A 72,089-nucleotide genomic window follows, 5' to 3' on the forward strand; every position below is an offset into this window, starting at 1 on the left:
GCAAAATGCTATTTCATTGGCCCAAAAGAGAGAAATCACACTTCTGTAAATTCAGTGATATGCTGTCTCCAAGAACAGAGATTTCTCTTAAAATAGAAAAAGATTACATTTTGAAGATAAAGATATGCTGAAAAAAATACAGAGAGAAACTAGCAAGGCACAAGTAGAAGAAAAAATATTAGGAAAAGAAGAGACTATCAGAAACATTGCCAAAAAGAGTATAAGATACACAATATGAAATTCAGTCACAACCTAAAAAAATTTTTCAGCATTGTTTTTAGAAACTGTAAAGAGAAAAGGTGAATGCAGGCCCATGGTTAGGTATACAGCAATGGCTCCATCTCATTTATCTCCTCCAAATGATACAAAGTTGTTAGAAGATGAATTTATGATCGATAAGTCAGAAGTTTGGCCCATAAGTCTTGGATTACAATACCAAAAAAGGGTAGACTGAACGATCATGCAGTATCCTCTGCTGAGAGTGCTGCAGCTCTTCAAAGTAAGAAGGAAAGAGAATATCAGAGTGTATCACCTGTGACTCTGATGAGTGACAGAAGAGAAATCTGAGCCCTTCTGAACAAAAACCAAGTACAAGTTGTATTTTGGTAGATTAATTGGAAAATAATCACATGCCTATAAAAACGTATTCTGAGAAAGCTGAAAGACCAGCTAGACACAAAAGGAAGAAAGCAAAGCAAGAACAAAAAAAAATTAAGACCAATGTAGTTGAAGAATAGCCTGAAACAGGACAGTCTGACGACTGAACATATATGTCAGATATTGCCCAAGACAAGTACCAAGAAATGCAGATCAAACCATTAAAAGATTGTGAGAAGATGAGGAATGATCACAATGCCAAAAAAAGGAGATACTTCCTGTGGAAAATAGGAAAATGAAATGTAGAACCAAAAAAGAAAGAATCTAGAAAGAAGCATTTCTACAGTGAGTCTCAGAGGAAAAAACTTGCACCTGAACAAATGATTTTTGACCATTGCAAGAAGTCACAGAATTTCCAAGCATTCATCTGATTGGTGGGTGGTACATTCAGAGAAAGTCCTGTTTATAGCCATTCATTAAGAAATGATGTGTCACTTCTGGGAAAATGGCAGAGTGGTGAGCAGCAGAAAAAGGATTACAGGATCTCTAAGTTGTGGTGTCCAGACCCTGGAATATAGCAACATAAGAGAAATAGGAGGAAAATGGGTCCCTTGAATACAGGAAGGATCTGAACTGAGACTTGAAGCCCATGGAGAGAGGTAATTCAGGAATCCAGTAAAAAAAGAAAACCAGGGGCGGCAGCCTTGCTAGGCAGGAGAAACCCAAAAGAAGCCATGTAGCTTCCACCCTCTGCGTGTTGGCAGAGGCCCAGCTTGATGGGGAGAAGCAACAAGGAAGTTTGCAGCTTCCCTGGGTTACAGCAGCAGCTCTGTTGGCTGGGGAGAAGCTGTCTTTGTCCCCTCCCCCCCAAGCAACTGGACGTGTCACAGGCTGAGATTATTGAAGTAGGAAAGCAACCTGACATATGTGTTGGGTGATTGATTTTACAAGCCTGAGGCAATTATATAGAGGATAACACAATGCAATATAGCAATGATTGTGGATTTCCTACTGTCCTATTACTGTTTTGTTTCATTTTACTGTTCTGTTTTATTACCTTCAAAATAAAATAAAGGAAATGTAGTAGAAAACTTTGATAGGTCATTTGTAACCCTCAACTGCTTTGCAATACATTTTATACTTAATCTTAGCAAAAAGGCTGAGATGTGATTGCAATACATTTTATGCTGTGAAAGGAAATAAAAGAATGAAGGATCAAAAAGCTGGAAGATTCCATTCTTTTAAGAACCCAGCCTAAAAAGAGGTGGAAAGGATATCATAATTAGTTATCTACCAAAACCTCTAAATATTGATAACTTTAAATCAGTTTTACAAAACAGAATTAGAGGATTATCTTAAAACAAACTTATTTTTTATTATGTTGAGTATCAAAATCCTCAGCAGTGACTCTACTTGTGAGCTATATCTTCAGCCCCAGGAAACTATCTTTACTAACCCTACCAAATATATTCTGAAGTTGTACCAATTACATTCTGGTCATTGAAAAAAGAAATCATTGTATTAAAATTTCATCCAGATTTCTCAGACCTCTTAGTCATACTATCTTATTACTGGAAGGAACACATGCATTATTTCTCAAACTTCATAAGCCCTCCAGGACTGGTATAGCTTAGAACAGTGTGTTCTGTGAGTTACAGATTTTCCAAAGTCTCAGAACTGGTCCAAAAACCAGAATAAGACCTGTTTGCAAAGTGAGCAAATAGGTCTGACTATGCACTAAATCAGTGAGTGTGAAGTAGGAAGATAACAGACGTGTCATAAATGGCAATAGTGGTAATAATGCACAATTAAGTTTCAAAGAATACAGCATATACTCACCTGTTCAAATAGCAATGTCATTTCCAACTTAGCTGAGAAGTTCTAAAATAACTATACTGTAACCAACACCATTGATCTTCAGCTCCAAGAAATAACATTTCTGTTGTTAACTGAAATCTTTCAAAGTAAAGAGCACAAATACAGTGGCTGTTCAGAGTAGATCCCCTTGAACACATTATATTCCATTTACACAGCGCCTCATCTTCTTAGACTTCCTGGATCTGTTGACATTAGCCAACTGCCTGAGAAGAATAAAATGAAATTACTCCAGAAAAAGAAATTATGTATCAGTGTATAACAATTGCAGAGAAAACAGACCAGTCATCTAACAATATTGTGAAAGAAAAACTTGCATTAAAAAGGTAGAAGACATCTACTCAAGGCAGCTCAAGAGTGAGCTCTGGAGGTTTTATTGACCATGATGAAGTTTCTGGTTTTTTCCAAAATGAGCCGTTAGAAATTGGCAAGACAGACTTGATTAAGAAAAAATATCCTGGTCTGGAGGACTGAATATTTCTGCAAGCAGGGAGGGATCGCAGGTTCCTGAGGCACCTCGGCCTGTGGTGAGTGCCCAGCACAGTCTGCCCAAATCTCAGACTGTTCCGGACCCCCCAGGCTTCTGGGTGCAGTGAAGTGGAGCAGTGGGTTAGAGGCCACTACAGCCGCCTCACCATCCCGGCTACACTTGGAGGTCTGCTGAGCTCCCGACGGGTGGGCGGGCCTACACTATCCCCCGAGCCCAGCTGCGCCTAGCCATCGGCGTGCAGAGGAGGAGCTGGGCGGATCTGGAGTGCCTGCAGAAGCCCCTTCCTTTGTCTGGAGGACTGTGGATATCTCTGCAAGCAGGGAGGGATCACAGGCTCCTGAGGCACTGTGGCCTGTGGTGAGTACCCTAACCCAGCTGCGATTGAAGAGCTGTGGATCTTCCAAGGGGCAGGTGGGCGCACAGTGTCCCTGAGGCCCAGCTTGTCTGGAACTGCGGAGTTCTGAACAAGCAGAGGAGGGCCATTGGTTCTGAAGGCCCAATGGCTTGGGGTAGCGTGGTGCCAGAGTCTCAGTAGCTGAAAACATAGAAGGGGATTTTCAACAGATCCTGAGGAAGCTTTCAAATAACACTTGAAACAGAAATATAGGAAAATGACAAAACGAAAGACCAAATTACAACCTCAAACCTCCAGCCCATCTCAGGAAACCCTAGGAGGAATGTATTTAGAAGAAAATATATCCCATCCACCTCATATATCAGACACAATAGCTACTGAAGTTGACAAGCAACTCCAGGAAGCTTTAAAGAAATTCAAACTCAAAATAATATCCCAGATAAAAGAAGAAATGATAAAAGAAATGAAAGTGATTCTAAATATATCTAAAGAAAACACAGATAAAAAATTGGAGGAACTAAACAAAAAGATAGAATCCCTAGACGAGCAATATAAGAAACAAACAGAATACATTATGCAGATGCACAGAGATATACAGGAAATAAAAAACTCCACTGAAAGCTGTAAAAACCGCCTTAATGAAAGTGAAGATAGAATTTCAGACCTTGAAGACAGGATCGCAGCTAGTGAACAGGAAAGGAAAGACCTTTTAAAAATAACAAGGAATCAGGAAACAACAATTCAACAACTGCAAGACGATGCAAAGAATAACATAAGAATGATAGGGATTAATGAAAAAGAAGGAGACAACATAAAGGATATCAAGAGGATATTTAGAGAAGTAATAGCTGAAAATTTCCCAAGCATGAGATCAGAAACTGACATCAGGATCAGTGAAGCATATAGAACTCCAAATAGTCATAACCAAAATAAAACTACACCCAGACATATAATAATCACCATCCCAGAAATCAAACACAAGAATAGATTATTAAAAGCTGTCAGAGAGAAAAGACAGATCACTTATAAAGGAAAACCTATCAGAATCACAGCAGACTTCTGAGCACAAACAATAAAGTCAAGAAGAGCATGGAGTGAAGTATTCCAGACCCTAAAGCACAATGATTTCCAACCTAGACATATATCCTGCAAAACTATCATTTAAAATAGATGGTGAAATACGATACTTCCATGACAAAGAACAGCTGAAGAACTTCATTAACACCAAACCAACCCTGCAAAAAATATTGAAAGACAGTTTAGATACACAAAGGAAAAAACCACTAAGCAAAACAAATAATTAAACAGAGCAGAAAGATAAAGATGCAACAGCAGAGAGATAAGATTCCTACAATTAACCAACATTTCACAGTAATAACCATTAATGTAAATGGTCTCAATGCACCAACCAAAAGAAACAGACTAGCAGAATGGATCAAGAAACAAAATCCAACCATATGCTTTTTACAGGAAACCCATCTAACCCAGAAGGATACTCACAGACTGAAAGTCAAAGGATGGAAAACAATTCTTCATGCAGCAGGAATCCAAAAAAAGGCAGGAGTAGCCATTCTGTTTGCAGACAACGTGAACTTTAAACCAACAATGACCATAAAGGATAAAGAAGGTCACTACATACTCGTAAGGGGAAAACTCCAAGAGGAAGAGATAACTATCTTAAATATATACGCACCAAACTCCAGAGCACCCAGTTATATAAAACAATTATTAACAGAAATGAAAACTCAAATTATCAGTAACACAATTGTAACAGGAGACCTTAATACGCCATTGACACCAAGGGACAGATCAACCAGACAGAAAATGAGCAAAGAAATAACAGAACTGAATCATACCTGTGAACAAATGGGTTTGATAGACATATACAGAATGTTCCACCCAACAACATCAGAATACACATTGTTCTCAGCAGTACATGGATCATTTTCTAAAATAGACCATCTATTAGCTCACAGAACGTATTTAAACAAGTGCAAAAGAGCTGAAATCATCCCTTGCATGTTATCGGATCATATCGCTCTGAAATTAGAAATTAATGATAAAAGATACTGCAAAAATCCCACAAACACATGGAAACTGAATAACACACTCTTGAGTAATCAGTGGGTCACAGAAGAAATTAAAGAAGAAATCAAACAATACCTAAAAGAAAATGAAAATGCAGATACAACTTACCGGAATCTGTGGGATGCAATGAAAGCCGTCCTGAGAGGAAAATTTATTGCACTGAGTTCCCACATCAGGAAAACAGAACGAATACAAATAAATAACTTGATGCTACACCTCAAACAGCTAGAAAAAGAAGAGCAAGTCAAGCCCAAAGCCAAAAGAAGAGAGGAAATTATAAAAATCAGAGCAGAAATCAATGCAATAGAGACTAAGAAAACAATCCAAAGAATCAACAAATCAAAGAGTTGGTTCTTTGAAAGAATAAATAAAATCGATAAGCCCCTAGCCAACCTTATTAAAAAAAGGGAAGAAAAAGCTCAAATTCATGCAATAAGAAATGAAAAAGGAGAAATCACTACAGACCCAATAGAAATACAGAAGATCATCAACACCTATTTCGAAAACCTCTACTCTCAAAAGTTTGATAACACAGAAGAAATAGACAGATTCTTAGAAGCATATGAAGTGCCAAAGCTAGATCAAGAGGATGTAAAACTGTTGAATAACCCAATCTCTGTTACTGAAATTGAAAATGTAATTAAGTCCTTACCCACCAAGAAGAGCCCAGGCCCAGATGGATTCACTGCAGAATTCTACAAGAAATATAAAGAAGACCTAATGCCGACACTCCTCAAACTATTCAATGAAATTGAAAGGGAAGCAATCCTTCCTAAGTCATTCCTGGAAGCAAATATTACTCTAGTACCAAAACCTGAGAAAGACCCAACTAAAAAAGAGAACTATAGACCGATCTCCCTAATGAACATAGATGCAAAAATCCTCAATAAAATATTGGCAAATAGGATCCAGCAAATCATCAAGAAGATTATACACCATGACCAAGTGGGATTCATCCCAGGAATGCAAGGATGGTTCAACATACGCAAATCAATAAATGTAATCCACCATATCAATAAAGCCAAAAATAAGAATGACATGATCATTTCTATAGATGCAGAAAAAGCCTTCGATAAGGTCCAACATTTATTCATGATAAAAACTCTACAGAAAATTGGAATAGATGGTCTTTACCTCAATATAATAAAGGCCATTTATGACAAACCAACAGCCAGCATCATACTAAATGGCCAAAAATTGAAAGCCTTTACTTTAAAATCAGGCACAAGACAAGGATGTCCTTTATCACCACTCCTATTTAATATAGTACTGGAAGTACTAGCCAGAGCAATTAGGCAAGAAAGAGAAATAAAAGGGGTAAAGATAGGAAAAGAAGAAGTTAAGTTGTCATTGTTTGCAGATGACATGATACTCTACATAGAAGACCCCCTAAGCTCCATTGAAAGACTCTTAGATACAATAAATAAATTCAGTAATGTGGCTGGATACAAAATCAATACTCAGAAATCAATAGCATTTCTATACACAAACAACAAAATCACAGGGAAATAAGAGAAACTGGACTATTCACATTAACAAGCAAAAAAAATGAAATATTTAGGAATTACTCTTATGAAAGAAGTGAAAGACTTATACAGTGAAAACTATAATACACTGAAAAAGGAAATTGAAGATGATCTCAGAAAATGGAAAGACATCCCTTGCTCATGGATAGGAAGAACAAACATTGTGAAGATGGCCATTCTCCCAAAACTCTTATACAGATTCAATGCAATCCCAATAGAAATACCATCAACATACCTTATAGATCTAGAGAAATCACTCCTAAATTTCATCTGGAACCAGAAGAGACCTAGAATCGCAAAGGCAATTCTAAGCAGCAAAGACAAAGCAGGAGGCATCACAATCCCTGACTTGAAATTATACTACAAAGCAACAGTAGTAAAATCAACATGGTATTGGAATCAAAACAGAGCTGAAGATCAATGGAATAGATTAGAAGATACAACCACAACTACAAACACAGAAGAACAACAGTCTCTTTAATAAATGGTGCTGGAAAAACTGGCTCTCCATTTGCCGAAAACTAAAGCTAGACCCATGTCTATCACCATGTACTAAATTAAAATCTAAATGGGTCAAAGATCTGAATATTAAAACAGAAACACTAAATCTATTGGAAGACAAATTGGGTAGAAACCTTGGAGACATAGGAGTAGGTAGAGAATTCATGAACAGGACTCAAACCGCACGGGAAATACTTCCCAGAATCAATAACTGGGACCACTTCTTATTAAAAAGTTTCTGCATGTCAAAAGAAATCTCCAGCATAGTGAAAAGAAAACCCACAAACTGGGAAAAGATTTTAGTGAACTCTCTCTCAGACAAGGGACTCTTGTCTAAAACATATAAAGAATTAAAAAAACTCAGACCTCCAAAATTCAAAAATCCAATCCAAAAATGGGCATCTGAGATGAATATGCAATTCTCAGATGAAGAAATGCAAATGGCGAATAAATACATGAAAAAATGCTCATCATCATTGGTCATTAGAGAAATGCAAATTAAAACCACAATGAGATACCATCTCACTCCTGAAAGAATGGCCAGGATCAAGAAAACCAACAACGACAAATGCTGGAGAGGCTGTGGGGAAAAAGGAACTCTCCTGCACTGTTGGTGGGAGTGTAGACTGGTACAGCCTTTGTGGAGGTCTGTCTGGAGATTTCTCAAAAAGTTGGGATTGGAAATCCCATTTATTCCAGCTATTCCAATTCTAGGCATATTCCCAGAAGAACTGAAAGCATCATACCACAGTGATATATGTGCACCTATGTTTGTAGCAGCACAATTTGTAATCGCCAGATCTTGGAAACAACCCAAGTGTCCATCAACTGAGGAATGGATAAAAAAGTTGTGGTATTTCTATACAATGGAGTATTATTCAGCTATAAAGAAGGATCACATTTAGATATTTATCAATAAATGGGCGCAGCTTGAGACCATAGTCATAAGTGAAATAAATCAATCTCGCATGTATGAATACCGAATAGTCTCCCTAATGTAAGTAATGATTCAAATATATAAAAATATGTGGTAATCATGATTCCCCATTATGTGGCCTTGAAGCCTTATAAAATTTTCACTTATTAATTAGAAAGGCTTTATTCTGGGCTTCTTGATATGGAAATATTTCAAGGAAAAAGACAGACTCTATGGTAACTACTATTCTTTAAAAAAATTATTTAGTTATTTCTTATGTTTATTTTAATTAAGGGAAAAATTAAAAAAATTAGGATATATAATAGTAACTCTTTTTGATTTCCTATTAACTTGTTTTGAAGTCCTGTAATACCCCCACGATCTTGTTTTGACTGATTAGACTCTGTTCCATTCTGTGCGATAGTATCAAGTCTGAGGGTATAGGCAACTACTTTGAAGGCAATAAGATTCACAAAGATGCCCATTCTGGTTTGACTATTGTCTCCTTTGGAAGTCCTGTAATGTTTACAATGCCTAAGTTTTATTGGTCTTGTTCTCTACTGTTTTGTCCAACTTTATAATATCTAATGAGATAGACAATTCTTTTTAAGGAAACAAGAGACAACGTTGATAACCATTGTTAATAACCTTGTACTCTGTTCTACATCATGTGCTATGTCTATCCTTGGTTTTGACTGACAGCTTTGTTTTGCCATATTTGACTTTATTCTCCCCCCCCCAAAAAGTAATAAGAACTAAGGAGTAATAAAATCCAAAATGTGTAAATTTTGTTGTAAAAAAGAGAGGGAGAAAAAAAAAAGAGCTCTAACGGATATAACAGCAAGTGTGTTTAGGGGTGTTAAATAGCTGACTATATTAATGTTTTGGATCATTGAACACAGCTGTTTGCAGTCTCTCTGTTTGAATGTCTACTTTGTATTCTTTGATACTGTGATTTGAGCAACTGTTTCCAAGATGATAATATATAATCTATTAACAGGTGATTTCTTACTGTTATGTTTTTTTTTGTAGTTCTGTATTATGTGTAACCTTACACTGCTTTGTTTTGTTTTGTGTTTTTCTCTTTTTCCTCTTAAATAAAAAAAAAGAAAGAAAAAATATCCTGATTATTGCAGAAGAGCAGAACACTGCAAAGATTGAGATGATATTATGCTAACACAGATTATTCCCTTAAAGTCTTAGACCAGTGAAAATACATACAAGATACCAGCAGAGTCTAATTTGGATTCTAGAGAGTCTAAACTTCAGTTTTGGATGAAAGTGAACCTTCTGGGCTCAAGCATTATTTAATGTCTGGGAACAATAATTCTGATTGAGTCTCAAGGTTCAGGAAAGTTTAGTATTACCCTCCAACACACAAGGTGTTCACAGGACCAAGAGAATACATCCTAAACCTTTGGAATACTGGTGGGGGAAGCAAATACATTATTAAGAAACACCATGAGGAGGATTTGTGATTGGTGGAATACCATCCCCAGAAAAAGTAGCAGCTAAAAGGAAGGCAAAAGAAATGTGGGAAAAGTCAACAAAACATAATAGGAAAAGGATCTGTCTGAATAACATTGAAAGAAAAAGTGGATTAGTGGTAAATTGAGATATATACTCCTTGGAGATTGTTTCTAGCCTAAGCAAGTAAAAGCCCCAGAAATAAGAGAGATTATTCTCATGGATCTTATAAAGCCACGAGATACATACCAATTTTTTGTTGAGCATGGGGAGTTGAAAGTATATAAAACACTATACACCTTTTTTTTTTTCCTACTGGAAAGTTGATATAAGGACCCTATCAAGAAAAGGGAAAGCAATATGTTGGTGAAGATATACTGATTTTTATATTAATGTTGATGACCTTTGGTGTATCTTACATGAAACACCTCATATAATTACGGGGTATTCCTTCTGTGTTCCTCCCGGTAATTATTGCAACATCAAAAATCTGAATGAGGAACATATACTTCTTTTTATTCAAATAAAGAGGTGGAAAGACAAGGCAAGTTTGAATTTTTTTCTTTTTCTTTTTATTTTTTGGTAATGGGGATTGAACTCTCAACCTTGTACTTTCCAAGCAGGCGCTTGTGCCGCTGAGCTAAACCCCTGACCAAGACAAGGAAGTTTAAATAGGTTGTGTGTGTGTGTGTGTGTGTGTGTGTATTTATATCTGTATCTATATCTATTTGTTATGTATGTATACATACACACACAGTATATAAAGCAGTTTGTATGGTTGGGACATTTGCTTTTGTAAGTATGTGCATTATTTTTAGATAAAAATTATATCCAGTTTTAAAAAAATACCCTGAAATTCATTTGGGACTGTGCATACAAGGACTGTGCCTATATTTCTCCTGGAAAGTAGACACTATAATATTGTAGATTCATTTCAAAATAATTGTGCATAGTCCCATTTGAGTCAATTAAAACTTTTTAAAAATAACTAAATCTCTGGAGACTATAAGAAAAGTGGAATCATTATTAATGTAATTCAGTGCTATGTCAATTAGCAACATGATTAGGTGCCTCCGTGACCCAAACAATATTTTCAAGAATAGGAAAACCTGATAGTGAACTTCTGAGCCTGTGTAGCCCAGGGCTGGAATTTTGTGGATGGGTTTTTAATTGTATCATTCTAGAACCCGTATGCGGTACTGTTTTCTTTCACTTTAAAAGGAAAGGATAGGCTGGGGATATAGCTCAGTGGCACAGTGCCTGCTTGGCAAGTGCAAGGTTCTGAGTCACTTTTCCTTTGCAAACCCAAACCCAAACCCCAACCCCAACCCCAACCCAACCCCAGCCTCAACCTCAACCCCAAACCAAGCGAAAGGGTGGTTTCTGCCTCCTTTGACAACATCAGAAATATTCTTTGTCTTGGCAGGGAGAGGCTCCATGCCAACATTCCTGACTATAGGAACCCTGGTAGTCTGATTCCTGCTGGAGGAACATTTATTGCAAGGGCACTGTATCGTATTTCCTGTAGTTGAAGCAGTTATCCCTGACAGCATCCTGAAGGGAAGGGCACAAACAGTCAAAATGAAACCTGAGGGCACTTACACGGAAATGAGAGGCCAAGGCCTCTAAGGGGCCTTGGCAAAGGCCATGTTTGTGGTATTTAGGGGCAAACATGTACCTATTGTCCATTCAGATGGGTTCTTTATGCCACTTGGCTTCCCTATTATTTTATTCTCTAGGGATCTTCCTGAGGTGGGGGAAAAGGTCTTTAGGATAGGTTTCCCTGATATGCAGGACTGGTTAATGGCATTTTGCCAATACTACAGAATTTCTTGACTGTAAGTCTCTGAAATGCTTGTTGAAACCAAAGATTTCTTTTTTGACTCCAGATTCAGAATCAAAACTGGGGGAAAGGGTGCAGAACCAGTTTTACCGGGTGCCCTTGATAATTTGTTAGTGTACTGACATCTGTTTCCAAATTTTGTTTTTATTGTGTTTTCAATTTTATTAATTAAATTTATTTTAAATAGCATGCCTATCTAGCCAAACATTTATCATTTCTTTATGGTAAAACTTTGGAAATTTCTGCCTTTCACTTTTCTTGTTGCTGCCATTGTTTGCTTGTTTTGTGAGATAGCATGTCACTATATTGTTCAGGCAGGCCTTGTACTCACTCAGTATCTCAGGCTGGCCTTGGAATTAGCAGCAAGAAGCAATCCTCCTGTCTCAGTCTTCCAGGTGCTGGGGTTACTGGCATGTGTCATTAAGCTCAGGATTCTATAGCTTTTTAAAATGTGCAGTACGGTATTGTTGTCTGTAATCTTTCTGCTAAAAACGCACTAGAACTTCTTGCTTCTAATTGTAACTTAGTACACACTGATCATTTTACTCCCCCCAGGGTTTGATGACCCATTCTACTCTTACCTTCTATGAAATTAACTTTTAAAAAGTATTCCACATATTAGTAAGGTTATAGGATACTTGTCTCTTTGTGTCTGGCTTATTTCACTTAGTATGGCAATCTATTTACCTTATATGTTACTACAGATGACAAGATCTCATTCTTTTTCAATGGATGAATGTCATTTGATTGTATATATGTATCACATTTTTATCCATTCTGCGTTGGTAGACACTGGTTGATTTCATAGCCAATTGTGAATAGCTTTGGAATAAATAGGGGAGTGCAAATATCTGTTCACCACAGGGATTTTTTTTTTTTGATACATATCCAGTAGTGGTACTTCTAGATGACATGGTAGTTCTAGTTTTCATTTTTTGAGATCTGCCATTCTGTTTCCATTCTAACATTCTACTAATGTTAACATTTAAGGAACTCTTAATAGCACCAGTAGGCTGGCACTTCAAGTTACTGGACAAATTGTGGCACCTGGTCTTTGGAAGTGTTCTTGGTCCTCTCGTGACTATTATTCAATATTCGGATTCTTTGACGTGGAACAGAAGGAATCCATTAATCCAGAAGTTCCAAGGCCTTGGAGTCTTTGGCCTCTGGGGCTTCTCTTCATGAATTACCTCAATATCTATGCAAACTTTTGCAACTGATGTGTTACCTTGAGAGGTCAGTGATAATATTAGCAGGCATTTCCCTAGTCAAATATACTAGCTTTGTTATTGGGTACAGGCTTTGCTCCAAATCCATGTTTCATTTTCAAATCTCCTTGATGTGCACTAAGTCACCTAGCAAGACCCTAAAATTTCCTCAGATGTTTTCCTTCCTGCTTGCCTTCTGGGTTACATGAGGTCTGATATGATGCATTCCTAATTTGCTTCTTGCCTGGTCTTGAGCAAATGCCATGATTTCTCCAAGCTCCTGTGATAAAAAAACTTAGTTTTAGTTAATGTCTGACATAAGCTGCTAGAAAAAATAGATGTAGGATAGATTATTAGCTGTAGTACTTGATTTTAGTGATAACTAAGAAATTTGTGTCATATATATATATATATACTTTTCTTGCATCATAAACTCCACCATTCATGATTGATTTATTCTAGTTAAGAATTGTTCTTTTTTTGTGCTTTTTCAATTAAATAAAAATTCATCCCTATGAACCCATTTTCATTCGTTTTTTCAGATCATTATTTTCTAAACAGGCAAGAACAAAATATTCATATTGAAATGGATGCATGATGGGAATGATTATGACACAGAAAAAAATACATTGAACTATAAGCTAGGTCTTCGAAACGCAAGATGAATGGGCAGTTGTCCTAATTTTAACAAGTGCCCACACAGTAGGGAACTCCAATTCGTATATGTATTTATGGTGAGAAGTGCTATGGTGGAGGTCAGCTCAAAGGGAGAGAAGATAATGAAGGCTATATGAACAGTACCAAAGGCATTTTTGCTAAAAAAAAAAAATAGATTTGAGACTGTGTCTGAATACCTACACAATATGAATAATGTAATGACCATCTTTTATTTACCTTTTGCTCCACCTCCAAATATTTTGGTTTTAACATAGTGGACACTTCAGAATTGATTATGATATAATCTGAAATAGTGTCACAGTTTTCCTTAAAGATAGAATCCACCCAGAAAATTTGGAGGTTTCAAGGACATAACAAATGGCTGATCCAAATGAAACCAGGAATATTTTGTCAGATGTCCTAGAAAGCCATCCCTGGGAACTGGACTGCTGCACTCACTTGTCCCTGCTGCAGTTTCTTTCCTTGCAGAGTTACTAGACACTGGGGGCACTAACTCAGCTGCCTTTACTCAAGAAATACTTCAGATGTCCCCACAGCCTTTCGCATATCCCTTGCTTCTTAGTTCACTTGCTTGTGTCCTTATCTACATTTTGAGTATCTTTTCAGCTTGTGAATCCTCCCCACTTTTGTATCCTTCCATGAAGATTGTCTTTATTATTACAAACAGTAGTGATCTGCTCCATAGCTGAGTTTTAAAGTATCATGAGCACAGGGGAGGTGTGCTCTGAAAATTTGGTGAATGTTTAAATTTGTCATTCCTTGTAAAAACTCACAAAACAGGGCTTAACAACCTGTGATTTTTGCCTGTGACATGCCACAGCAATGGAGTAAGTATATTTGAAGCAAGGAGAGTATTTTGAGGGGGGAATAATGATGATAACAATATATCTTTTACTGTAGTAAACTTATACTTTAAACACTCATCTCTTGTAGATTTCTGCTGTTCATGATGTTTCTTATATCCACCAATAAGTCCAGTCAAGGCATTTGTTGGTCCCTAGCCCAGCTATACTGATCAGCAAGATCTGAAGACACCCTTGGAGCAGCGTGCCTAACCTATGGAAGATTCCCAAATGATAGGTCAGCTCAGGGACAGTTCTTACAAAGTCACAAGTTGTTAAGCCTCAAGAGATAAGAAACTCTGGGAATTACTGATCTTTATATTTATAAACATAAAATACTTAAACTAAGCATAAATATCACAGCTTTTTAGCTGCAGTTGTTTAGACATTTAAACAAGAAGATGTAATTATCCAGATTTGCTTTTAAAGTGGTGAGGTTAGAAGAAAGGAGATAACTCAGTCTTCAGGAGGAAGAAGGTGAGGTTTCAGAGTTATGATATTCATATCGTATGTGTATTAAAATACATTCTAAAATCTGCTTTGGATTGCCCTGAGAGATCTAGAGTGTAGCCCACTGAGTAACAGGAATGCAGGGAAGAGACCATAGGCATCACCTTAGACTTGGTTCTGTGTTGACTGCTCACCTGACCTATGTGTCCTGATGTCTAATCTGTGAATCAATTGTGAAGTCCCCAGCTTTTAAAATGTACTTTAGGGCCAGGGATTTAGCTCAGCAGCATAAGTGCCTGCCTGGCAAGCATACGGTACCTTCCCCCCCCCAAAAAAAATGTACTCTGAGTATATTCATGTAGACCTTCTGATGATAGTCTGCTTATACTTATTTCATTTCAGTCATACAAATATTTCTCCAAAGAATTTATTTTTTGCATATTAAATCATGAACCTCACAGAGTGTAGTGAGTCCAAATGTCACAGTGTGAGTCTTAAAGCTGGAGTTGAAAGTGAAGCTTATGACCCAGGGATTGGTGCTCTTTCTGCTAACTCTGTAGTCATAGAGAAAATTATCACATTCTTGACCTATGCTGCCCGCTACCATAAGCACTGTAAGTGGAAACTGAAGAATTGAAATGTGACTAGTTTTTTTCCCTCTTAGCTATGATCATATATATTCAAGTATTTACTCTCTGATTGCAGTATTACAGGCCAAAAATCCTCCATGAATTTTCAAAGGGAACCTGGCTTTGCAAAGCTCTTAAATTGGCTTCTCATTTATGTCAGCTACATAAATTTTCTTCTGAATTTTATTCAGTACGACACATTTCTTTTGCTTGAACACACTGAGAGAATTTTACCATATCTAAGCGTTCATGTAATTTTTACAAAATTTGTATACAAGCTCCTGAAAATATGCAAAAATTGCAAAATCTACTCTGACGGTTAATGCTCTGAGAAGTTTATCATGCAAATTACATTCAGATTCTATAAATAGTGTTCTAATAGTATAACCATCCAAAAAGAGACACCCCAAAAACACACTAAAATTTTTTAAAAAACAATTTATAGAGACTTTTTTCTTTCTATTATTGCAATATAATGTAGGTGATTTTAACAACTAGGAGATTCAGTGACTTGATTGTTACATAGCACGAAGTTTCTCTTTTACTGCCACAGGCTTAGAACGCTGAATGGGAAAGGCACAGAAGAACGACACAGGCAGTGGGAGAGTTACTGGGAACGTACTGTGTTCAGGCAGAGAATATGGGGTTATTTACATCCCCAGAAATGTCTCAGAACTGTAAAGGAGCAAACGTTCCATCGTTAGATTAATACTGTGGTCGAAGAAGAGCTTGGTTTTTCTTCTCTATGTTTGTGTGAAGACAATGGCACTGGTATGGATTTTGAGGACATTTGTTAACTAGAAACAGAAGCCAATTTAACCAAAACAAAGTAAATGAAATATGTACTATCCCACATAGACCAGTACCATTTATGGTTAAATGCACAAAACTTTAAATATGCTGAAGGGAAGGAATCTTGCATTCTTGAGAAATCTCACTCAAACTCAGCCCAAACTTGGTTTTCAGGAGGTTCAAGGTGCCATTGTGGGCACAGGTTCCAAATACACCTCTTCGGATTCACTTCCATCATCCTCATCTGCCTTGTGGTTACTGCCCTCAGTGCTTAAGGAGATCAAACCTTTTTCAACGATAGCCCTTAGGGCTTGCAAAAATACTGCCAAGGTTTAAACCTCCACTCCTCTTTCCTTCTCAGCATTTTTCCTGAGCTTGACTTGAGTTTGTCTAATGTGACTAGTTTGATTTGAGGTGTGTTATATGTGCAAAAATGCACTGTGGATTTTATGATTTGTCCTGCTTAGGAAAAAAGGAAAATTAAATTTTAATGAAATTTTTATATGGATTACATGTTGAAGTGGTAATGTCACAATAGAGTTAAACAGAAATGCTAAAATTGATTTCTTTTGTTTGATTTTGGTTTTGTGAAAAATTCAGCTTCTATGTTGGACATTGTGGCACATGCCTGTAATTCTAGCACTTGAGGTTGAGGCAGGAGGATTGCTGTGAGTCCAAGGTCACCCTGGGCTATATAGAGTTCAAGGCCAGTCTGAACTGCATGGCAAGACTCTGTCTCAAAAACTGAAATCAATCAATCAATAAATAAATAAGTAAATAAAGAGCTTCTAAGATATTTCAAGTATCTCACATGGCTGCAATTTTTTTGTTTGGCAACATTCATCTAAACTACCTTCATTAAAATACTTTCAATAGTCATAGTTTTGATAATATGTAATATGGTTTATTTAACATACCATATTATACTTTTAAGTTGCTAAAAGAACATGAAACCTAGATTAAGTCTGAGTCACTGTAGTAGGTTACTTTGGAGGTGGTCAGATTTACATCCCTAACAAAATTTTATACCTAGAGTACTGCTATGTACTTTAGTAACTGGTTAAACGAAGTAGGTCCTGGTTATCATTGCTCAATTTTATGTGAACTGAGACATATTTGTATCATGTTGCTTCCTATAAACACAAAAACATGATGCAGTTTATTGTAATAAAATATTTGATGCATTCAGTACATACCATGGAATCTTTGAATTTATTTATAGGCGGTAAAATACTGAACTATAAAGCTACAATTTCTGTCCCTCTTCCTAGAAGGCTTTCCTTGAGATATTTTCAGAGATGGTCTTTGGATGATCAAGTAATGCCTCCTGAAACAAAGAAGAAGAAGGAGGAGGAGGAGGAGGAGGAGAAGGAAGAGGATAGAACGAGAGAGACAAGAAAGGAGAAAGATGATTTCAGCTTTAGGAGAGAATAAAACAGTGTTTCTCAGACGGCTATGTGTGCACAGATCATGTGAATCTTGTAAAAATGAAGATTTCCAACTCAGAAAGTGAAGGTTGGGACCCCAAGTTTCACTAGATGCTGAGGCAGCTGATCAGTGGAGCACATTAGTAGTAAAGCCCTAAAGCACAGAATTGTTTGAGAAGCAGAAAATGAAAGAAAGAAAAATCCATTGGCTTGACTAGGGGCTGAAGAATGCCGGACACTTGAATCAAATAAGAACTTAGGCAAAGTGAAAGAAATTTTACTCTGGTTCTAGGCCCATGAAAATTAGTGGCAGTGTGGCAGAATGAGAGTGGTCAATGTGTTTTTGACACTTAGGATGGATTAAGGTCATACTTGAAAACATCTATGAGATTAAAGGCAAAAAATGGAGTATATGGGTTTTTGCAAATATTTCTTTGATACTTCTTTCTGTGTAATCTCTGTAGCTACACAGGTGCAAGCCAATTGCTGAGAGTTTATGAAAGGAAGACTCCCAAGGTATTTCAGTAACTGGCCAACAGCAACTGAGGCTCTTTGTTGGCTGTGATTTCCTATCTCTATTTCTTAAGAGGAGAGAAGAAAAGCAGATATTCAAGGTATGTGTTCTGCAAAATTTGGAAGCCTGCCCAGAGAATAACTACTGAGTGTCATGAAATGTGTGTGTGTGTGTAGGGAGAAAGAGAGACAGAGAGATAGAGAGACAGAGAGAGACAGAGAAAGACAGAGACAGAGAGAGACAGAGAACGAGAATGAGAGAGGGATCTGAGAGGTGAAGAGGTGTTTCCTAACACCACAATAACCAGTTGGAAGCAAGGAGAGAACATCCTAAAAGCCAGGGAGAGGCACATCCTGGACAACTGGAGAGAATTCTGGTTCAGATGTCTGAGTAGGATTCTACATGATATTTGGGAAAATGTGAGTGTCCAGAGAGGCCTTGGAATAGCTCATCACCAAATAAAAAGTGATCAGATTTCTCAGAGAGGAGACCATGCGTGACCTTGGTGTGGGTACTTCCAAGCTGATGCCATATTCACCCTGCTGAGGAGAGGTGTATGTATAGACCAGAAGAGCTTTGGAGAAGCCCTGAAGTGAAACACAAATGCTTAGTTTTTAGCTTTGCCAAAAGTGGCAACATTAGTGCCTTATGTTGAACTCAGTGACCTTGAGAGAAGAGAGCTTAGTCCAGAGGGTGACCAGACACTCAGAAGATTCAAACAGTTTTAGGAGGTCAAATTTTCTGCCATTATAAATTTTCGCTTGAGTGTGAGAAGAATAAACTTTCCATCTCAAAATCTATTTATGGTGAGATTAAAAATGGAGTAGTCACTCAAATGAAAAGACTTTTATAAAATATATTCTGGTTCACACTGGTGCAAAGATACATTTTAAAAAGAAGTATGCAGTACCTATCGTCAAGTAAGTTTGAAGAATATATGTTTTATAGACTAAGACATTAAGAAACCCTGTTTAGCTGTGCATAATTCAGCATGCCTCAAATTATCCTTGGCTACTTGGATTTAGGTAACAATTGTTAACATCTTCCTGGAGTTGATATTCTGCTAAATAACATTAGAAATTTTGTGTACAGAATCATAATTGACCTTTGCAACCGACATTTTCTCTATAGAAAATCCTAGAAACAGATATGTCACTGGCAAGTATCTTGGCTCCCAGCCTCTTCATTATGTACATCTTTTGCTGATTTTCTTTGGAAGAAATTCCCCACTATCTTCAGGATTACTGTTGTCCCTAAGCATGGTTTGAAAGACTTCTTCCTTTGCTAAAAGAATTTGAGGCACAAGGGGCACAAGGGAAGATGGGAAAGTATATTTATGCTTCATAAAATGGATTGTAGGTAGATGCTTATTGACTCTATTTTGTCAAAGTGCTAATTTTTTGGTTTTCACAGCAGTCAGCATTTTTAGACCACACCGCATTTGGTCTCTGGGGAAATGGAGAAGCGAAGGAGTTCTGCCTATCTTAACTGTTTCTCTCTCCACAGATTTCTCAGAGAAGGATGGGTATAGGAAATCATTCCACAGTGACTGTGTTTCTTCTTTTGGGATTAACTGAACAGCCAGAGTTTCAGCTGCCCCTTTTCTACCTCTTCTTAGGGATCTATATAGTAACCATCGTGGGAAATCTTGGCATGATCACAATAATTACACTGAATTCTCAACTTCACACCCCCATGTACTATTTTCTCAGTAGTCTGTCATTTTTAGATTTCTGCTATTCTTCTGTCATTACCCCCAAAATGCTGATAGGGTTTTTAAGCAGGGATAAATCTGTCTCCTATTCTGGATGCATGACTCAACTGTTTTTTTTCTGTATTTTTGTTATTTCTGAATGCTACTTGCTTGCAGCCATGGCCTATGATCGCTATGTGGCCATCTGCAGCCCCCTGCTCTACCATGTCATCATGTCCCCGCAGGTTTGTTTTGTGCTGGTGGCTGTTGTCTTCTCCATAGGCCTCGTTGATGCTGTGATTCATGCAGGTTGTACACTGAGGTTGTCTTTCTGTGGGCCAAATGTCATTAAACATTATTTCTGTGACATTGTTCCTCTAATTAAACTCTCCTGTTCCAGAACTTACATTGATGAGCTTTTGATTTTTAGCATTGGTGGATTTAACATGGTAGCCACCAGCCTGACCATAATAGTTTCATACGCCTTTATTCTCACCAACATCCTCTGCATCCATTCTAAAGAGGGAAGATCCAAAGCATTTAGCACTTGCAGCTCCCACCTAATGGCTGTTATTATATTTTATGGGTCTTTGATGTCTATGTATCTCAAACCTGCTTCCAGGAGTTCAGTCATCCAGGAGAAAGTATCCTCAGTGTTTTATACTACTGTGATTCCCATGCTGAATCCCTTGATATACAGTCTGAGGAACAAGGAAGTGAAAAATGCACTCATAAAGCTTTTAAGAAGAAAAGGATCTTTGCAATGAATATGCTTTTTATTAAAAATTTTTTTGTATTTAATCATAAGTAGTTTTCATAGCTGACTTTTAAAAACCCATGAGTGTGAAAGTGAGAATTAGTATTATTTTAAATTTAAAGTTTGCTATCCCTGCTAAGATTAAGCATCAGTTTTTACGCTCAGTTTCCTAAACCCAGGCTATAATGGAAAATATAACCATGATGTACTGTGTGGTCATGTGAAAAAATTTCAAAAAGACATTATCATATATGAATTGGCAGAGAAATTTTTGAATCATGTGCTGAACATTATAAAAAATTACAATAAATGCAGAAAAAAGTTTCTCATTTCTTGTTCAGGCATATTAAAGATGAATGTTATATTTATGTGAAGTTGTTCAGTGAAAATTTAGCAAAAATTAAGCTAATACAGTTTCCTTGAGTATATTATGTAGACAATGATGATCTAAAGGTAGGACAGCATATTCAGATAAGGAGAAAATAATTATAGTATTATCTAAATACTATACTTTTTTATCTTGACCAATTTATGGGCAGTATTTTCTTACTTTCTGGTTGTTTTTCTTGAGTTGGCATTTTCTCAGCATGTTGCAAACTAGGTGTCTTTCACTTCTCCAAGTGATGTGTTTTGAGTTAAATGTAAAAAGTTTATCATTTACAAGAGTGGAGTAGGCGATATAAAAGGCCAGTTGAGGCACACAGAGTGTGAGAAGAGTTCCTTGGAGTCAAAATCAGGATAGCCGGTAGGAAAAGCACGGATAGTATTCTAAATTGCACAGATGCCATTTCAATGCAAGAAATGGCATCCAAGTCATCTACTTTATAAAAAAAATGGAAAAACCCAAAATAAACAAAGGATTACTGCAAGCCAGTTGTCATATTTGGTTTGGTCCACAAGTATAGCAAAGGTCATTGATCCATGTTTGTGCACTCACTTCATGGTATACGTTCAATGTTAGAGTGACTATAACCAGGAACTGAGTATTGTGTCAAGTTTCTTATCACCCCAGTGGCATCAGAATGACTGCATCAAACAAATTTGCAGCATTAAAGGTTAAAATTAACCAAGCCACGAGACTTTGGAATCCAGGAGAACATAACAGCTGTCCCATAGCCTATATTTTCTGAGTGTGGTAGGAGTTTGCTCGTCCCCTTTTATTCATGTCATTAAGCTCTTTCTATATGGTAATACTGTATGGAGAATGTGGTGTTTATTAGAATCATTCATTCAGTTATGCTTATCATGGACATGATGTGCAGGGCACCAAGTACTGGAATTCTATGGTGAGCATGATAGAACAAGGTCTCTCCTTACTTGGGAGAAAGTGGAAAGATGGGTAGATAATACAGAAATAATTAAATGAATCATGGAAATTATAGACATGAAAAAATGCTTTGGAAAAATAAGTTACATACTTTTTGATGAATTAAGGGATTCAGTGAACAGAACTCTTTGGGACTTTTGAAATGAACTTTAAGACAAGAAAAAGTGCAGTTATGCAAAAGAGCAGGCACCAAGCAGCAAGTGCCAAGCCCATGGCTAGAAGAAAGTTAGCCATGTTCAAGAAACACAGAGTCAGCACCATGTGCGGGCCACCATCAGACGGAACAACAGCCAGATCCAAGCTTCTCCCTGTGAGTGAGTGCCATTCGTGGACTGCGGGGAGAGAGGAAGGCCGCACCGGGAAGCAAGCCCAGTCTGGGAACAGTGCCATGTGTAGGCCCCCGCCGGCCTGGGAACAGCAAGACCTCAGCCCTTCCTGAGCAAGGGCTGGCAAAAAAGGCACCAATCATCCCCCACCCCTACCCTGCATGAGGGACTGGCTTATATGGAGAAACACAGGCTGTGATGGTTGCTATCAGGGTGAAATGCAATTGGATGCCTGGGGTGCTTTGGTGTTTCACTAACAACACAGTTCTAGGACCAATGCTCTGATCCTGGATTCAGAGGATAGCAGTATGCAGTGTGGCATCTGGGGGGGATCTGTTTCAGAGAGTGGTAGCCATTGCTGGTTCCCTATAGTCTTGTTTTGAAGTTCTGTATAGTTTCCATTGTTTTGTTGCGTTTTCTCTTTTGTTTTGTTTGATTATGTTAAATCTGATGGCAGGAGCAGCTATTTCAAAGATAGCAAGATATATTATGGTAGTAATTTTGGATTTGCTATTGGCTTGTTTTGAAATCCTTTATTGCATTCATTGTTTTGTTTTTATTGTTTCTATTCTATTCTCTTCTGTTTGATTTTTACTATGTTGAAGTTATCTGCCCCTATTTTGAAGACATCAAAAGGCACTGTGGTAACTGTTGTTGATTTCATAATGTTTTGAAGTTCTGTGTCTCTTACACTGGTTTGTTTTGATTGGTTTTATTCTGTTTTATCCTCTTTAAAATAAAAAAGAAAAGAAACACAGAGTCAGTATGGCTAAGGCTTAATGAAATAGGGAGTTCTCAATGACAGTTGGATAAAAGGCTTGTGCCAGATCACATAAAAAGCTTCAAGTTTTAAATTTAAAGGACTGAGAGGAGAGAAATAAATAAAAATTATCAATTTAGATAATTGCTGATTTGATAAAACTATGCTTCAGAAATGTAGGAGAAATTAAATTATTTCTGAATAAATCAAAGCTAAAGGAATTTGTGATCAGCGCAACTGTCCTGTGGAGAATGTTAAAGAGAATTTTTAGGAGTGATATAAAAAGAGTCTGTGCAGTAAGTCTTACTCAAATAAAGAAATAAAGCAATAAGTGGTGCAATTACAAAACCACAAGAGCCAGTATTACTGACTCTGATTTTGTAACTCTGATTCTATTTCTTAAAAGTATTATAGTATAAAAGTAATTATGTATCTGTGTCACTGGGCACACAATAACATGCATTAATTTTTGACAAAAAGACAAGAAGGGAAGAATGGAGCTATTTAGGGTGTTTATAAGCTTTTGAAGATAAATTAATGTTAATGTAAATCAACCTGTTATAAATTTTGGGAGTTAATTACAATCTCATAGGAAGCACTAAGAAAAAACTAAAATGTATATGTAAAAGGAAATGAGGAAGAAAGAAAAATGAACACTTGTATTAGTCACGCAATTGATTTAGTCAGCTTTCCATTACTAAAATTGACTTAAAGGAGGAAAGGTTTATTTTGACATGTGTTTTACAATATTTAGTTTATGGTCAGTGGACTTCATTGTTTTGAGGCCTGTGGTGAGGCAGAGAGCATCATGGATGGGAGCAGATAACAGAACAGAGCTACTGCCTTCATGGTGGCCAGGAAGACAAGGGCGGGAGGGATGGAGGAAGAGAGGGAGACAGGCAGGGAGAGATAGACAGAAAGACAGATACAGAGAGACAGAGCAAGGCCCCAACATGCCCTTCAGAACATCCCCCAGTGACTTAACTTCCTTCCAAAAAGTCCCACTTTCTAAAGATTTGAAGATTCTGTCATCTGCCCTAAATGCCACAGGAGGGCTCAAAGCCTTTATTATATGGGAGACATTTAAGACCCAAGCAGTAATATCCCTGTGATAAACCAATTAAACAAAGAAGTAGTAATCATGGAAATGAATGCCATAGTTTCAAGTTATAGGGAAACAAACCAGAAAAAATGGTAGAAGTCCTTTCATATCAGTGATTTCTTTATTGCAATCATTGGATTAAACTGTCTAACATAAAGGCATTTATTAATAGAATAGATGAGAACAAAACCTCATAATCAACCTGAATGATGTTTATAAGAGACTTACTTTGGACCCAAGGGAACTATAGATTGAAAGAGAAAGGATGAAAAAGTATAGTCCATGTAAATATTAACCAAGAAAGAGCTAGAATATCTGCATTGATATGAAACAACATTGTCTTTTAGTTAAATCTTTTGCAGTAACATGTTAGAAGAATGTAATATGTTGACAAAAGCTTCAGTTTATTCAGGACACATAACCATTATAAACATACAACATGCAAAACAACAGTCCTAGAAAATATAAAACAAATACTGATAAATGTGAAGACATAGATAGATCTTTTTTTTTTTCACTATGTAGTTTGGGCTATCTCGAGTTCAGTATTTAGCCCAGGATGGCCTTGAACTCATGACAATCCTCCTGCTTCAGCCTCCCGTGTGTTAGGTAATAGGTGTGCACCCCCATGCCTGACCAACAGTTTTACAATAATAGTTGGAAGCTTTAATATGCCAATTTTAATAAAGCATAAGCATCTTAAAAGGAATATAACGTGATGAAAAGATTTAAACAACTCTGTGAATCAACCAGACTTAACAGACATATATAGAAAATAACCCAATGCCAGCATGGGGCATTCCCCAGGACAGCCCACACTATGTCCCTATCTTCAATCACAAAACACATCTCAATCCATTTAGAAAGCTTGAAATAATACAAAATATATTCTCCAACTACAATGAAAGAAAGACAAAAGTGAATAATAGATAGAAAACTGGAAGATTTACAAATACATGAAAAGTAAATATAATGTACTTCTAAGTATATGATGGATCAAAGAAGAGAATAAAAGAAATGAGAAAACAGTTTGAGGAAAATGAAAAATGAAGATAGGATAAACCAAAACTTGTAGGATACAACAAAAGCTTTGCTAGAGAGCTAGTACAGACAGACAGACACACACACACACACACACACACACACACACACACACCCCAGAACCCCAGAAAAGAGAACATAATAAAGATTAGAGTGACAATATAGGAGAAAACTTTATAGCAAAAATATGGAAACAATAAGCAAAACAAGAAAAAAAGAAATAGAAAAAGAAAATTTGGTTCAAAAATTAGATCTATGGAATTTACAAAACTTTAGTTAAGACAACAAAGGAAAAAGAGCTAAAACAAATAGTTACATTTTAAAAGTTGTGTGGTCATTTCATTTGACAGTCAGTCACTCATTTATGAAAACTGTTTTTCCAAATCAGAAAGCAAAATATAATTATTTGTAAAGCAATTAGTTTAAAAATTATTACCAGGATACATATCTACCTCTCTACAATAATCTGAAATCTTTGAAAAACAGTTCATTTTTCAAAGAAAATTTGCATTTATAATGAAAAAAGAATTTAAAATTCCAGTGAATTTAAAAAATTAAAATTAAAAATAATTACTTTCAAAAGAAGCTTCAAATCTATTAAATAGTACTAATAAATTATGTAAAGAGAATGCCAAAAAGTAAAATTTCCACAATATACAAAAATTTGAAGTGATGTTGTATGTACTATGTACAATCCTGATATCAGTGCCTACAAAGACAGTATGGAAAAAAACACTAAAGGCTGATTTCATCAATGAATGGTCACACAAAAGTCCTTAAACTAATGCAGTTGACGCTATGCATTCATGGATTATCTATTTGTGGGTTCAACCATTGATCAAAATGTAGCTGGGCTGTGAGGGGTGCATCTGTACTACACATATATAAACAGGTGTGTCATCATTATGTTCTAAATAATGTACCATAATGACGATTTACATAGCATTTACATTGTGCTCAGTATAATGAGTAATTTAGAGGTGACTTAAAGTATGTGGGAGGATGTGTGTGGCTTTAGAGAAATGCTGTGCTGTTTTATGTGGAGGACTTGAACATCAATGGGTTTTGGTATCTGAGGTATAGATACCTGGGAACAGATCCTCACAGATGCAAAGAACATGCATTATACACCAAATATACATCAATGGTATATTGAAATATCATCCAGAAGGTTTAGAGTCTATGCAATTAAAGATTGTTCCAAAATTATTTCATAAAATTAATAAAATTAATACAATTTTATGAAATTTCATAAAATTAATCCAATTAAAATATATTGATAATCTCAGTAGTTGACTTATGTTCTTCCAGTTTGTAATTTGAAATAAAACAACACTTAAAAATGTACTAACCTAGCATAAAATTACCTTATTTCAACAAAGCAAAAAGCCATATATAACATTGGTATGAGAAACAAAACACAAAGACCTCCACTATTATCTAATGTTTTCCTGGGTTTATAATTACTTCAACCAACTGAAGAATACCTAAGAGTATTCTTTTAAAGACAAAGCTAAGTCTTACTAATAAAGGATTTGGTAGAATCTTCAGAACAGTCAAACCACATAAATTGTTAAATGATTAAAAAAAAAACACCACAAACCAAAGGCAAAGACTTAAAAAAAAAAAGACAATTTGGAAATTTAAAAATGTTTTTTAGAAAAATTTTAGTCCTTAAAATTGGAAATTTTCATAGATTTAAATGGATAATAAAAACATTAAGGAGAAAAAAAATCAGAAAAACTCTAGATGACATAGTATGAGTATTAGAATAGATGAGGCCTTTCTAAACATAAAAAGCCTACAGACTTTGAAATAACACTTTGACTTAGGAAGCTGCTGTTGTCTACGAAACTGTCAAGAACATAATGATTTTTATAAATTACAAACACATACACCTTGCACATATTTAACTGCCTGTATATGTATATACATACATTAGTACACACACGCAGTGTATGTTTACTGTGTATGTAAAGAGAACTGCTATTCTTAACAAATAAGGAACTAGATAAAACAGTACCATTCTATAGGTCATGGAAGAACTGTTAAACTGCAAGAGAAATTTTCATCTTAAAAATGCAGGGGCTGGGGATTTAGCTCAGTGGCATAAGCACCTGCCTTGCAAGCAGGTGGTTGTGAGTTCGATCCCCGGCACCACTAAAAAAAAATTAAAAATACATTTTAAAGTTAGAATGTTTTAAAAAATGGAAAATTCTGTAAAAATTGATAATATTTATAAGTGGCAAGAGTGTGATAATATACCCAAACTGCACAAATTTTCTTAAAATTGAGATATCAGAAACATTCGTTTGAATGTGCATATATCCAAGGGACTCTTTCTAAGACATCAGTAAGTTTGAGGATTTTGTGATGTATACAATTTAACCTCTTTAATGTGCATCAAACTTAGCCATTATTTAAATGACTTGAAATCTTAAGATAATTATGCAAAAAAAACCCTATTAATATAAATTGGGAGCCCTGCTTGGTGTGAGTAAGTTACTAGTTGGGCAGAATTTGGAGTTCAAAAAAAAAAAGCAGAGAACAAGGAAGTGAGAGTAAAGAAGTCAGCTGGATTCTTACTTTCCTAGAGAATCTTTTTTCTCATTTCTGCATTTAAATATAATTCATGTAGTACTTGTGGTTATAAAATGGAACACAAAAGAAGCAAATAACTTTGGAGACAATGAATTGCACGTTTCATCTTTGAATTTCTGGGCTATGATGTGGCGAGAAGATAATTTGTCCTACAGGGATGAATTACTTGGGTCACTGCCTTTTCATGTTTTTGTCCTTGGGGTTGGGCTGGCCCCTGAGACATGTGGCTTCAGAGCATGCAGAGCCCTGCCTGCCCCACATGTGCCATGGACCAGTTCTGACAGTAATCCCTTCGTGCTACAATTTTCCAACTTTAATTTCAGAAAACTCTCTCAAGGATTTAATGAAATGTTTGCCATCTTAAATGTTTAGATGCAAATATATATCTATATCTGGATATCTTAAATGAGAACTCCAGGTGAGTAAATCATATCAATTTTATATTTACCTTTAGCTTTTTCTCATTCATTTGGAGATTTCAAGGCTGAGTATTTCTACTGGTATTTAGCCTTGGTGGTGCCTGTCCCTCACCTTGGGAACTTAAGGTGTCATCACACCTATCTGGTCTTCATTCTGAGAAACTACCATGCAAGCCACTTTTCTTGATATGCCTTCTTCACTTTCAGGATGGAGAATAGTATTAAAATTAGACTGTTTCTGCTCTAAATAGAAATATATGTTCTCTTAAGTGGAGTAACTTATCAAAGATTTAAACATCTGTAGTAGTTCTAGTAGCTAATCCCCAGAACGTTTACTTGAATTTAAAATTCTAATGTCACAGCTAGTAGATACTGCATAACCTATCATGGAAAGTCGAGGACCTAGTCAGTCCTTTATCTACTTTTCCAATGTCATCTCATACCCAATTTCTATTTCAAAATGAACATTTTGACTTTGCCTTCCATGGTCACATGTCCACATATTTTCTAAATTTATCCCTTCCTTTTGAAATTCATCATGCCTTTTTCATCTTTATGACTGCTAACTATCTTTTCCAAATTTCAAGATATAGCCATAAATATATTCATATTCAAGATACTGCTGCCTGTCATTCTTCTAGGCACAGGCCAAATGCTTTTTATGCCTTGCTTTATTTTACACTTACCCCCATCTTACAGGGAGGTGTCATTGTCATTGAACAGTTCTAGGAACTGCAATGTCAGCACCATTGCCCACAGTTTACACATTAGATCAGAGAAGTTACAGATTGACTCAAGCATTCACAGTTCATAGGTTCCAAAGTCACGGTTTGTGCAGACACGTTGAGCTCCAGGGTACCTGTAACCTTCTCTAGGAAAGTTTGCTTTTATAGAGACAGCAAATGTTAGCATCATTGATCTCTTCTTAGCTGCCAAGTGTAGAGGTCCTGAGATGAAGGAAAAATACATTCCTCAGTCATCCAAGCTGGGGAAACTTTTCCCTTTGGCATTATATCTGAGACACTTACCACATTTTAAATTTATTATAAATTTTTATTTTGTTCACAATTACGCAAACTAAGAAAATGTACATCTTAAGTAATTTCATTATTATAATTTCTAGTAGTCTGTTTTATACAACATACTCTGAGATTAGCTGATCACTAAATTAGGTAAAATAGAAAATTCACACATGATGTACAGAATGATACTTTAAAATGTATGTTAGAGAAATCCCCTCTGTTCTGGTTAAAAACCTAAAATCTGCCATGATACTTCACCTGATAAGGTATATTGCTATGAAACTCTATTTTGAGCATGATGAACTTGAATGAGTTCTCTCTGTCTTATTTAGTATTACCTGTAGTAGTAAATTGCTTAAACCCACACAGAAGTTAGGAAAGTGTCACGTCTTTTTTCTATATCTTGGATTATTTAATATTTAAAGTGTCTCAGTGAGATTGAGGGTACATTCGTATTTCATTTCACATACAGGAACACTAAATTTGAGAGAGATTGAACAAATTTCCAAATGCCAAATATATTTTAATGCAAAGTCAGAACTAGAATTTAGATTATCAGCCACAAGTTTTGCCTATATTACAGTTTGTGTTTAGCATACGAAGACACTGACAGAGAAAATTATGTGGCACCGTATCACTGCTACACCACTGTCCTTGAAGGTCACCGAGATAGAGCTTGAGATTTTTTCATTGCTCTAAGAACTTTCTGTGGTGATGGAAATACTTTATGTCTACACTGATCATATTGTTTGAACAATGTTTCATACCCATTCCTTGTACTCTGAACACCTACTATGATGATAACAATATGCAATATGTTAATTTTTGTTACTCTGCCCTTAGCCTGTTTTGAAACTGTTTTATTGTTATTTTTTCTCTTTAAAATGTAAAACCACATTAACTTCTCACCACGTAGTATGTTCAAATAAATTTGACATGTGTAACATAAAAACTTTCTTATTTTTGAATTTAATTTATAATTTCCTATTATAAATTGACAAGTTATAGTTGTATGTGTATATGGGATAAAAGTGATATATATGTAGCATATATGACATAAAATTGTTATAGTCATAGTGGACATGCACATGCAGTGGACACCACCCAACTTATTCCTCCTGTCTAACTGAAATTTTGTAATCTGTGGCCAACCTATCTCTATTCTTCCCTCTCCATAGCTTCTGGTAATCATCTTTCTGTTCTATGAGTTCACAGGTATTAATCCCACAGATAAGTGAGGACATAAGATATTTGTGCCTGGCTTATTTCACTTAACAAAATGTCCTTGTTGTAAATGGCAGAACCTTCTGTGGAGGGCAGGATAGTATTTCATAGCGAATTCCTGCCACATTTGCCTTACCATTCACCCATTGATGAGCACGAAGGTTGCGTTTGTAACTTGGCTGTTATGAGTAATGCTGAAGTGAACATGGAAGTGTAGTTACCTCGCTAACACACTGACTTCAAATCCTTCGGATATCAGTATCCAGAAATGAGATTGTTTGATCACAGGGTAATTCTGTTTTGTTTGATGGAAGTTATACACACAGTTTTCCATATGGTTGTGCTAGCTTGCATTCTCACCAACAGTGTGTAAGTGTTCCTTTTTCTTTTACATTTTCACAAATGCTTCTCTTTTGCCCTTTGGATTATAGCCATTCTGACAGGTATGAGGTGACATCTCACTGTGACTTTAATTTGTTATTCTCTAAGGATTAGTAATGTTGGACATTTTTATATATATGTTGATGATTTGAATGTCTTCATTTCAGAAATTGCTATTCACAACTTTCTCCTTTTAAAAAATCAAGTCATTTATTTTTTTCTATTGAATTGTCAAGATATTTATACCTTATGATAGTTTGCAAATATATCCCTCTGTTTTGTGAGTTTTCTTTCTATTCTGGCTCTTGTATTCTTTGCAGTACAGGATCTTTTTAGTTTGATGCAATCTTCTTGGTCTATTTTTGCTTTTGTTTCCTGAACTTTTGGCATCAAGTCCAAAAATCACTGACTAGATAACTGTCATGTGGTTTTTTCTCTAGGTTTTCTTCCAGGGGCTCCACAGAGATTGGTCCTGAATGTAAATGTTTCTTCCATTTTGAGTTGATTTTTGTATATGGTATGAAATAAGGATTCAGTTTCATTCTTCTGGATATGGATACCCAGTTTTTCTAATACCCTATTGAAGAGACTGTCCTTTTTAAATTCTGTGTTCTCAGATGTGGCTATGGTTTACTGCATTGGTCAGCACAAGCTTAAATTATTCTCATTGGAGCTAAAGAGTTTCATAAAGTTGAATTTAAAAAAAAGATTTTTAGTAATTTTATCCATTTTTCCTAACTCCTACCTTGTTCTGATATTTAATTCTTTATTTTTCAATGTCTTAATTTTTATTCAGGTATCACTGAAATATATTTAAGGTAAAAAAATATAATAGCACAGTTTTATAGAATGGGTGCTCAGTTTGTTGGATGCAATATCACCTTTATACCAAGCCAATAGGACAGCTAGGCAGCCCCTCTCTGACCATTTCCTTTCATGAGGCAAGATGACGGCATGGCCACATAAAATGCCCATCTGGAGTCTCCCATCCCCACCAACTTTCTCAAATGACCCTGAGCTCATTTCCAGTGTCTTCTGCAGAGCTGCTTCTCAATGGCTGAATGGTGATGGGTTTGACTCTTTCTATGGCTGAGAGGTAGCCAAGGAGTAACTGATGTCTTCTGAATGGCAGTGTACCTGGAAGGAAAGAAAAAAGGAAGACAAAATTCTTTCTTTCCTTTTATGCTTCAGGGCAGACCTCTAGGTGACCAAGAATTCGACAAGCTTAGTCTTCTGCGTATTATTTGTCCAGTGAGCAAGAGAGTATTTCATTTAGCAGTTTTTATTAGTTTGAGTTGTAGCTCTAAACTGTAAGGACTTGTATGTTAATGTTGATCTTCATTTGCACTTTTGCTTTGCAAATATCAGGCCTGATTAGATGACTGAATGACTGAATTGGTGGATGCCTTTGAGTGCTTCCTTTAATAATTTGCTAATCGGCTGCATGACTCAGCACACAGGTGAAGATGCAAGACCTACTGTGGGTGTGGTGATGGGGGGTTCACAGGAAGAGATTATGCCTACAAACTGCGTGTGGTCAATAACCAACACCAGAATTCTATGCATTCATTCAGTAAGTATATTTTTGATTTATTACATATCTAGTGCATTTAATATTCTGGTTTGGAAAAATAAATGAGATACAATCTATGTTTGAGATCTTATGAGCTGGTAGGAGAAACAAATGATTCAGTGATTCAATGGAGAATGAAGCTACATACATTTATCACATTATAAAAAGCAAGGGACATTTGTCATTCTTCCATCAGTTGAAAGAGTTCCTATTATAAATTTTGTAGGCAGTTGGAGAGAGGGGTTGTGAAATATGTGAAATATACAGTGTCATCAAAAATACTGTGAATGTAAAAATTTTTTAAAAATTACCACTGTAAAAGACACATTGTCATTAATCCCTCTCAGTGTATTTGCCTTTACTTTTAACACTTACCTCATATTTCTTGTCACTTTATGAAACAGTCCTGGAGGTCACATATTATGAATGTCTTTAATTGCTCTATTGTGGCTGCCTTGATATCCTGAGTAGATTCAAAATGTTTAACTTTCTTAGCCATAATGACCTTAAGGAAGAGTATTTGTTTTATATCTCATTTAACTTTAAATGTTTAATACATCTGGAATTTAAATTTTATATACAGAATTTGCAGATCAAAAATTATTTTTTCTAAAAACAGGTTTGTTAGAAATTCTTCTTTCAGTAATCTACTAATTTAAGGCACTCTTTTTATCCAATGTTAAACTGTTAAATATAGTATGTGTGCATGTATCTATTCTGTTCCACTTGTACTTTTTATACTTACAATACAACATGTTCTTTTCTGTAAATATACTGTATTTTAAATATGTGGCAATTTAAGATCCACTTAATTTTTTAAAATATTCTTGGCTTTTAGCTTATTTCTGACTTGAAAGCGTTTAGAAAGATTCTTTAAAGTTGCTATTCAACATTGTAGCTGATATATTATTGGAGTTAAAAAATTATAGAACTGTTGAACTTTGTCAAAAGTTCTTTCTGCAGTTGTAAGGTGTTTCTGTCTTTGATTCTTTGTTTCGTTAATGTGTTGTACTACATTAATTTGTCCATGCTGAGTGCATTTTGGAGCTAAATCCCACATGATCATGGTGTATGGTCTTTTTAATATTCTGTTGAATTTTGTTGGATAAAATTTTATTGAGGATTTTTGAATTTCTATTAGTCATTAATGTCAGATGTTCTGTGGTTTTCCTGCAGAGTCTTTGTGTCATTTTGGTATCAAAATAATTCTGGCTTCATACAATAAGTTTGTAAGTTTTCTTCCCTTTATTTTTTTGGTACTGGGATTTGAACTCATGACCTCACACTTTGCCAGTTAGATGCTTGTGCTGCTGAGTTTTATCCCTGGCCCTTTTTTCTATTTTTTTGCAGTTCTTTAAGAATGACTAATGTTAATTCTTTGAACACTTTGTAGAATTCATCAGTGATATAGGCTGGTTGGAAATTTTTTTGGTGGAAGAGTTTTGATTGCTGTTTCATCCTCCTTATTTGCACATTTATTTAGTGTGGTATTTCCATAAATGTGTATACTGGGCACTGTTTAAATCCAACTACTCTTAATTACCCCTTTTCCATTTGTCCTTTTCTATATTAGCAGTACATCATTTTCATTGCTGTAAATATATTATACTGTTGCACTTCTGGCAATGTAAGATCCACTCTCCCCACTTCCTGATACCTAGTAACCACTATTATAGTTTCAGTTCTGCATTTTTAGTTTTCATATATGAAAGAGAACATGCAGTAATTGTCCTTCTGTGTCAGGTTTATTTCACTTGACACAATGTCCCTTTGTTTACCTCTGGCTGTTTTTCAGTTTTGATTTTTTTAATTAGTATATGTTTGAAGTGATCAGATCAGATCAGATTCCTCCTGTGCAGATGGTACATGTGTACCACATACTTCAATCCTTTTGTCTTCCCCTTCCTCTCTTCTCTCTCTGCTTCACTCTGTTGCTTGGACTCCTTCCCATGTACATTTCCTTTTATCTATATTTTACTTTGATCCTTATGTATAGTTTGGGGTGAGCTTAAAGTCTGTGTGTCTGATTTATTTCACTTAACATTATGATCTCAAGGTGCACCATTTTCTGACAAACCACTCAAATTTATCCATTTTTTGTGGCAAAGCAGTACTCTATTTTGTATAAATAGCACACTTTCCTGATTCATTCATCTGCTGATGGACATTTTTGAGATTTAGCTACCATGACTTATGTTGGTATAAACATAGCTATGTAGGAATCACTGTAAGGTGACACCTTTAATGCTTTCAAGAAGGTACCTGCAAGAGGAACAGATGGATCAAATGAAAACTCTAGTTTTAGTTTTTTCAGGAATTTTTATACTGATTTCTACAGTGGTTGCACTAGTTTATATTCTCACCAACAGTGTAAAAGGTACTTTTCCCCCCATAGCTTTATCATCATTTGTTATTTGATTCTTGACAATGGGCTTTTTTTTCTGAAATGTGATGGAATATGTGTTATTTTAATTTACATTTCTCTAATTTCCAGAGATGTTGAACATTTTTCATGTATTTAGTAGTTATTCGTACTTCTTCTGAGAAATGTCTATTTCAGTTGGCATTTTTTTGATTTGGTCTTTTATTTTTGGGAGTTTAAATTTTGCCATTTTTATATATTCTAGATATTAGTCTTCTGTCTGAGGAATAGTTGAAAATTTTTCCTTGCCATCCTGAAGGTTGTCTGTTTACTCTGCTCACTCCTTGGCTATATAGAAGCTTTTTTTTAAAAAAAAAAAACTAGATACGATCTATTTGTTGATCTTTGTTATTATTTCTTGTGCAGTTGTGGTTCTCTTCAGAAAGTCCTTACCTATACACATGTTTTTAAGAATTTTACTTATTTTATCCTCCAGAAAATATCCTTCTGTTTTAACATTTAAACATTTCATCCATTAAGTTCTTTATTCTTTTGTCTTTCTGGGCTTCACTGATGTCGAGATTTATAATTTTGTTCGATGACTTTGTCCCTTTTCTCTCACATATTCCTTCTTTCATTTCCTACTGCTCATAGGATAGTTTCTTGACTTGATTTTCTGTGTTTCTTATAGAAATTTTTATCATGGCTGTCAATTTTTTATGTTCAAACGTTCTTTGTTGGTAGTTGATTGATGGTTTTCATACCATTTTGTTCTTCATTTATAGAAATTATTTCTTTTAGAGTCTATCTGAGAACATTATGCTGTTTTCTTAGTGCATATTGATTATATAATGAGTTTTGTTCTGGCATTTTCATACTTGCATATAACATACCTTGATCATGTCTACCCCCTGGTACACATTTTAAAATTTCCCTTTATTTTCTGTATTATCTCTGTTTCCTTGAAATTTACTTGAAAGCCTTGTTATTTTGCTGTCTTACTGGAGGTTTCCTGAAGTGTGTTAACATACTGAGAGAGACTTTGGAAAGCTGATTAGAAACTGAGTGTGGATAGGGTTGCTCTCTGATAAGCTTTGCTTTCCAGTAAGATCATTATTATGCTTAAGAAATATCCCAAACATCAACAAATAGAATTTTTCTTTTTATTAAGCACTCCATTTTTATCAGTGGAGTGAGCAGGGGAGATGTAGGTAGTAATTTGAAGCCTATCTTCTGCCCCAAGATTCTTACAATCTCAGACCTACCCTGTACCTTCTGGACAATCATGGATGAACAGGTTCAGGTGTTTCATGTACAACTATTGTGAACTAGCTGTAGAGTGGGATACTATGGAAATACAGTAAGGACTTTAGATTCTTCCTAAACAATAATACCTCTAAAATAAAAGGTTTAATGTACAAATGCTATCCAAATTTATAATAATATACTCAAGAAAATAATTTGTGTATTGCATTCTTTTTTTTAAATCTTTTTGAGACTATGAAGTTCAGGCTGTCCTTGGGCTTGCTTTGTAGCCCAGGCTGGTCTCAAACTTGCAGTGATTGTCCTGCCTCAGCCTCCAGAGTCCTGGGATTAAAAGAGTGTGCCACCATACCCAGCTGTTGTGTATTACATTTAAATGATCTCATGGTTCACCAAAAGAAAAATCTAATGTCTTATTTATGACTGAGCTTAATTCGATATTTGGATTTTTTGGCCAGATCGTAAGTCATATTATTCTGATTCTCTGTCCCAATTTTCTTTTTATAATTGGGGTGGCAATAGTGTCTATCTCTTAAGTAATAAGAGATGAATAAATTTATTATATACAGTTTAGTAACTTCCTAAGAAATATTTATGTTCATTACTTAATTATATTTATTATTATTATGCATGTTCTTACAAAGTTGTATTATCACTGTAGTTATTTTTGACATTTTTATTGTCTTTGGGCAGTGTTTTGTAGTTTTCTTTGTTGTGTTCCTACAAGTGTTAAGGTAAATTTATTCTTGAGCATTATTGAGTAATAACTTTAAAAATATCAATATTTTCTTCTAGTATCTAGACTATTAAATAACCTTTTCTTACAAAAATCACCTATTCACCATGTTTTTATAGGATCCTGCTAAATTTATTGAATTATCCTAATGCTTCTTTTTCTTCTTTAACAATTTACCCGTGCACAATTATGTTGTTTGCAAATAGAAACAATTTGGCTTTTCTTTCCATATGTCTTCTGTTTCTTTGATATTCACTAAAAGATGCCATGATTTCTTTGTTCCTGAATAGGAATATTGTATGTTTCATCACTAAGTATAAGATCAACGTTAGTTTGCTTGTAATAACTTTTATTAGATTGAGAAAATGGTTTTCCAGGCTGAGGCGTAGTGTGATTGCCACAAGTTCGAGGCCAACCTGGGATACAAAGTGAGTTCAGGAGCAGCCTGAACTATATATAGTGAGACTTTGTCTCAACCTCTACTCCACCAATAAAAGAGAATATGATTTTCTGTTCTTAACTATTATGAGTGAATGTTGAATCTTATCAAATGCTTTTTCCCTCTATTAATTAAAATGATCAACTTTCCCTTTTCTTCACTGTTTACATTTTGTGTTAACCCTTTATGAGTTAAATCTGACTTTATCATGATATACTATCATATATATGCCACACAGATGTCATATATCAAGGTTGCTATTATTAATGTGATATGACTACTGATGTTGTAATTACCTGGATGAAGTAGTTTCTGACCAGTTTTCCACCTGGAAACTTACTATTTTCTTCATATCTTCCATATTACAGTGTTGGAAAGAAACATTATAATTTATACTTAAGAAATGAGCACTGGCTTCTTCTCTTTGGAGACTATCTCAATTATTTGAAGTTCTTGGGCGAAGGAGATTTGACCATGTTCCTCCGTTTATTTGTGATTCAATCATTTCTATATTCTTTATCTATTAAAGAACACTTCAGTGTTTGCATTATTGGTTATTGAAATAGTTCTCTGGTAACTACGATAGTGCAGAAGTTTCTTCAACAGAATGATTTTGTTTCTTTTGGATATAGTACCCAGGGGTGGTATTGCTGGGTCAATGGTATTTCTATTTGCAATTTTTTGAGGAATATTCAGACTGTCTTCTGTAATAACTGTACTAACTTTACATTCTTACCAGCAAAGCAAAAGGTTTCCCTTTTCTCCATGTCTTTGAGGAATTTGTTACCCATACTTTCTTTGGTAACAGTCATTCTTACTGGAGGGAGGTTGATATTTCACAGTGGTTTTGATTTGCATTTTCCAAATAATTAGAGATGGCAGACATTTTTCTGTGTCTTTTGGCCATTGGTATATTTTTTTTTTTTTGAGAAATGTCTGTTTATCCTATTGACCATTTTTCATTTGTCTTTTTTTGCTGTTGTGTTTGGAGTTTCTTATACATTATATATTTTCCTCAGCTCTCTTCCATGATCCTCCTGTGCCATGCTATTCTGCTTTGGAGTCAATCAAAGATGGACTAAAATCCCTACAAACTGAGTAAAACAAAACAAAATAAAACAAAAAGCCAACCAGCCAAACAAAAATTAAATACAAAATAAACAAAAACAAAGCAAAACCCCCCTCAAAAAACACAGAAACCCCTTCTCACCTTGAAGATGTGAGTTTCTGGTATTTATATTCCATCAATGAAAGAAGTAACTAAGAAAGATTTTAGTATTAGATAAAGGAAGTCATTGTTGTGATGTTACCTGACCATATGGTTCAGAAGTCTTTGGAATAAATTCATGGAAGGAATTTGGAAAGATTTGGAGACGCTGGCTTGAGAAGCAGCTCTAAAATTCTGTGAGCCCAGCATGATGAGAAATTCTGACTGGAACTGAGATCAGAATGCTAACATTAATGTATCCAGTAAAGACAAGGCTCAAGAGATTTCAGTTTTGAAGAAAGAGCCCATTGGTATTTGCACTCCAGACTGTACATTATGATCTGGTGAAAAGCTTGTGCACATTGTGCTCTTGCCCTTCGACTGTGAGAAACCAAGATTAAGAGTAGGGGACTAATTAATCAGGCATAGGAAATTTCAGACCAATATTCAGGCTGTAGCATAGATACTAATTGCTTATATTACCCAGATTTACACAGAGAAATTAAAATCAGACAGCAAGGTAAATGATTTTAAAAGTTTTGCATTTCACTAGTAAGGAAGCTCCTATAAAATCTAGGCCTGTAAAGTTGAAGAGCTTATTTTCTGAAAAGATTAGTATTAAAAAATCAAAGTACTTTACTCTAGGATAATGAAGGATGACTTGTAAGGACGGTGGCAGGAAAATGAAGGACCACACTCTTCACAGAATCACAGATAGAAAAGTGAAAGAGCTCCAGGGTACCCTGCTTGAGAAATACTGTTTAGGAAATTGGTTTCCTAGGATGCTGTTCATAGTGCTCAACCATTTAGATATTTGCAGGCCCTAGTAGCTACAGCTGGAGCTGGTTGTAGACCTAAACATCATCTATATGCTGCTGCTTTTACAGGAACGAAGAATGCAGTAGCTGTGGGATTAGGGAGGCTTCCATCTAGATTTCAAAAGAAGGCCTAGGAGGCCAGGCAGTGTGCCTCTGAGCGGACAGTATGTGAAGCTCTGAGAGTGAAGCTGAAGGTGCAGCAGAGATTACAGAAAGTATGAGAAGCCAGGAACATGGTACAGCTGAGGCAAGTCACAGGTGTAGGCTAAGCCAGCCGAAGAGAGAAAACCGTAAGTGCTACCACCAACAGCAGTGCCATAGGGGTGGGCTGCCAAAGCTCTTTGAAATTCATGTGTTGTTCCTACAACTTCTCTGGGTTCTGAACATGAAACGATTGAATGTTTGCCTTGCTGGGATTCAGTCTTTCATGAGTGCCATTGCTTTCTATTAGTTTATTCCTCCCTTTTAGAATGAGAATAATCTTTTTGAAATTTACAAATGCTCAAAGATAAGGTTTTTTTGGAGTATCAGAGGAAATTTTGCACTCAGAATTTTCTTTTTTAACTTTAAAGAGATTAAAAGAAATCCTGTACTATCTTTTTATTTTCCACAACTGCGTGCTTGCAAGGTAGGCACTTATGCCATTGAGCTAAATCCCTGGCTAAAGTTAACTAATGACAGTAATTTTTTTGGGGGGTATGGGGGATTGAACTCATGAGCTTGTGCTTGCCAAGCAGGTGCTTGTGCTGCTGAGCTAACTCCCCAGCCCAATCCTATACTATCTTTTAAAACACTGTGAACATTTCCTGTTAGTTTTAAGTTTCCAAATGTTGAGGTAACTCTTCATTTAGGTGATGATTTTAAAATTTCAGTATTTGTAGCCTATACTGCTTCACTAGACAGTAAAATTGGAGAAAAACAAAATAATAAAAATGGTATAGGATTTCAAAACAAGATGATAGAAAATTAACAATGGTCACTGTATTGCATATTGTTATCTTTGAAATAGTTGCTTGCATTACAAGATACAGGCATGCATAACAGATCAAGCAATATAATCACTTACAGTTTCTTTCCGTGAACTAATGGACTTAGTACAATTATCTTAGCTATCATATATAATATGATAGCTAAGATTATATATATATATATATATATATATATTTCCCTGCTTCCTTTTCTCTTTTTCCCATCCCAGTTGTTCTATCCTTTTGAGCAGTTTCTTTTCTTTCCTTTTTATAGTATCTATTGTACCTTTTGGATCTTATTTACTCTTTCAGTTTCTTACACCAAGGAGACAATATGATGTTTATACATGTGAGTCTGAAGAGATGCTGGGTACTGTTAGGATTTTAGCAACTCTGTGAGACACACTAAGTTTATTTTGCTTAAAAAGATGCTCATGAGTCTTAGGGTGCAGTTACAGAAAGTTACGGTTTATAACTAAATGTCCCACAAGAGCCTCATATGCATAAGTGGAGCTTTCAGGATTGGATTATGGGGGCTTATAGCTGATTTGCTGTCAGTAGGTAGGTCTGGTCAGAAGAGGTGGATCCCTTGAGGTGTGACCCACAAGGATTTATCTTCCTTCCTGGTTCCTCCTTTGAGACACACTCCACTTTCTCTATGGTCTGGCCATGGAGCAGCATCTCCTCTATGATGGACCTGTACCATGCTGTCCTGCCTTGGAGCCAACCCATTTAGGACTGAAACTTCTACAAAGTGTGAGCCAAAATAAACTTCTCTTCCCTTAATTTAAGGGTATCAGGTATTTTGACCCAGTGACAAAGAAAATGACTAAGATGAGTGTAAAGGGAAACTTGCTGTGTATTTTTTATCCCATGAAAATATATCTAAGTGTGGAGGCTCATCAGGTTTTCTAAATCAAAACCACATGCTGGATAAAATATTAAAATCAGGAGATGGTGAGGATATTTTGTTTAATTTTGTGTCACAGATGAGGAAAATTAGTCTTAGAGAACTTCACAGAGGATTACTAAAACTAGTTAGTGGCAGAATTGAAATTCATTTTCACCTTAGCAATATTTTCTTTATATGTTAGTTCTTGAAGGCTGGTTATTTCTGATTTTCATAAATCTGAAATATCTCTGCTACCCTGACTTTCATGTCTCTGGTGTTTATCACATCAGTGTATGACATTCACGTGCTTTGTCATTTGTAGAAGTATTTGAAAACATTCTTGTATAGTAAATGAATAGAAGAATATCCCCAGAATGAGAAGAAGAAATTATTTTTGATAGCTTTGCAGAAGACTTGCTAAATATTTCCAATTTCTTGGCAGGTTCATTCACTAGGTCACACCTAGTAGCTGATGAATCCAGCAAATCATTCCCAGGTGACAGCACTTGTCCTACTGGGACTCTCTCAGGTATGGGAGCTTCGCTTGCTCTTCTTCATTATCTTCTCAGCTGTGTATCTCATGACAATAATTGGAAACCTTCTTATTGTGGTCATAGTGTTCTTTGATACACGTCTGCACACAACCATGTATTTTCTATTAGGCAATCTCTCTTTCTTGGACTTTTCCTACTCTTCTGTCACTGCACCTCGGATGCTGGTTGACTTGCTGTCAGGTAATTGCATCATTTCCTTTGGCGCCTGCCTGACTCAGCTTTTCTTTTTCCACTTCATCGGAGGCATCAAGATCTTCCTGCTGACGGTCATGGCCTATGATCGCTATGTTGCCATTTCCCAGCCCCTGCGCTATACACTCATCATGAATCAGACAGTCTGTGGGCTCTTCATGGTAGCGTCCTGGGTGGGAGGCTTCCTTCACTCCATTGTACAGGTTGCACTGACTGTCCAGCTGCCATTCTGTGGGCCTAACAAACTGGACAACTTTTACTGTGATGTGCCCCAGCTCATCAAATTGGCGTGCACTGATACTTTCGTCTTAGAGGTTCTGATGGTGTCAAACAATGGCTTGGTCACCCTGATGTGTTTTCTGGTGTTGCTGGGATCCTACACTGCACTGCTAGTGATGCTCCGAAGCAACTCACAGGAAGGTCGCAACAAGGCCCTGTCCACTTGTGCCTCTCACATTGCTGTGGTGACCTTAATCTTTGTGCCTTGCATCTACATTTATGCAAGGCCTTTTCGGACATTTCCTATGGACAAGGTAGTCTCTGTGCTGTACACAATGATCACTCCAGTGCTGAATCCTGCCATTTATACCCTGAGAAACAAAGAAGTGATCATGGCTATGAAGAAGTTGTGGAAGAGGCAGAAGGATTTGATTGGTCTCCCAAGGCATTGACACCAGGATAGCAGAGGCAGGGGTCTGAGAATCTAAGAAGTGCTTCAGCATTCCAGTGTACTTGAGAAGACCGACTTAGTAGACACAATTCCTTGTTCATTGCTTCTTTATTGTTTTGAGACATAGTCAATTTCCAGCAACCTGTGATTTTGGCCAATCTAGAAGATGGAGAAGATTATCCAAAATGACTCCCCAGTGTCTTCTAGAGGAAAAGAATCAAGTTTAGAAAAGAAGTGCCATCTGCCTCAGAGAGCACTTTCCTAAATCACCGTGACATTGGCCTCCTAAAAAAGTTCCAGCTACTGTAGCACCAAGGTGGTAAAGCTGATGTCTCTTTTCTGGCATTACTTCTTGGACATAGAGTATATTTTTAGAGGTCAAAACATTTTAAAACCTTTTAGAGATGGGGGATCAGGAGGTTAAAATAACTGTAGGGCCCTAAGTGCTATTTTAGACTAGCTGAATGTTTGTCAATGAAAAAGAAAATTATTCTGGGCAAGTTTCTTTCTGATAGTTTCTTACGGGCATTTTTGTTGCTGTCACTATCATGGTAATGGTTATCACCATTGCCATCAAATCATCATCAACACCATCATCAACATCATTGTCATCATCATCGTCATTGTCATCATCATCAGGACTTATATAGTATTTGGTAAGAATTTATTATCTGTCAAATACTCTATCAAGTAATTTATATTCACTATTTACTGTAATACAGCATTTTTATGGAATAGTTATCTGCATTTCAAAAGATGGATCATTTACAAATTAGAGGCATTTAGTAACTTAAGACCCCTAAGGTCTATGTAACTTTGAAGTTCAAGTTCCAGAAGGCTTCTCCAAAACATCTGATATCTCTTTGTGAATTTATGTCAGTCAGACTTACATCATGGATAGACTTGGCATTTTAAATTGGACTAAATCAAATGTGGTTGGGAAAAATAAATTAGGTATCAGAATATGGGGAGTTGAGTCATAGAGAACTGGACATATGAAGAATGTGAAATTGAGGAAGATGGATTGGAGAATGAAAGGGGAATTTTCTTGATAGGACTGACATTCAGAAGACAGTATGTGTGAATGGTTTTTCCCTACTTTTTGTTCAAAATCTATGTTTTAAATTCAGTTGTCTTTTAGGCTAGCAGAGCCATAACTGACTGCTTTAATACAATTTCATTCTCTGGTTCTTAAATACAGAATGGTATTAGAAAATTCATAAGTACCTTGAGCAGCTTTGATTTAGTTTAAGAAGGATGGAAAAATGGTCATGGTCTTTTCTCATAGCATTTCTCTATTCTTCCCTAACATCTTAATTTTGCCTGCATGTAGATTCCTATATATCCTATAGCCAAGTTAAATAACCTTCTCTAAAGAAGTCTGAAATTTTTTGACTTCTACAAGTGTACTCTGTGTCCAGGGTGTGACATTGGAAAAGAGACATCAGCTTTACCACCTCTGTGCTACAGTAGTTTGAGCTTTCTTCATGAGGCCAGTGTCATGCTGATCTAGGAGGGTGCTCTCTGAGGCAAATGGATCTCCTGTGCTTCACTTGATGCTTTTTCTCTTTTCCTGGGACTCACATCTTTCATCCTACCTGCATACTTAGGAGTCTGCTTAAGACAAATCAAAGAAAGATTTTGGTTACTTAATTTACTAATTAAACAGTGATCATACCTATGGATGTGAGATAGGGAGAACATGATATTCTAATAAATGAGTATGTCATCTTAGAATTGTGCCATTGCCTATTACTTATACTTTAGCAAGTAACTTAGCATAAGCACAGTTGCTTCCCACAATAGCCAATTATGAAGAAATGTTTAGGATATAAGACCTAGGACATGGGTTAAACTACAGAGAGAAAATACATGGGGTTAGAGAAAAGGAAGTTGGGCTGTTAAAAGAGAATTCATAACAATATTAATACTTCAGCTTAGAGAGTGTACGTTAGTGGAAAAGCTTTTAGAGCCACAAGAGCCAAGTGAGAGTTCTCATCATATAGAATTTAGTTGCAAGAATTCAGTTTTTTCCATTTAACTTATAGTAGGACCACATATTTACTTATGTAAATCATATGTATTTTATTTTAATAATTGATAGGATTTTGTTTATAAGGGTCACTTCACTGAACTGTATGGAAATTAGCTAAATTTTAAGCAAATATAGTAGTACATTATTTCTATGCATAAAATCATATAGTCCTTTTAAGTAAATAGTTATTTTATTTAGAAAACATCTCAATTCTAAGGATTTTTTCTCCCTTACCCTCTGTGCTGATATGTTTTGTGAACTCACAACTGAAGTGAAAATACTTCTACCTCTTAGCAATCTGCTGACCTTTGATGGTAAAGTCTCTGCTGGCATAGACTGAAGTTTGGTTTCTCTCCATTCTGGGCTCTCTTTTTGACTTAGTCTCACCTAAGTTTTGGTTTGGTTTATAGAACCCTGATTTATCTCTTGGACATTTTCCATTAATTCCCTGGCCAAATTTTCATCCCACAAGGCTCAATCATCTCATCCTTGACCCATTGGTTCAGACTGCATCTGAATCTTGCTTTGGGGTCATATAGGATCATGGGTTCCATCCACATCTCTTAGAAAGTGAGGGTGGCCATCCTCTCCTCTACCATATTAATTTTGTTAGATGACTTTAATTTTACTACATGCCCACTTGTATTTTGAACAGCCTGTGGGGCTAGTTCATCTAAGATGCCTCATTATGGAGCACAAAGAGGACTCCTGACTTCAGTATTACCCTCAGTGTATCCCCAGAGGCAGCAAAAGATCAAGATCCAGACACACTGAATCATTGACCTCTCCTGCCTCTCCTCTGTACAATTTTATTTCCCTCTTTTTCTATCTGTTTTACCAGGATCTTGTTTAGGTAAAAATATCTACATTCCAGTAAGTTTTTCAGGATTAATACTTGATGTGTTACAGAACATTTAAAGGAAATAGGAAAATCTTTCTCATCTAAAAATCAACTTTTCATGGCCACAATCGTGACAGGACATTGTAAGATTCAAAAGAGATAGACATCTTTTTTGTTCCTATTTACGCTTTGTCTTTGTCTATGTTTCTTTTTCTGTGCTTCATGATGAAATTTTTGGAGTAGAAGGCTTAATGCATGTATTGTATAAGATGATGATTTAAATACTTTGGTTCATTCTTTGGAAAATATTTTCCCTGAACTACCAAATAGCTCTTGTAGACTATAAAGCTGAGGTGTCTTGTTGAAATGGTAGAAGTTCTGGAAAACCTCATAGAGATGATGAAGAATTAAGTCATTCTTTCATTGTTAGTGCAGATCTGAATAAAGAATTTCAGAACCTCTTGTAGCTTGGAATAAAATTTGTGAGCCTCAGGAATCTAAAGAAATTTATAATTATAAAAATGATAAATTATAAAGCTTCTTGATAGTGGTGTGTCTATCTTTTCTTTCTTCTGGAAGGAAATGCAGTTTTTCAAGATTACCCGATTTAACTGGTAGAGCAAAATTGGAAAAGCAATGGCCAAATAATTGTCACTTTCCTCTTCTTGTTTCCTATAAAAATCATTATTTATTGTTTTCCTAAAAAGAGATAAATGTGGATCATGTTTCTCAGTGGGTACCGACTAGATGGAATTTAGGACTGCAGACTCATCTGGAAGCAGGCAATTTGTCCATCCCTTTTGGAGCAAAGTAACAGCTTCAATGTCCAGGGTCTCTCCTGATTGTTCAAATGTCTTGGCTGAGGCATTTGAGATTTACTGGTATTTCTTATAGTATGCAACAGTGCTTCCCTACTATGCCACAATTGTGTGTATTTCTCATATATATTGTTAGATACTGCATCATTTTGTATGTCATCTCTGAGTCATTTATCTATAATTAAATTAAATGACTTTTGCTGTCAGAATCTATTAATGGAGCATGTTTGAGAAGACCTAGTTATGATCTACAGTTCTTTTAAAGTCATAAAAACATTATAGATTGCTGGAGCCATAAAGAAGTTCTACTACCAAATGTTGAATTCCAGAGATAGATTTAAGTGCTCCAAAAAACAGCCGGAAATCCTATGCTGTTTTGTATCTATAAAAATTGTTTGGAGATAAAAGTTATAGATTTTATGAGGTAGGATTGAATCCAGGGCCTTTGCATTGAGCTAAACCCCCCCCCTTTTAATTTTCCATTTAAATTTTGAGACAAGGTCTGCCTAAATTGCTGAAGTTGGCCAGGCTGAGTTCAATCTTGTGGTCCTTTTGCCTCAGCCTCTGAGAGTGTTGAAGTTGTAGGTATGCAACACTAAGCCTAGCTTTAACTATGTTTCAGTAAAGTTGCTTTTATCTGGTCCTGCATTTCTTTCTTTCCTTTTTTTTATAAAGGATTTTATTTAAAGAGAAAACAAAACAGAAAAAAGGGTGGAAGTAAAACAGAATTTCAAAAAAACAGAAGTAAGAAATCAATAGTTGATAGATTACATATTGTCATCTTAGAAGTCACTGTTCAAATTATAAAATTAAAGCATACAAAGTGGACATTTAAACAGACTGCAAACAGTTCTGTTCAATGATCCAACAAAAACTTAGTAATATGATTATTTGTTTTACACACTTAAACATACATGTGGTTATATCCTTTAGAGCACTTTCTTTTCTTCCCTTTTTTATAATAACAATTACGCATTTTAGATTTTATTACTTCTACAGTTCTTATTATTTTACTTGAAGAGAATAAACCAAATGTGACAAAGAAAAAGGGAGTCAGTTAAAACAATAATAGACATAGTATATGATGTAAAAACAAAATACAAGATGACCAACAATGGCTACTATAATGCCTCTTGCTATCTTCAAAATAATTGCCAATATCTTAAAGAGGGTAAGATTAAACATAACAAAACAGAACAAAACAGATCATAAGGAAACAATTTTAAGAAACACTGATTTCAAAGCAAGTCCACTGGAGATTTTCACTGTCTGTCTTATTGTCTCTAGTTTTCTTCCAAATAGTTGTCCCCATCTTCACACATAGTGAATACACACTGAACATTATAGAACTAATATGATCATAGCAGGGTGATGGAGGCTTTTTAGGCTTCAAGACCTGACACTGGGGAAGTCAATAGTGACTGCCATAATGTCCCTCATTCTCTTCATAGTAGCTGTCCTTATCTTTACATATACTGAAATTGAACATAAGAGACTAGACTAATATCACTCTGAACAGTGAATAATAGTTTTGCTAGATTTTATATCATAATGTTACTGAATTAGCACTGGGTTTCTTATTGTCTCTTCTTCTTCAGAGTATCTGTTCATTACATCATACATTATATAATCTGTTCCTATAAACTGTTTAGAAATTCTCCCCATGTGTGAATCTCTACATGTATATCTATCCTTTCTGTATTATAGAGAAAAACAGATCATAACAAGACAAAAAAGTAAATTCTTAGAAAAACATGAAATGAAAAAGACATATAAAACCACATTATTAGGTGATCTACAGTAGTTACTATACTTTCTCTTATTTTCAGTAGAGTTGTCCACGTCATCAGACAAATAATAATTGAACATAGCATTATGTAGTTATTTAAATTAAAACACAGCTTTGGAGACATTGTAGGACTTCAAAAGCAGTTAATAATCATACCGGAATGGGTTATGTTATTACATCTTTTCATCTTCAGAGTGATTGCCTCTGCTCTTAGACTCGATATTATCAAGCATATCAAATTCGAATAAAATCAGTCAAGGTAAAACAGCCATTTAACAAACCAGCTTCAAATAAGATCAGTCATAGTAAGACAATGTAAGTAATACAGGGCTTCAGTTTAAGTTAATAGGAAATTAAGGATAGTTACCATGGTATAGCTTGCTATTTTGGGATAGCTATCTGTGCCCTCAAGTCTAATATGAATAGACTGACCTGAACAAAATAAAATCAAACTAAGCAGAGCGATATGATTACTGTGGCTTTTAAATTCTGATACACTATTAACAATGTCCTCTGCCTTCCTTTTTTAGGCAATTCTTCACCTTTCCCTTTCTCAGGATGCTTTGTATATTTTGGATCCCACTAACTCCTTTAGTTTTTAGATTAAGTGGACAACCCATTATCTATCTAAGTGGTGCTGAACCTTTTTACCTCTGAGCTTGATCTTGAGCTGTACTCCTTTACTTATTAAAGCCCCAAGGTTTTCCTTCCTTCCAGCTTTGTAGTTCAGCACTGCACAAAAGTGTCATAACTTTCCAACCTATCTGTGGCTACTGGATGAGTTGTCCCTATTTTTCTCTGGTTCCCTGTTACTTAAGCTTCATTTCTCATCTTTAACTTTCAGTTTATTAACCTTCTTTCAGGTTGAGTATATTTCCTATTCAGAGCATCTCAATGGATCCTGCCTCCTAACCTACTCTGCCTGTGCTTCTTTTTGTTAGTGTATCTATGCTAACCATGTTAAAAATTATAGCCCACCTTCTCTGCCTCAACTCTGCTATTCTATTTTTCTGCTATTATTTGTCCATTTTTCTCCTTCATTACACTGTCCTCCTTGTTCAGTGAGGCCTCTCTGCCACCGTTGCTGGAATCCTGGTATTTTTTATCTCTCTCTAGAATATCCTTCAGTATTTTCTAGAGTTTGGTTGGTGGTCATGAACTCCCACATTTTGTCTTTGTCTTGGAAACATGTTGTTTCTCCATTAATTTTAGAGAGAGATTTTCAGGGTACATTAATCTTGGCTGGAGGTTATTTTCTTTTAGGGCTTGGACTATTTTCCCACAGGCTCCTCTCAATTCAATAGTTTGTGTTGATAAGTCTGTCATTATTTTGATGATTTGTCCTTTGTAGGTGATCTGCTTCTTTTCTCTGGCTGCTTTTAATATTCTGTTCTTGTGGTGAATTTCTGGAATCTAGATTATTATTTGTCTGGGTGTGGATCTGTTTTGGTTGTAGTTGGCTGGGGTTCTGTATGCCTCATTTATCTGGATGTCATTTCTTTTTCCTATGCTTGGGAAGTTTTCCTTAATTATTTCTGTGAGTAGTCTTTGTAATTCATTTATGGCTACTCCTGCTTCTTCACTTATGTTTTTTATTCTTAAGTTGTAGATCCTCACAACAGCAAGTGTGTTTAGGGGTGTTAAATAGCTGATCATATTAATGTTTTTGGTTGGATCACTGAACACAACTGTTTGCAGTCTCACTGTTTGAATGTCCACTTTGTATGCTTTGATACTGTGACTTGAGCAATTATCTCATATGTAATCTATTAACTGGTGATTTCTTACTGTTTTTTTTTGTAGTTTTGTATTACTTGTACCCTTACACCGCTTTGTTTTGTTTTTTCTCTTTTTCCTTTTAAATAAAATTTAAGAAAATGTTATAGATCCTCTTGTCACCTTCTAGCCTTTGAATTGTTATTTCTTGGTTACTTCTTATTTTTAATAGGTCTTTTCTTTCGCAATCACACATTGTAAATCTCTCTTCAAATTTTGAAAGGCTAACTTTTGTTTTTGTCAAGGCATTTTGCCAGCTTTCAATGGACTTTTAAGTTTCTTGGTAGTCTCTTTGGATCTGTTTCATGTATTCTAGATTTTGTTTATATTCTTCACCAAAGATTTCTCTTCCTTTTCTGGATTCCTCCCTTCTTCCCTCTGTGTTTTCTGGAGAGGGGCTTAATATTTCTTTAATTAACCTTTTTATTTCTTGTCTCACTTGGGTTAGAATTTCAGTTTTAAGTTCATCTATGAAGTCACAGATGTATTTCTTTATGTCTTCTGATGTTGTGGCTAATATTGCATGATTGCTGGACTGGTTCTCTTCTGTATTTACCTCTCCTGGACTTACTTTCCCAGGGTCAGTGGCTGGAGGTTTTGTCTTATCTTTTGCTCTTGTCATGTTTGTGGTTTCTTTCAGACAGATGTGTGGAGCTCAGGCCTTCTCTGTATTACTTAGTTTTTCTAAAGCATGCTAGCTGGGGGCTTGATGCTCTCTCCAGTTTGCTGATATCTGAGGTGGCGCCCAAGGATGCTGCAGGTTGGCCCCTCCCCTCTGAGGCAGTCAACTTGCAAGTGTCTTCAGCACTTTACGCTATGCTGTGGGGGACATCACAGGGTTAGAACAATTTCATCCCTGGCTGTTGGTTCCCAGCCAGCAGCGTGGTTCAGCTCAACCTGCTCCCACCAATCCTCTCTGGTCTAAGGGTGGTTGACTGATGCCACCATGGTGCCAGGCTCTGCTCTACTCCAAGATGTCTTCCACTCAGTCTCCCACACCATGGGACCCAATTTCCAGCACTCAACGAGAGCCAATAAAGCTCTCTCTACCTTGGCTCCACTCCACACTGTGCCACAACCTCCTGCCAAGGCCCCAGGACTCACCAATTCCTGTTACCAGCAGCCGCAGCTTCTGTGCTCCCTTGAATCGTCCAACTCTATGGCGTGCCCAGCATAGTGTGGAACAGATCTCAGTGAGCATGTCAGGATTCAGCCCTCTAACTGTGTTTTTCCTTCCTCTTCCTAATTTTATTTTTCTTTCAGTTTTCTCCTGGGTTAGTGAGAATTGTTCTCCAATCGTCTGGCCCTCTCCATATTGTCAGATTCTAGCATCTGGGCTGTTTTCCCTGGAGAGGTTCTCTATCCAGCTTCCTAGCAAGCCGCCATTTTTCCTTCTCCAGTCCAGGTCCTGCATTTCTTTGTCATTCTTTTCACCTTCTCCTCCCCTTCCTTCTCCTCTTCCTTCTTCTCCTCCTCTGTTCCCTGCTTCTCCTTCTCCTCCTCTTTCTCCTTCTCCTTCTCCTTTTCTCCCTCCTCCTCTTTCTTCCCCTTCTTCTCCTCATATTCTATCTGTATTTCTTTTAGATTCCTATGCCTAGGGTACCTCTGAGTATTTGCACAAGCAACTTCTGCTACAGGAACACTGACAGACCTTTTCTTCACCCGTATCATTATCCAGGGTCTCAGTTGAAATGCCACTTCTCCTGGGAGAACTCTGCTCTCTTTTTACTTTTGCAGTATTCCTTCTTTGTGTTTCATAGAACCCCTACTTCTCATATCATAGTGCTTGATAACTGCTGTAGCTTTTGTCTACTATGTGTGCTATTAGCCTGGAGATCTGTGCATAGAGAGCGTATATCTTCTCAACTGTGCTCTAAAATATATGCAGATTGTCTACTTATTCTACCCTCTGTGGTTAACATGGATTCATAACTATCAAGATTCTTCAGTGAAACTATAAAGTAGCTTCTGCATTGAATCCTCTTAGTCAATCTACTTTGGCCTCTTTATAATCAACTGTCACCCAATGAGGTATTTGATTTTTTAAATATGGTTTGATCATGTCCTTACTTAAACCTTTCAGAGGATTTCCATTGCATCTCCACAAAGAGTGCAATCGTTATGTAAAGTAGGCACTTAACTAGTAAAAAAACTGAAAAAATAGGAAAATCTACATAAACATAAAGTCCTGTTTGACCTTGTCTTCACTCAGTTTTCTTACCTCATTTTTCTAATTTAAATTTCTTTCCCTTATCCTCTCCTTACTTCTATACATTATGTATGTTCCTTACTACCACTGGAATGTTCCTTTCCTGCATTTTTCTCTGGTTAACTCTTGCTCAATGTTAATCTTCAGATTGAAGATCACTTCCTCAGAGGCCTTAGTTCGTCCTTGTGTGTGCATGCATGTATGTACTAATGTTAGCCATGTCCACTGTACTATAAATTGCATAAAAATAAGAACCACATCTCCTCTGTTTACTTTTCCCTACCCCACGTCTAATGCCAAGACCTATATTAGGTTGCAGCAACAGAAATGCTTTGTGTACGATGACCAGGCTTTGACACTTCACTAGTATACAGCCTGTTATGAGCTTATTTTCCCTTGAGAGTGAGTGTATACCTCTTTAGAGTTTATGCCTTAGACCTTCTCTTTGCCTCCCTGTATTCCCAACCTGGCATAGTGTCTAAAACATTGGATACTTAATATTATTTTCTTTTTTTAAATTCTATTTTGAATAGAACAAAACCAAATGAGAAAGAAAACAAAATGGGGTCATTCAAAACAAAAGGATGGACATAGCACATGATTAAAGCCACAATACAAGGTGATTTACAATGGTTACTATGATATCTCTTGTTATCTTCAATAGAATTGTCTATATCTTTAGACAGTAAAATTGAACATAGCAGTACAGAGCAATATCAATAAAAACAAAACATTGGGGACATTATAGGACTTCAAAAGAGAGTGATAGTCAAACCAGAATGGGTATTGTAGTGAATCTTACCAGCTTCAGTAGTTGCCTATACTCTCAGAATTGGTACTGTCAAACTTAACAGATTCAAATAAAATCAGTTAACACAAAACAGTGATTTAACAAACCAGATTCAAATAAGATCAGTTATAATAACACAGTGTAAGTAATACAGGGCTTCAGATTAAGTTAATAGGAAACTTAGGATGATTACCATAGTATATCCTGCTATTTTTGGGATCTAGTACAAGTAGACAGACTGGAACAGAATATAACCAAATTAAACAGAGCGATGGGAACAATGTGGGTTTTAAATCATGTTACGCTCTTAACAATGTTCCCTGCCTTCCTTTTTAGATAATTCCTCCCCTTTTACTTTCAAAGGGTGCATTGTACATTTTGTATCCCACTAACTCCTTTAGTTTCTAGATTAGGGAGGCAACCCACTATTTACCTAAGTGATTCTGAACCTTTTTACCCCTGAGCTTGATCTTAAGTTGTATTCCTTTACCTATAAGAGCCTCAAGATTTTCCTTCCTTATAGCTGATTAGTTCTCCACTGCACAAAAGTATCAGGTCTTTCCAACCTATCTGTAGCTACAGACAAGCTACCCCTATTTATCTCTGATTTCCTGTCATATATAGTAAGTATTATTTTCTCATCTTTGACTTTCAGTCCTTAGACCCTTTTTCAGGTTGATTATATTTCCTATATTTCCTATAATCTAATATAATATAGATTATATTACCCTATCTCCTGATCTACTCTGCCTGTGTTTCTTTTTGTTAGTGTATCAAGGCCATCTATGTTAGAGATTATAGCCAACCTTCTCTGCCATGCTATTTTTCTGGCATTTTCTTCTTTTCTCCTTCATTCCACTGTCTGCTCCGTTCATTGAGGCTTCTCTGCCATTGTTTCTGAAACCCTGTTTTTTCTCTCTCTAGAATGTCTTTCAGTATTTTTTGTAGGGTTGAATTGGTGGTCATGAGCTCCTTCAGTTCCTCTTTGTCATGGGAGCATCTTGTTTCTCCATTAATTTTGAGAGACAGTTTTTCAGGGTACCTCAATCTGGGTTAGAGGTTATTTTCTTTAAGGGCTTGGAATACTCTGCTCCAAGCTTTTCTTTATTTAATGGTTTGTGTTGAGAAGTCTGTCGTGATTCTGATGGGTTTTCCTTGATAGGTGATCTGTTTCTTTTCTCTGACAGCTTTGAATATTCTGTTCTTGTGATGAATTTCTGGGATCTTGTTTATTATATGTCTGGGTATAGATCTGTTTTGGTTGTAGCTGGCTGGAATTCTGTATGCCTCATATATCTGAATTTCATTTCCTTTTCCTATGCTTAGGAAGTTTTCTTTGATTATTTCTGTAAATAGCTTTTGTATTTCATTTGTGTTTACCCCTGCTTCTTCACTCACATTTTTATTCTTAAGTTATAAATCCTCTTTTCATATCCTAGCCTTTGTATTGTTACTTCCTGGTTCCATGTTATGTTTAAGGGATCTTTCATGATCACACATTGCAAAACTGTCTTCAAGTTTTTTAAAAAATTTATTTAAAGTGAAAAAAAGCAAAACAAAAAAGGTAGTAATAATATAGAGTTTCAAAAAAGTAAACATGAAGAAATCACTGATTGACAAATTACACAGTGTCATCTTAGAAATAGTTGTTCAAGTTACAAAATTAAAGCATACAAAGTGGACATTCAGACAGACTGCAAACAGTTCTGCTCAATGATCCAACAAAAACTTAGCAGTATGGTTATGTATCTTATATGCTTAAATATACATGCAGTAATATGGTCATCTATGCTACACAGTTAAACTAACAGGCAGTTATATCCTTCAGAGAACTTTCTTTTCCTTTCTTTTTCATAATAGCCATTACACATTTTGGGTTTTATTACTCCCACATTTCTTATTACTTTTTACACTATAGACACAATGTGATACTTACAAATATGATTATTACTTATTTCACTTATGAAGATAGTATCAAGTTGCCTCCATTTACCTATGAAGGCCTCAAGTTCATCTTTTTTATATCTGAGTAATATTCCATTGTATAAAAATGCCATATCTTTTTCATCCACTCTGTGGTTGATGGGCATTTTCGTTGTTTCAAAGATTTAGCTATTACAAATTGTGCTTCTATGAACATGGGTGCACATATATCACTGTGACATGACCTCTTCAATTCTTCTGGGAAAATACCCCAGGGAGGAGTAGCTGGATTGAATGGAACTCCCAATCCTAGTCTTCTGAGAAATCTCTATAGTGATTTCCATAGTGGCTGCACCAGTCTACACTCCCACCAACAGTGAAGAAGTGTGCCTTTTCCCCTCAGCCTCGTCAATGTTTGTTATTAACATTTGTTATTTGATGGCAGCCATTCTTTGTGGAGTGAGATGAATTCTCAATGCTGTTTTAATTTGCATTTCTTGAATGACCAGTGATGGTGAACATTTCTTCATGTGTTTATTTGCTGCTTAAATATCTTTATCTGAAAAATGTGTTTTTATCTCAGATGTCCATTTTTGGAGAGAGTCTCTGAATTTGGGGGGCTTGATGTTTTTCAATTCTTTATGTGTTCTAGTCTGAGGGATTGCTGGCTAAAATTCTTTCCCATTCTGTAGGTTTTCTTTTCACTCTGTTGGTAATTTCTTTTGAAGTACAGCAACTTTTCAATAATAAAAAATCCTAGTTGTTGATTTTTTGAAGTGTTTCCTGCACAGTTTGTGTTTTGTTCATGAATTCTTTGCCTACCCCTATGTCTCCTGAGACTTCTGCCTACCTTGTCTTCTAGTAGATTGTGTTTCTGTTTTCATGTTTACATTTTTGATCCATTTGGATGTTAGTTTTGTGCATGGAGATATGCATGCATCTCATTTCAGTCTTTCGCATGTGGAGAGCCAATTTTTCCAACACCATTTATCAAAGAGGATATCCTTCTTCCAGTGAACATGTTTAGCAGCTTTGTCAAATGTCAAGTGGCTGAGTGTCTTTGTAGTTGTGTTTGCATCTTCTAATCTGTTCCATTGATGCCTTCAAGTTTTGATAGTCTATCTTTAGTTTCTTTTAGGCAGTTTTGCCAGTTTTCAATGGAGTTTTTAATTTCCTGGTAATCTCTTTGAATCTGTTTCATGTATTCTAGTTTTTTTACATTCTTCATCAAAGGTTTCCCTCCTTTTTCTGTGCTTCTCCATTCTTCCTTCTGTGTCTTCTTGAGAGATGCTTAGCATTTTTTAATTAATCTTATATTTTGCTTTACTTGTATTGGTATTTATGTTCTGAGTTCTTCTATAATGTTATGAAGCTATTTATTTTTGTCATCTGATCCTGCTTTCAATACTGAAGGTTTGCTACCCTTGATCTCTTCTGTGTTTACCTCTCCTGGACCCATATTCCCTGGGTTGGTGGCTGGAGGCTTTTTTTTTTTGTTTCTTTATCTTGTCATGTTTCTGGTTTCTTCCAGACAAGTGTATAGTGGAGCTCCCAGGCCCTTTCTGTATTGGATATGATTATTCTGAAGAGTGCTGGCTAGGGATTGCTGCCCTCTCCAATTTACTGTTGATCACTGAGGTATATGCAGGGTGCTGCAGGCTGACCCCTCCCCTCCGAGTCTGTCAAGCACTGGGGGTCTTCACCATGTTAGTGTGTGCCGCGTTAACACAACTGGTTCAGGACAACTTCAGGGGCAACTTTGTGCCTATTTGGTCCTGCACACAGGCAGGACCCAGGCCAAGCCATTCCCACCAATATGCTCTGCACCAGGAGCAGCCAACTGAAGCTGCTTCGGTTCCAGTTTCAGGCCTGTCCTGTCTGATTCCAAGACGCCCAGCCTGTCACCCCCTCCTGCGGGAGGACCAAATTCTGACCACTCACCATGACCAGTGCAGATCTCCATGCCAGCTCTGTTCTCCACTGTGACATGTCCTCCCCCTGATGTGCTTGGGCTCGCCATCCCTAACTTCAGTGTGACCACAAGTCGGCAGACTCCAGGGCATCTAGCTCACACTGTGGGACCAGCCCCAGTGAGAGCGTGTTTGGCTCCAGCCTTCCATCCATGTTTTTCTTTTCATTCTTTTTTTCTTTTTCCTTAGTTTCTTTCTGTGTCATGAGAATCCCTCTCCTTTTGTCTGGTCTCCTTCATGGTGTTAAATTCTAGTGCCCGAGCTTTTTCTCTCAGAAAGGCTCTTTACCTTGCTACTTATTGATCTACCATCTTCCCATGATCTCTGTTTTTGGTTTTAAAAATTTATTGGTACATTTTAGGTATACATAATGATCACATTCAGCATGGGGAATTTGTACCCATACATGATATAACTTGATTGTTTCTTTTTCTCTCTCCCTTATCCTCCTTTCAACCCCCTTTCCCCTCCTCACTTACAAAAACTTTGTTTCCATCTTTCCTTCTTTTCTCATTTGCTATTATTTCTTGAAATAACCGAATGACTCTATTCTTGGAGTCTATTTGGTGTGCTTTGATTTGATAATTAAGGATATCTAAATATTTCACTATTCTTAGCATTCTTCTTTATGAGATCCTGCCAGAATAACATAAAGAAAGGTGAAAAATGAGGGTCAAGGAAACATTTATTATTGTAGCCAGTTCAGGTTTTACCGGTGCAGAGGTCCTGGTTGATCCTGTTTATACCCCCACTCCAGCCTGAAGGTCTCAGAAGGCCTTCCCCAGCTCTCTGCTCTCATTCAGACTCTGTACTCTGTCATACCCTGAGTACTGTCTAGAATGAGGGAGTGAGCAGTAATGGGTTCTTCAACACATGTGAAGAAGAAGAGGACATGCCTCCTGCATGGAGGCCACATACTGAAGCATGCTCTTGGAGCCAGATAGTTCACTTCAGAGGAAATGTGTCCTACCAGAATTCCAAAATTTTACTAGCTATATCATCCTTCCCTGTGTGGAGGAAGACTTTGAGAAGAACAATGAATGCTAATTCCCATATTACATATTGTATATTTATAAAGGCTATTCTTTCTTTTTTTCACAACTAGCCAAAATTGTAAATAGTAAATCCAAAATTGCTACTATAATACATCTTGCTATCTTTGAAATAGCTGCTCATGCCATAACATATAACAGAATCAAACAACACAAAAGAGAATAAAATCCAACCCAACAAAACAATTAAAATGATATAGAACTTCAAAACATTATTATTGTTTAATATACAACCTAGACAACTGGGTTCTACAGTTTGGATACAAAATGTCCCCCGAAGTTTCATGTGTTGAAGGCTTTGTCTCTAATACAGTAATGTTAAGATGTGAAATATTTGAAAGTGACTGGATTGAGAATACTCTGGCTTTAGCAGTGAGTAGTCACTGATGGATGTAAGATTTGGTGGTGGGACTTAATTGAAGGGATGCCTTTGGATATTCTTTCTTGTCTTTGCTCCATTTTTCTTGGTTTCTCTCTGTCTCTGTCACTGTGTCTGTATTTCTCTGTCTCTTGTTTCTTTTTCTCTTCTTTCTGACTTCAGTTAGGTGGGCTGTTTTTCTTTTTTTTTTTTTTTTTTTTTTTTTTTTGTCTTTTTCGTTTTTATCGGTACCAGGGATTGAACTCACGACTGCCTGCTTGCAAGGCAGGCGCTTAAGCCGCTGAGCTAAATCCTCAGCCCCTGTTTTTCTTTATTACAACCTTTAAACATGTTGTTTCTGCTTCATCACAAGCTTAAAAGCAATAGACCCAGCCAAATAGGTACTGAAACCTCCAAAGCTATCAGCCAAAATAAGTTTTTCCTCTTTTAAGTTGCTATTCTCATATATTTTGTCAAAAGATGAAAAGCTAACTGCATACTGGAACACAGCAAGTCTAAAAAGAAAATCTCAAAGCCAGAGTTTAGGTTAATCTGACCCTGGTGTCTGCTCATGGCATTACTATATATGACTATGAAACCTGGAAATTATGAATTTGGTAATAATGCCTCCAAAAATCCCAACTCTCTCAAAGGTGACCCATGGGGCATGGAGAGGGAATCAAAAACTACACAGCTGAATTATTTGAAATTATAAGAGAAAAAACAAATCAATAAACTGCTCAGTGAGCTCAAAGAAGATATAGCTAAACAAATATTAGCATAATAAAATGATCAGTGAATTTATATAAGACACTAATCTCACCAGGCTAAACAAAATGATACAAAATATGATGATCAGTTTAGCAAACAGAGCCCATGAAAAGGTTACAAACAGAAATCCAGGAGATTAAAAATTCTATTGAAAGTACAAGCAATGTTGGTTCTTCAGACAACTTGAGGCTATCCTCATTAGTGAAATAAATAAAAATCATATTTATAAATATCACATTGTGTCTCTAGTGAAAAAAGTAATAAGAAATGTAGGAGTAATAAAACCCAAAATATGTAAGTTTTGTTGTAAAAAAGAGGAAAAGAAAGTGCTCTAAAGGATATAACTGCATGTATGTTTAAATGTTTAAGATTGATAACCATATTACTAAGTGTTTGTTGAATAGTTGAACAGAACTGTTTGCAATCTCACTGTTTAAATGTCTACTTTGTATGCTTTACTTTTGTAGCTTGAACAACTATTTCTAAGAGGACAATATGTAATTTATCAAGTAGTGATTTCTTACTGTTTATTTTTTGAAAGTATGTATTATTTCTATCCTTTTACTGTTTTTTAAAAAATAAAATAAAAAAATAATTACAAATAAAAAAAGAAGAAAGTACATGCAGCAGAAATGATGAATGAATGTACTGAGTGTCAGCACTATAAGACAGGGCTAAAGGAAAAATAGAACCCCAAATAGCCACAATCAGACACAAATCTCTCCACAACACATCATAGTGAAATTTCCATAAGTCCAACACAAAGAGAGAATCTTAAAAGCTGTTAGAGAAGAGCAACAAATCACTTATAAACTGATTAGAATTATGTCAGATTTCTTAACACAAGACTTTAAAACCAGAAAAGCTTGGAGTGAAATCTTGGAGTGAAATCTTGGAGTGAAGTGCTTCAAGCTTCCACTGAAACCCTTCCCCCAAAATATAACCCAGATAGATATAACCTACAAAACTATCTCTCCAATTTGATGTAGATATAAAGTCTTTCTCTTATAAAGAGCCTATTGCCACCAAACCACCATTCCAAAAAAAATCTCAAGGATATCTTAGAAAGAAAAAACAGTTTACAATGCCAAAATGTCTCAGAAGCAGTACACTTCCCAGGATGAGCAGTTAGGAGAAGAGTAGAATTGGGGAATCAGCATAAGGAAAATAGTGCAATTGTGGGAATAAGTCAGAATCTTTCAGTAATAACTCTTAGTGTGAAAGGTCTCAGTTTCCCAATCAAAATTGGTTTGAATGTGTCAAGAAGGCCCAATGGAATATTGTGCACAGGCAACATATTTAAACCAAAAAGAAAATCACAGACTAAAAGTAAAAGGCTGAAAAATAAAATTCCATGCAATGGAGCACACAAACAATTAGGAGTAGCTATCCCATTTTCAAATAAAGTGGATTTCATGCTAAAATTAATCAGAAAAAGCACATATATGTGCCAAACACTACTGCTTAGAATTTCATAAAGCAGTACTGGACAAAAAGATAAGATAAACATCAATGCACTCATAAGTGACAGTACCCCACTGTCACAAATAACCATATCAACTAAAGAAAAATCAATAAATACCAGCATTAAACCATAGCTTTGAGCAAATGAATTTAATATTTTATCTATAGTGTTTAACTCAACACCAACAGAATATACACATTGTTCTCAGTAATGCATAGGCTTTTCACAAAAAATAGATCACATGTGAGGCAATAGAGCATGTTGAATTACAAAATAATTAAAATTTTCCTGTGTACATTATCAGATTACATCACAATGACATTAGAAATTAATGGCAAAGGAAGTGTCGTATTAAACCAAAGAAATTCTCAAACACATGGAAATTAAACAATAATGTTTCAAATAATCAATAGATAACAGAAAAATTCAAGAAAGAAATTGGAAAGTTGTCAGAAATGATATAGTCCGTAAAATATACCAGAACTTAGAGGACACTATGAAAATAGTTGTCAGAGGGAAATTCACAGCTATCAATGCCTATGTCAGAAAAAAAGGGTGAGTTCACATAAATATTTTAGTGATGCATCTCAAAGTTCTAGAAAAACAAGAATAATCCAAATCTGAAAGTAGTATAATAGAGAAAGTTGTTAAGATTATAGCATAAATTAATGAAATTGATAGTAAAGAAACAATAGAAGAAATCAATGAAGAAATACCAGGTATTTATTTGAAAGAATAAACAAAATGGACAAACTCTTGGTCAGTCTTCCCTAAAAAGGAAAGAAATGACCTAAATCAATTCAATTAGAAGTAAAAAAGGTGAAATCACAGTAAACACTGATGAAGTTCAGAAGATAATTAGTAACTATTTTTAAAACTCATGTTTCAGAAAATTGGAGAATTCAGAAGAAATGGATAAGATTCCTATATATGAATTACCAAAACTGAACCAAGGAGCTATAAAAACCCTAAATAATCCCATAAAAAGCAACATAATTGAAGCTAATAAAAAATAAGCTAATAAAATAAGAAAAGCTCAGGACCTGATGGATTCACTGCTAAATTTTTCAAGAACTTCTGAAAAGTTCTAATATGAATACTCCTAAAACTCTTTAATGAGCTTAAAGAGTACTTTCAAAATCATTCCCAGAAGTTAATATTACTCTGCTTCCAACAACAGACAAAGATCCAACAAAAAAAAGAATTATAGGTCAATGTCTTTAATTAACATAGACATGAAAATGCTCAACAAGATCCTGGCAACCAATTCAATAAATCATAAAAAAGATCATACATCATGACCAAGTAGGCTTCATCCCAGGGATGCAGAGATGGTTCAGTACACATAAATCAACATATGTAATACATCACATAAACAGAAGCAGATACACACAAAAACTCCCATGATCACCTTGTTAGATACAACAAAATGTTTTGAGAAAGTTCATCTATTCATGGCCAAAAACAAAAAAACAAACAAACCAAACAAACCTAAATAACATAGGTATAGAAGGACTTTATTTAAATGTGAAAAACCTACTTACGGCAAGTCAATTTACCAAGATTCTATAAAATGGCAAAACCCAGTAAGTTTTTCCTCTAAAATAAGGAATAAAATGAGAATGTTCACTATCATCACTTTATTCAGAATAGTAGTCATAGCAATCATGCAAGAGTAAGAAGTAAAAAAGATACATATATGAAAAAAAGAAGTCAATTTGTCATTATTTGCAAGACAACATGATCCTCTAGAGGGAAGGCTCAATGAATTCCACAGAGGACTCATAGAATTAATAATCAATTCATCAGTGTAGCAGAATACAAAATCAATACAGAAATATCAATAGCATCCCTGTATGCCAACAATAACTCACTGAGAAAGAAATTAGGAAAATAATACTATTTACAATAGCATCAACAAAAATTAAGTATTAACCTAACAAAGGAAGTGAAAGACTTCTGCAATGAAAACTACAGTACTGTGAAAAAGGAGATTAGGAAACAGAAAGAGACCCCTGTTCCTGGATAGTCTAAATCAATATAGTCAAGATGGTCGTACTTCTAAAAACTATAAGCAAATGTAATGCAATCCTAATCAAAAATACCAACAGCATTCCTCACACAACTACAGAAAACAATCCTAAAATTTACATGGAACATGAAAAGTCCCAGAATAGTGAAAGCAGTCCTCAGCAACAAGAATGAGACAGGAGACTTTACAATTCTGCACTTCAACTTATATTACAAAGATAACGTGAAATACATATGTGAATTCATGGGACAGAATAGAGGATACAGAAAACAGTCTCCTATACATTCAACTAGGTGATCTTTGACAAAGAAGCCCAAAACATACCCTGGAGGACAGATAACCTGTTAATAAATGCTGCTGAATATCCACATGTGGAATATTGACATTAGACCCATTGTCTCTCACTATTACTAAGCTAAAATTAAAATAAATAAAATACCTAAATGTTAAAACAGAAACATATAATATGCTAGAGAATAAAATAGGTAAAACTCTTGAAGATATAGGTATAGGCAAAGACTTTCTGAACTGAACTCCAATTGGACAAGAATCAACAAATAGAATCACGTCAATCTAAAAATCTACAGCATAGTAAAACAATCAACCAACATCATGATAAGACAGCCTATGAAATGGCAAAAATTTACCAGCTATTCCTTAGAGGGTTAATATCTAGAATATGTAAAGACTCAAAAAACTTGTATCTTCCCAAAATAAAACACCCAATGAAAAAATGCGCAACTGAAATGTATAGTTATTTCTCAGAAGTACAAATGGTCATAAATACATGAAAAAATTTGACATTGCTGGCTATTAGAGAACTGAAAATTAAAACAATGCTGAGGTTCCATCTTATTCCAGAAAGAATAGTTATCACCAAGAAATCAAATAATAAAAATACCGATGAGGCTTCAGAGAAAAAGGAAACTTATATGTTGTTGATGGCATTTAAAAAATAGTACAACCATTACAGAAATCTCTATGGGGGTTCTTCAATAAAACTAAAACTAGAAATTCCATTTGACTCCTTCCCAAAAGAATAACAATATCATATTACAGTGAAATGTGCATATGTATGTTTATCACAGCTCAACTCATGATAGCTAAATCTGAGAAGCAGACTGTGTGTCCATCACCAGAGGAATGAGTAAAGAAAATGTATTTATATACAATAGAATACCACTGTCATAAAGAAGAATAAACTTGAGTAATTTGTAGGAAATGGATGCACTTTGAGACCATAAGCTAAGTGAAATAAATCAGGTACATGAGGTTAAATACTGTATGGTTCCTATTATATGAGAAACATAAAGTATACATACAACCCCAGATGCAAGGTAAACGATAGGAAGCAGAGAGGTAGACTTTATGGAAATGGAAAGAGGTCTGGAGAAGAGAGAGATGGGAGAGAGGAGGAGGGAAGGGGAAGTAAGAGAATTCTATGTATACCTCTAGACACGTGTATGTACCTATTTACAATGTTGATTATACTGATTATGTATTGCAAGTATATACTAATATAATTACAGATTAAAAGTAAAAAGCCTGCAACCAAACTATTTTTGCAGTGGGACTTGATATAATATAAACTTTTGAGATAACCACTTCTTGTAGTACCTAAATTTGAGCTCTAACATTTCCTCAGAAAGTATGCATTTTAATGAAATCACATTGTCCTTATTATCGATGTGGCCAAAAACATGTTCTTTGAATAATTTGAATACATTTTAAGCTTACCCTTGAAAATTTTTGGTCTCCCTAGTAATTTTGAGTGTTCTCAGGAATAATAATTTGTACATGATTTTAGTAATGGTTGCCTTTTAAGTAATCCTAGGTATAATTGGAAGATCTCTTAATTTTACTTTTTTCCCCAAATTATACCTTTATTTAGGTATTAACACATACTCAACTTGGGTATCTACTAGCAACACACGTTCAAAGTTGCACATATAGTTTTACTGATATTTCTGCTCTTTCTGGGTTTTGTTTGTAGTAACACCACAGTTTACCCAAAAACCTAGGCTAGTATCTTGGGAAATTTTTTTCTACATTTTTTGTTGACTTTATATATACTTTGTGAGAAATCCTGCTGGGTCTTCCCTTGCAACAGCCCTCACATATGCTTGCTTCTTAGAATTACTCATGGTAGCCCTGATGATTTGGGGCATTTAAGAAAGATAATTCACTGCTATTGTATTTGCCTCTTACAGCTCACCCTACTTCCATTTCTCCAAGTCTAGACATTCTTGCCTGTATGCACATTATTAATCTTTCTAAATCAGTACTGTGGTCATTCTGTGCCCAAAACCAAATAACAGTCTTGGGTGGCCTAGTGTGACCAGAATCTTGGTTTTGGAATTTGAGAGCTTCCTGTATCTGCACTGATCCAAATCTGATTCTGGTTTGAATTTACACTGCTGTTTTGCTGGGAGGGACTCTGAGACTCTCCAAGCGCCTGTGCAATTTCTCTGGGTACAACTTTCTCCATGATCAAAACTTTGATTTGGAGGGTGCCAAGAATATAACGGAGACTTTACCGTAGCACTCTTGTTCATATTTTTCCTGGTAAAGTTCTTATCTACAAATAACAGCATGCACAGTACATAAGCCTCCCCCAGGAGCTGGGAATTCTGTGTAATATCCAGCAGAGATTACAGTAAAAAATGGGAAGGGGATCTTTTTCTATACAATCATTTATCATAATACAAATATTTATTAGTAATATTTATGCCAGGTTTGGTTCTATAGAGCTATACACAAAGCCCTGAAGAAAAGACACGATGTGTGCACCTTTTTGGAGTTTGCTCTATAATGTTTATAGGGGCATGAATGTGTGTGCATATATTGTGAGAAGATGAAATGAATAAATGTATACATAGTACTTTATCAGTGTTTTAGGTACTTCACAGGGATAAATGCTGTGGGTGCTAGAAAGGTCACTTTGCTGCTTGGCAATATCCCTCATCTGGTAGGAAATGGAAATGTATGTAAAATGGTTTAGTTCCAACAAGTCAATGTTATTATCATGAACTACACTGTAAATGTAGGGTAGGTAATTTCTTTTAGCTATAAAGCCTGATCCCTGGGGAGAGCACAAGGGAAATATAGATCTTTCAAGTTTTAATCAGCTTGCCAGGTTTTGATACCTCACAAAACCTCTTGGGTCATATTAACAGGTAGCAATTTGGGCATGAGTAGATTCTACTTACCAGCCCCAAGGCAGAGAGAAAACTTGGCAAAGCTATCTTCAGAAAATATAACCTGTAATTCATAGCTTCTGAGAGATTTGGAAACTAAGGGCTTTCTTATGACTTCTCAGCTCAGAATTCATCCAAAACCAAAGCAATGACAACAGTGGAGCAGATCTCTTTTCTGGTCTGCTCACTTTTAAAGTTAGTCAGAACTATTTGTCCGTCCAGAAGAGCAGGGAAGAGGAGTTAAAAAGGTCCTTCCCTGAGGAGCCAATGTCAAACTGTAAGGGCTGAACTGTATTTCTTTCGCTGTTCTTGAGAACTTTGCCTGTAGGGTCCAGTGAACTCTTGAAATGCTCCTTCTCCTGTGTGCTGAGACTTCACTGACCTTGAGGTGGGAGGTTGCTATCATGACAGAAGTGGTGTGGAGATGCTGTTGAGCCAAGGGTGTTCCTTGGCTTACTGAATCTTATCCCCACAGAAATTGCCTGCAATGTGCTTCCTATATATTTTCTAATTGAAAAAATAAGGCAAAAGAAGAGTGGGTCTCGTTCATCCTCCCACTCAAGATCTCAATCTCATTATAGTGGGGTTTGCTATACAGAGTTGGAATCTTATTTTAATGCTATTATGTTACCATTTTAGTCTTACAGATACATGCCAGGAAAGAATGGCTTCAGGCAATGGCTCTTCAGTGACTGAGTTTGTCTTCCTGGGTTTAACACAACAGCCAGAGCTCCAGCTGCCTCTCTTCTTCCTCTTCTTGGGAATCTATATGGTCTCCATGCTCGGGAACCTGGGCTTGATTGTTCTGAATCCTCACCTGCACACTCCTATGTACTACTTTCTCTTCAACCTTTCCTTCACTGACCTCTGCTACTCCTCTGTCATAACCCCACAAATGCTGTTGAGTTTTGTAAAACAGAACAATATCTCTTACACTGAGTGCATGGCTCAGCTCTTTTTCTTTGCTTTCTTTGTAATCGATGAGTGCTGCATTTTGACATCCATGGCCTATGACAGGTATGTAGCCATCTGTAAGCCCCTGCTTTACAGAGTCATCATGTCTCCTCGGGTCTGCCTCATGTTGTTGGTGGGTGGGTATGTGGTAGGGTTTACAGGTGCCATGTCCCACACTGGATGCATGCTCAGACTCTACTTCTGTGACAGCAATGTCATCAATCATTACATGTGTGACATACCTCCTCTCCTGCAGCTGTCCTGCACAAGCACCAGGATCATTGAGCTGGTGGTTTTCATAGTGGTGGGTGTCAGTATAATAGTGCCTAGTCTCACAATCTTTGTTTCTTATAGCTTGATCCTTTACAACATATTTCAAATTCATTCTGCAAAGGGCAGGTCCAAAGCACTTAATACTTGCAGTTCTCACATAATTGCTGTTTCTCTATTCTTTGGATCATCAGCATTCATATATTTTAAATCTTCTCCTACTGGGTCTGAGGATGAAGATAAAATATCCACAGTTTTTTATACCATTGTAGTGCCAATGATGAACCCTTTCATCTACAGTTTCAGGAATAAAGATGTTCAAGTTGCACTGAGTAAGACTTTGAAGAAAAGGGTGCTCCCCTAATATGATGATGGTACCTTGGTTCCTGAATTTAATTATTTCCATGATTCTGGTCACAAACTGAAATGGAACAGAATGAAATCCAATCAAATCCAATTGTTAGGTCCAGTGACCTTATGGGGAAACTCGATCCCATTCTTATCCAATTCAGTTTGAGACCAGAATTGTGGCAAGTATTAGGTTTGTGAACCAAGGTACCACTGTAGAAGTTATGTTGGCTACAGACGGCAAACCCTAGTAAGATGCATGGCATACAAAACTATAAAGAGAAGAGCGAGAAACCTTGATAAAATTAAAATGATATAGGGGAAATGGAATAATTACAGAAATAATTTTACAACTATAGGTAGAATAAGGAAGAGGATGATCATTATTTCAGAGAATAAGAAAAATAGTTCAGTTTGTTATTCAGAAATTATGAAGTATTTAGAAGAAACAATATAATAATAAACCCATCACTGGTAAGGTTATGAAAATTTTGATAACTAGATAGAATTTCTGTGAAGCTGTGTCACAGGGACATTGACTTTGGTGTGTTTAGCGTGAGTCATTTACTAAATCTCTGCTGAGCATTGTTGGGGATTTTGTTTGGTGAGACTCCTTTCTTCCTGAAAGAGAAGCATGGAGGTATGTTCTTCTCATTCAAGTCTATGAGTCTGTCTCACTTTATTCTCAAGGGAATTTTGGAAAGTAAAGATTTTACTCTGATCTTAATTCCTAAGGACAACAGAGTGAAAATCCAGTATCCAGCATCCAGGATAAACAAATCCTACATCAAATTTTATGTCTTGAACTTCAGGGCAATAGTATGGGTATAGGGACACACCATGTATTCACTGGAAAGAATTTTACTAAAAGTGTTTATCAATATTTAGTTGATGAATTTTTGATCTTTCAACAGGCTTTTTATAATACCCACAACAGTGTGTTTCTCCTTTGTTATTTCCATTTTTCCTTTTGTCTCAGAAGTTTCATATTGCTAGTGATACATTTATTTAATCAATAAATATAAACTTGACCATCTATCCTATCCCAGTTTCTGTTTCTAAAAATCAATAATATAGTGGTAAAGAAGAGAGTAAACATCCAATTTTTCCCAACGCTAATTATGTAAGGCATGGTGGAGATGGGGCACAAGTGGAGAGGAAAAAGAGGTAAGTGATGGGAAAAGAAAGAAAGATAGATATAAATCTATTGGAAAAGTGCTATTTGGACTTAGGTTAAGGCCGTAATATGAAGAATTCCTAACTGTGCACTTAGGTTAGAACAGGTGTTCAAGATGGGTTTTCCAGAGCAGGTGGTATGTCAGCTGCAGTCTCCCTGATGGCCACCATCGCTAGACCATTCCAGGCTGAGGGAAGAACTGGGGCAGCAACATTGTCTCTGAGAAAGATGGGTGAAAAACAGGTCATTGGAATTGTGGTGAATGGAAAAGAGAGAGGAGAAGATGTGCGTGGTATGTAGGAAAAAAAGTAAGATAGGAGAGTCAGGGCTTTCTAATCCTTGGAAAAGAGAGGATCTTATACTGAGCACAATTTTAAAAATCCATATGCTATCAATCACACCTTAAATCTCTTCCCCTGTTTGTGACAGGATCTCACCTTTGTTACGCAGGCTGTCCATGAACTTCTGAGAGTAAGTGACCCTCCCGATACAGCTTCCCAAGTAGCTGTTCCTTCCTTCTTTGGTATGACCCTTTATCATGTTAAAGGTTCCAGGAGCAGTTTTTAGTTAAATTCATAAACTAGTGTACCTTAAGAAACCACAGATTGTCATGACGTGCCGGAAGAATGTCTCTTTTGCTAAATTTGGTTGTCTGAGAAGTGAGTCAAGGCTGCTGGATATCAGCTGAAGCAGTACCATGAGTTCTGGGAACGCCTTTGCTCTTGCCTTTCGCACTCTCTGTGCAAATGTCCCACCCTGAAAAGACCACTGGATTTGGAACCATGCGATCTAGCTTTGGTTCCAAATTTTACATTTTATATGCTCTGCTGTTCCTTCAGTTTTAGTGTCTTCACAAGTAATACATAAAAGTGTTGTATAGGCAAAATGAAATGATACATATATGAAAAACACTAATTTTACGCATTTAAAAATCATATTTCAGGAAGTCTAAGAAACACATGTCTTTGCACATAACTTTTCTCAACCCAGTATCCACCTCATGTACAATAACATTTCCCCATTGCTGGTAGCTCTGACTTGTCATTGCTATGCTTGTGCACACCAGATCAGAGCTGTTCTTGTTGTTACCATTATTGAATCAGATTTTCTCATGAACATATGTATAGAGTTCATTGCCATTTAAAATTAGATTTTAATATGTATTGTGTAAAAATTTAGTAGTATCTTTTTATAACTTCAATCTCAGTTATCAATAACTGTCACATGTACACAGATATGGAAATATGAATAGTGGTATAAGTTTGAAAATAACTGAGCAAACATACTTCATTTTGTGGACTGACTACAATTTTGACTTTAACTATCTATCTGCTCATCTATCATAAAATAACCCCACAGAAGTCATAAAAATCAAGATATGCACAAGTGTGTGAATCAGGATTATCTTTCATTACTGAGACAAATAAACAATAACAAAAAATAGAAAATCAAAGTGGCAAGTGATCATCATGTAATCCTATGATTGATTTTTTTTCTTTCTTAGAGATACAAAACTTAATGTCCTAGCTTGGAAATGATGATGTCAGAGTTCCCTGAAGCGCAATGTTGTCTTTATCCTCTCTGGTTAACAGTAATTGTGATGGAGTGGGTTACATGTGCCAAGGCCCTAAAAACAAGTATTTCGGCAAGTATGATTGCATTTGGAGGCAGGTCTCCAAAGAAGTGACTAAGTTAAAATGACGCTTTGCAATGGGCTGCAATTTAGTGTGACAGATTTCTTATGAAGAGTAAGCAAAGATACAGAGGAGCGTGTACAGATGGAAACTATATGAAAACACAGTTGGTGCAACACTCCCTGGAAGGCAAAAAATCACGCCTCATGGGAAAATAAACAGCCAATAGTTTGATGTTGGATTTTCTGCCTCCAAAACTTTGAGGAAATAAATTTATTTTTTAAGTATTCTTGTATTTTAATATAGTAGCCCTCATAACAAAAAGTGACTGAAATAAACAGAAAAAAGCAACAAAAAAACCTTAAAAAAGCAAATAAAAACAAACAAAAGCCCCAAATTTTAATTAAGGAGAATTTTTGAGTAGTAAAATATTTTCCTCTTGAGGAGAAATTATGACTCTTGAGTATTAAGCCAAAAAAGTTACAAATCCCTTAAAATAAAAGAGAATTCTAAAGTTATTTATTTGAAATTTTAATATATTAACAGTTTTTATTTATGTAAGGGTAAAGAATTTACTTCCCCCATTCTGTAAATATTTTGAATATTTCAAAAATCATTGTAAGTTTTAAGCTACCAATAAATGCATGGACACTGAAATTAAAGCAATTCCATTTAGAATCACCAAAAAGAATTTCAATACTGATACATAATTTTAACAAATGTAAATGGGGTTAGTATCCTAAATATAAAATAATACTTTTGAAAATTACACATGATGTGCTAAATAAATAGTGGTGTTTATCATTTTCATAGGTTGGGACACTCAACACTGTGAATTTGGCTTTCCTCAAATTAATACATAGAATAAAATAAATTCCTTTTTTTTTTTTTTTGCTTTTTTCCTTTTTTATCAGTACTGGGATCAAACTCACGACTGCCTGCTTACAAGGCAAGCGCTTAAGCCGCTGAGCTAAATCCCCAGCCCGATAAAATAAATTCCTATCAAAATCTCATTGAGGTGTTATTTTGTAGGTAGAAAGTTTTTCTATGCTGTATTTTGTGTGAAAAAGCAAAAAAAATATCTTATAACAGTTTCAGAAGAATGAAAAATATCCCTAGCTGATTTCAAGAGTTACACAGTTATAATAAACGAGACTGTGCTGTGTAAATGGAAGGACAGACACATTGCTAATGGAAAAAAATAATAAATCCTAAACTAGACCATGGAAGAGACAGTTCAGTGGGGAAGATATATACTTGGAAAACAACAATGAAGAAATCTGAGCGTGAAAAACAAGTTTAATGTTAGTTATTTGAGAAATAAAAATTAAAACCTTAATAAGTTGCCACTCTGCAGCTATCAAAATGGCTAAAGTACAGAAACAACATTCAGTGCTGGTAGAGATGTGGAAAGCTGGACAATTCATACATTTCTTGAGGGAATGTAAAATGATCTCATGGATACTCTACAAAACAGTTTGATAGTTTTCTAAGATACTAAAGGTGCAGCTACTATTCATTTTAGCAGTGTACTCCTACATACTAATCCAAATGTGGACAGCTAAACAAAGCATTGTATTTCCACAGCATACTACACTGCCCAGTGACAGCAAATAACAAAATAACCCAGGTAACAACTAGGATAAATATTTAGAGAATTATATTAAGTGAAAAAGTCAAAGCAAAAGGTTATATATGTATGATTTTATTTAAATAACATTCCTGAAATGATGAATAGCTTAGTAGGTGACAAATGTGGAAACGCAGGCAAGATTGAGAGAGAAGTAGATGTGGTTATAAATGGGCAATGAGAGGAACCTATTGTGATATAGGGTAAAAGTGGGTAAAATTATACAGGATTCCTATTATCTCTTCATGAACATGTAATTATGTGAAAACTTTAATAAAAATAGTAAGTAAATAACCACATAATTGTAGCAATCTATGAACATCATATTTAAAACAGTTGATTAAATAAGTGAGCTTATGTTAGCCTACATTTCTTTGGTTTTTAAATATGTTTAGTTTTCAGAAAGTAGAACCAAAGAGAAATTACTCCACCAAAATTTACAATAAGTGAAATTTAAAATTCATCAAATGGATTTAAGAGTAAATTAGAGGCAATAATAAGAAAATAGCTAACGAGAAATGATAT

At 35.9% G+C, this 72,089-nt stretch overlaps 3 protein-coding genes and 1 pseudogene across 3 annotated transcripts; all 4 read left to right on the forward strand.

The window, feature by feature from the left end:
• Positions 1–460: 460 nt before the first annotated feature.
• On the forward strand, positions 461–14,599 carry LOC134477750 (centromere protein C-like; annotated as a pseudogene).
• A 5,120-nt stretch (positions 14,600–19,719) lies between these two features.
• On the forward strand, positions 19,720–20,658 carry LOC100736224 (olfactory receptor 8D4). The gene has a single exon (XM_003472750.4). The coding sequence runs from the start codon at positions 19,720–19,722 to the stop codon at positions 20,656–20,658; it is 939 nt and encodes a 312-aa protein (XP_003472798.2).
• Positions 20,659–41,581: 20,923 nt separating this feature from the next.
• On the forward strand, positions 41,582–42,526 carry LOC100719239 (olfactory receptor 4D5). Its single transcript, XM_003472631.2, has one exon. The coding sequence runs from the start codon at positions 41,582–41,584 to the stop codon at positions 42,524–42,526; it is 945 nt and encodes a 314-aa protein (XP_003472679.2).
• Positions 42,527–66,212: 23,686 nt separating this feature from the next.
• LOC100735943 (olfactory receptor 8B3-like) lies at positions 66,213–67,139 on the forward strand. Its single transcript, XM_013155454.2, has one exon. The coding sequence runs from the start codon at positions 66,216–66,218 to the stop codon at positions 67,137–67,139; it is 924 nt and encodes a 307-aa protein (XP_013010908.2). The 5' UTR covers positions 66,213–66,215.
• Positions 67,140–72,089: the final 4,950 nt, after the last annotated feature.

This window comes from Cavia porcellus, unplaced genomic scaffold (genome assembly GCF_034190915.1).
Source record: "Cavia porcellus strain 051 isolate PalLab524CR breed Dunkin Hartley unplaced genomic scaffold, mCavPor4.1 scaffold_9, whole genome shotgun sequence".
Lineage (NCBI taxonomy): Eukaryota > Metazoa > Chordata > Mammalia > Rodentia > Caviidae > Cavia > Cavia porcellus.

Bases quoted from the DNA above. Each gene is read 5' to 3' on its own strand.
- LOC100735943 (XM_013155454.2), top strand. From the start codon at position 66,216: ATGGCTTCAGGCAATGGCTCTTCAGTGACTGAGTTTGTCTTCCTGGGT.
- LOC100719239 (XM_003472631.2), top strand. From the start codon at position 41,582: ATGAATCCAGCAAATCATTCCCAGGTGACAGCACTTGTCCTACTGGGA.
- LOC100736224 (XM_003472750.4), top strand. From the start codon at position 19,720: ATGGGTATAGGAAATCATTCCACAGTGACTGTGTTTCTTCTTTTGGGA.